Genomic DNA, 72,089 nt, shown 5'->3' on the forward strand with positions numbered 1-72,089 from the left:
TACGAAGACTTTTTTCGTCCAACACAAGTGTAATATTTTACTGCAGTACATGTTATTTGTAATATGCATATCATATTTTAGTATGACTTTCAACATTGAAGCGAATGAGAATGCCGACTGATTTTCTATTTTTCTGGTTGTTTGTCAAAACAAAGGAGATAACTAGATAATGGACAGAGGTTAAAATAAATGTCCAGGTGGTGAGGTCAATGCAAGCATCCCACAGATTTCCGTGAATTAGATCTTCCCGTAATACAATCTAAAACAAGTGGAGCAATTTTATCCGGAACGCAACGGTATTTTGCAGTTCGTAACTTTGTTCTCGAGAGATGTTTTGGAAATAGTTGCACTTGTAGCCACTGGCAACTCACCGTTTGTCGACCTATAATAGCATCATCTGTGTGGGGGGAAACACTAGGGGGACAAGAAATTGAGCAAGGGAGCCTGGCCCCCCTTGGCCTTCCCTTGGCTCCGCCACTGATGGTGTTCATGGTTCGATCCCAGCTTGTGCTAGGTGGGCTTTGTGGTGGAGAAACGCCGTGTTGTGGGTTTTCTCGGGGTTCTCCTGTTTCCTCCCACTTTCTTCATTCCACTATTTCATTCATTTCTCATGGTCACCATATCCCTTAGCCTCGGTGCAGAATCGAGGTACCTTAAATTGAATATTTCATTTTATTTCACCAAGCCCAAGGACACCGATACAAGAACAAGATAAAGATTGGATATTGAAGACAAAGTGCATAGTAATCTTGCTCTTGGCCTTGTTTTGGTGATCACCAGGTAGCAATGATCGTATTTTCTTGCTTTCCGTATAATATGAAAGACCATAATCAAAATCACACTTGGTCTTCATTTGTACCGATGAGGCGAGCATTCTTGGCTCTTGCATAGTATGAAAGATAACCAAGACTACGAAAATGCAGGACCAAGACTTGACTGCAAGACAAAGGATAAGACGCAGTATTGATGACCAAGTCCCAGGGAGCGAATTGTTTGAATTTCATTTGTTGGGCTGAAAGTGATGAAATAAAATTACTACTTTATAATTAATTATCATTTTAAATTTTAAATTACAAAATTCATATTATGCATCTTCTTACGTGCAACTATATATACTGTAAAATACGTTTTAATTACCAAGAAAGAAAAATCAAAGTGGCACGGGTCTCGGAATCATAGGAAACTATTTTGGAATGAAAGTTGAAGGGTTGGAAAAAATCACAGCTGTTCTCCCGTTTCCTCAACTCTTTCCTTTTGCCTCCGCCAAGATACTCTTGCTACTGCCTTCCGAGAAGACCCGCTGCCGTCCGAGCAGGTGAGAACACTGACCTTGAAGAAAAATTTCGTCACACAGAACTAAAGCAAGAAAAAAAATTCTCCCACGTCGGACATTGGTATCAGTTATAGAAAGAAATAACTAAACCTCAAAAGTGCCAAATATTCATGAAGATGCATATACAAATCCCCCGCTTGATCTAGCTAGTGGTTAACGTGTAAGACTTCGGTAGACGTGGTCCGGGTTTAATTCCCAATGTGAGTGCATTTTGGCGTTCACCCAGTGTCGTGACCATAGTGCCCTCAAACGGGTCGGATTGACCCGACCCCACCCGTGACCCGACCCGAACCGACCCGAATGGATCGGGTCAGTTAGGGTCGGGTTACGGGTCGGGTCGGTTCGGGTCTTGTCGGGTCGGATCAGTCCGGGTCGGGTTGTCGGGTCAGACCACTCGGGTCGGGTTGGTTCAGTCGGGTCAGCTCGGGTCGGGTTGTCAAGTTTTCGGGTCGGGTCAATCGGGACGGGTCTGGTCGGGTCAGTCAATTCGGGTCACGGATCGGGTCCCTCAACCCGACCCGACCCGACCCGTTGAGAGCACTAATTTTAAATGTATTAAAATTTATGAAAACGTTTAACCAAAGTAGTTGTAAATACCGAGATTAAGGTATTTTTATATTCATTTAACCTAATGCTGTAAGTTTGGATATAGAGTCAATCCATTCTAAGTGATCAAGCATGTGCCAGTCGACCATCTCCAAAAAATCTATTTTTTTCATGAATGTTTATCCTATATCAGAGTACTTCAAAAACCACAATTAATTTTTTACAACATCCCATGGCGACACAGGGGCTGGCGCCATTTTGCGTTTTTTCGATTTTAGCCGCTTACATTGTTTTGAATATCTTAGCATGCATTTGTCCTAACAAATCGAAACTTGCTGGACGTCTCCAACTCGTGCAGAGATAAAACTTTGATCTCCTAACATTTTTGCCTAAAACCACTTGAATCTGCAGTAGCAACATTTTGGACATTGAAAACATGTTTGGGAAGAGGAAACAACTGACGTAGAGGTCTGAATTTGTGTGTGCATGTAGTCCGGGGACATAATACACAAAAATTTACAGACCTGTAGCTGCTCCCAAAGGCCTGAAAAAAACATTAAGTTGGGGAATTATGCCAATTTAGCATACTTCACTGTCCAATATCTCCAATGGGCCTAAATAGAAAAATCTGAAATTTTGAGAATAGTTAGTCCTTTAGTATACGATAACACACAACAAAGCGCGTTCTGTGTTTTTGAGCAGAAGGAGTCAAAGTACTGTCACGGACGTTCATCGATATCATCGTTAAACTTTGTCCGTGGTTGTACTTTTAGTTCAATATTATTCAAAGGACATTCAGCGAACAGCAAAAGGAAATGATGGACATTTCAAAACTAAATTCTGATTAATTAACGAATTCTTTATCTGTAATACTGCTATGTAATTCAGTCTTTAAAGTCGTTGTCAAGGACTGAAGTCATCTAGCTTTCACAATTCAACATGTAAGATCCATGCATGGACAAATATGATGACATAAGTGAATTTCAGAAGTTCACGTCTTTACGTATTTCACCACGAGTGCAGGAAGTTCCATATCTTCGTCTCGAGTCGAGTAACAAAACTACTGGGCTTTCCGAAAGTCAGTAGTAGTAGCTTCGAAGACCTATCAGGAGGAACACTTAGTTACTAGTGTGGATCATATTGCTTATCTAGACTACATCAATAAGAAAATGTATGCACCTGTCAATGCCTAGTCATGAGTCAGTACTTGGGAAGTTTCAAATAGACGCTACTGATCAAAACTACACACATTAGAAACATTCCCCACAGATTCTTTTATTTCAACCAAAATGATTAATGACGAATACATTGGTGAACAACTTATCGATCTCTAGATTAATAAGAAAGTTTTGGTTACTGCTATGACACCTCTTGCGTACGTCCCGTTCTATGTAGATCATAGATAACTCATAGCATAACCGCAGTACTAAGTAATGACGTCATACTATAGGAGGTGTTTTGTTCATAAAATCTACTGGAAATTTGTCAGTGTTTATAGCGAGTAAGTGTTCACTTATTGAGAATGTAGATCAAAAGAAAGCACAACAGTCTCCTGCATGAGTTGACAGTTAAAACAAGAATAAACATGATTGAGTATCATTGATATAGCAAGCAGCAAGAGCAAAGAATACTTACGGACTTTTTTTTGTCAAGGGTGCATTTTGACTTTCCTCGCCTTCTGCTGATAGCGGCATTCTTCACCAGTGCTGCTGTGGGTCTGATAAGACAGTGAGTCACAACTAGAGGAAAGAAACGAGCTTAAGAGCCTTTACTGGACTAACCATTCATACTACTTTATTTTACTTCACAACAACAAATATCCAGTAGATTTTATGAACAAAACACCTCCTAGAGTATGACGTCATTACTTAATACTTTGACTCCCTTCTGCTCAAAAACACAAAACGCGCTTCGTTGTGTGTTATGGTATACTAAAGGACTAACTAGTCCCAAAATACCATTTTTTTATCCAGACCATTGGATAGTGAAATATGCTAAATTGGCATAATTCCCCAACTTTACGATTTTTTTCCAGACCTTTGGAAACAGCTACAGTTCTGTAAAATTTTATGACCCCGGACTACATGCACACACAAATTCAGACCTCTACATCAGTTCTTTCCTCTTCCCAAACATGTTTTCAATATCCAAAAATGTTGCTACTGTAGGCCCTGATTTCACCCCCTTCAAATGGTTTTAGGCAAAAATGTTAAGAGATCAAAGTTTTAGCTTTGCACGAGTGGGAGACGTCCAGCAAGTTTCAATTTGTTAGGACAACTACATGCTGAGATATTCAAAACAACGTAAACACCTGAAAATCGAAAAAAAAAAACGCAAAATGGCGGCAGTCGTTGCGTCGTCATGGCTAATAAATAGCGTGTCTAAAAATAATTAATTGTGGTTTTCAAGTACCGTGATACAGGATAAACATCCATGAAAAAATTAGATTTTTTTGAAAAGGTCGAGCGGAAATTTTGCTTTTTTCTCGATCATTTTGCATGGATTGGCCCTATAATTAAGACATACACTAGCCCATAACTTTTATAACCTTTTACGTCCATACTTTAAAATGCGCAAATCAATGTTATATAACGAGCTTCAAATTGTGGTAGAACAAATTTGTACAAATATGTTTTGCTACATCAACTAAACTCCGCACGAAGTAGTCCTAATTTCTTTATAGTTGAATAAGAATTCACAATTAGGATAGACAAAATCTAACATTTCCAAAAGAAGCAAAGTAAAGTACAATGTAAATTTTCAAACCAACACATATACCACAATATAGGAAAAAGTTTCGTGAGATCCCTTGTACAAAATTAATTCCTGTCGAATTCATTTTGAGCGTCTTCGCTTGGTCTGCCTTTTATACAGTACATCTAGAGCGTTCCTTGCAATAGACCAACAGTAGTTTACTAACATGTTAGAACTCCACTTGCCCTCATATCTCTTCTCCATGGTTGCAATATCTTGATAAAAACACTCACCATGTTCGTCACTTACTGCTCCACAACCCTCAGGAAAAAGTCGAGATAGCAATGAAGAAAGTAGAGTTTCAGAGACATATTGCAACCAAGTTTCTCGTAGCATAACAACAACTCAGCCACAATTTCTCTGTAATTTGTTGCTCGATGTCTTCCCAAGAACTGTGAAGAAACACTTTTCAAGCTTTCCACGCAGCTTTTTCCTTACCTTGTAAAATTTCAGTGAACTGATTATCTCTGAATAGCTGTCGAATCTGTGGTTCTGTAAATACGCCTTCTTTAACTTTGGCGTCACTTAAGCGAGAGAATTTTCCTCTTAAGTACTTATAGGCCTCACCCTCTTGGTTCATGCTCTTAACAAAACTTTTCATGAGATCTAATTTAATATGAAGCGGGAGAAGCAAAATTCGCTTGCAATCTACAAGAGTTCATGTGGCACATTTTTCACCCCTGGCTGAAGAGTATCTCTTGTACTCCAGTCACTTTTGCCGTAGTGAGATGCACGATCCCTGCTGCCCCACTCACAAATAAAGGAACAATATTTTCTATACGCTAACTGCATACCTAACCACAGCGCTATCACTTTGAGGTTACCACAAATGAGCCACTGAAAATCACAATATTTAATGGTTTGAAGTGAACGTTTCAAATTTTCATAAGATTCTTTCAAATGAACTGCATAACCTACAGGAATTGAAGGAAGTTCATTTTCAATATGTAAAAGCACTGTCTTTAAACTCACCTTTGACGAATCTATGAAGAGCGTCCACTCCGTAGGATCGTTACTAATTTTGAAAGCCTTCATGAGACCACTTATATATAGACATGCCACAAGTGTGTCTTGCATAGTAAAAAATGAGGTGAACTTTCTTTCCCTATTTCTATACACTGAAACATTTACTTTTTCCTTCAATAAATTCCATTGTTGTAACAGTGACGTTAAAATTTCTGCTTTGCTTTTTGGTAGGTCTAAATCCCTGATTAGATCACTTAGCTCTTCTTGAGTGAGTCTATATGGTTCACTTGGGGAGTCGTTTACCACAAAGTCAGGGTCTTTCTAAGTACTTGGTTCAGGAGCTACAACTTCTTTATCATCATCGGAAGAAAAGTCGTATTCTTTGCGTAGGTCAGGAACAGGTAGTAATTCTCCATGTGGAACAGGGCGCATCGCAGAACGAATATTAGGATATACCAAGGTCTGCTTCTTCTTCCTGGAAATTCAATTCTGGACAGAAGGAACCATATATAAGTAACAATCTTTGATGTAGTCGCTTGGCTCCCTCCAAATCATAGGCACTGCAAAAGGCATTGAACGTCTCTTCCCATTAATATGTTTCTCAGATTGCTTGCAAAAATGTTACAAACAATGTGGGGTGCCCAAGCCTTATCCTGGTCTCCAATTTTACAATCATAATAAAGTTCATAAGCTTTTCTTATTAATGGTGTTATATGCTGCTTTTATGAAGAAATTGTTACTTTTCCACATACGTAGCAGAAATTGTCCTCCCTATTCACACAATGTCGTAGCATATTCATCTATTCAAACAGTCAAAATGTCATTTCAAGCAACCCAGAGGAACTGTCCAAAAATATGCTTGTAAAACTATGTCATTTTATACAGTATGTAGCACATCAACAACTCTGATAACTGCACTAGCGTTGTTGTTTCGAACAATAGCAGAACACACAACTGTGATAAGGAACAGAAAGAAACAAAGCGTTTGTATAGTTCCTCCAGTTACCAGATCAGGGACATTTTTACCTCAAATAAGGCGAATATATAACTATTATAACGTTATTTTTAGACATGGATGTAAAATAAAAACCAGAGCTAATATTCGATTTTCGCTTTCACATTCGTGATCAGCACCACAAAATCAATAAGAATTAGGTGATTTTGTTCAATTTACATTTTCATTGTTGAACAGTGTTACCGAGATTTGATTTAACAAATGATAGAGACATAGTGTCATTCTTTCATGAATTTGACGATGCTTGTGATATAGCAGGTTATGACGATAATAAAAGTAAATCGTTATTACCGTCAGTATTCAAAGAAATCGGCCGTCAGTGGGTCAAATTGTTTTTGAAAAGGAAGAATATTGATGCCACATCTTACGCGACACTGAGGAAACAGTTAATAGACGAATTTACAGGATCGGTATTTAATATAGACATTGAAGATCGGATTACTGATAGACTTCAAAGAGAAGATGAATCAGTAATTAACTTTGCATACGATATTTTAACGTTAGGCAAAAGACTAGATGAGAAAATGTCGGATAAGAAAAAAATAGGCCCTATAGCATCAGGTTTGTTACCGTATTCCATCGATGAAGTCGGAACGAAATCCTATGCTAACTTAGATGAATCTCTGAATGACTTAAAGAAATTAGAGAAAAATAAGGTAAAAATAGTTAGAAGACAGAATCGTACAAATAGCGAACCAAAGAAAACTCTTAGGGAGATGTTAAGTAAATTAAGAAAGCAAGACAGTGAGGACGAATCAGATTTAGCCCTTTGGGGATCCTATCGTACAATTTTGTACCATACGCGTTTTTCATGGTACATTGCGTTATTTCTCTTCTATTTGAGCTTTTTCGTCCGTTTTTTTGTTTTCCAAGTCCAGAGGCCTTGTAGAAGACATTACGTATTGTTTCAGACCGTCCTGCGTCCAGACATAGGAGGTGATGACGTCATAAATCAAAAATTTCTTTACTCATTTTCTAAGCCTATGTTCAATATTTTTGGCGGGCTTATTTTTCTACGTAGAAGATTGAAATTTTGCACAAACATTTAGTCCACCGAGTAGTATTTACCAGATCTTTTCTTCCGATGTCAGTACTAAAAGAGGGGGGAACCAGAGGGGCAAAAGGTTAAAAAAAGGGATATTTTTTACCCCCAAAATCCAGTTTTTCGTCATTTTCACGCCTTACATACACGATGGGGACACGTGAGTCATACCGTCTGAAAGGCAGTTCCATTCTGAAGAGAATGACGGTCGAATTATTATTCTAGGGTAATTAAGGATGTCTCAGGGAATTTTTAAAAAATATACTTCTATATAGGGAAAAATGGGACATGGTGGGTATATTTCTTTTGGCGGGCTTATTTTTGAACGTACAAGATTGAAATTTTGCACAAACATTTAGTCCACCGAGTAGTATTTACCAGATTTATTCCTCCGATGTCAGTACTAAAAGAGGGGGGAACCAGAGGGGCAAAGGGGAAAAAAGGGATTTTTTACCCCCAAAATCCCGTTTTTCGTCATTTTCCCGCCTTACATACAGGATGGGGACACGTGAGTCATACCGTCTGAAAGGCAGTTCCGTTCTGAAGAAAATGACGGTCGAATTATTATTCTAGGGTAATTAGGGATGTCTCAGGGAATTTTTAAAAAATATACTTCTATATAGGGAAAAATGGGACATGGTGGGTATATTTCTTTCGGCGGGCTTATTTTTGAACGTATAAGACTGAAATTTTGCACAAACATTTAGTCCACCGAGTAGTATATACCAGATTTTTTGTTCCGATGTCAGTGTTAAAACAGGGGGTGAACCAGAGGGGCAAAAGGTTAAAAAAGGGATATTTTTACCCCCAAAATCCCGTTTTTCGTCATTTTCCCGTCTTACATACACGATGGGGACACGTGAGTCATACCGTCTGTAGGCACTTCCATTCTGAAAAGAATGAGGGTCGAATTATTATTCTAGGGTAATTAAGGCCGTCTCAGTGAATTTTTATCGAAATATACTTCTGTATAGGGTAAAAGTGGGGCATGGTAGTGAAATTTTTTCAGGCGGGCCTATTTTTTCACGTATAAGATTGAAATTTTGCACAAACATTCAGTCCACCGAGTAGTATTTACCAGAAGTTTTTTCGATTTCTGCGTAAAAACAGGGGCGGTCCGGAGGGGCAAAATTTGAAAAAACGGATTTTTAGACCCAAAAATTCCTTTTTTTGGGATTTTTCCCCTTTACACACATGATAGAGACACGTGAGTCATACCGTCTGAAAGGCAGTTCTGTTCCGAAGAGAATGATGGGCGAAATATGACTCTAGGGTAATTAGGGATGTCTCAGGAAATTTTTTCCCTGAGATCATTTTGTTTTGGGGTCGTTTTGGGCATGGTGTGAATTCCTGATAAAATTTCTCCCGCCCTTACTATTCAAGATAGAAACTTGAAATTTGATGCACACATTTAGTTTACCAAGTACTATTCATCAGATTTTTTTGGAGGTCTCTACGTTCACACAGGGGGGGGGGGACCAGGGGGCTCAAATTTGGACAAAAAAAATTCCCCATCAAAAGTTTCCCTTTGACATCAATTTTCCCTCTCCTGGTATATGGTATGGGCATAGAAGTGATACCATTTGCAAGCGTGCTTTATTCTGAAGAGAATGAGGCATTAACCATGATCCTAGGATAAATAGTGACGATACAGTACTTGCTTGACTGAAAGTCTAAAAAATAGTCCAAAAAGCCAGGATGCGGAAAGGGTTAGAAGCAGTGTTGCCAGATCTACTGATTTTGCAGGAGATCTCCTGCTTTTTCTACATTCTACTGATCTACTTCGAAAGAAAATGAAAAGTGAACAATCTCCTGCTTTTACCTTACTTCGAGAAGTTGAAGAAATATATTAATATTAATATCGGATTTTCAATGTTTCCTCACATAAAAAGATGAAATTTCTCTGTTATAATACACCGCTGTAGAGCATATAGTTATAGAGCTTTACTGTATACAATATGAATCCAAAGAGTACAACTGTACGTCATCTTCTATATGCATTATGGTTAGCGTTTTTATGACTTTCTGGAAGATTTACAAGTAAGTGTTGCTTAGATTGGGACTTAGGTTGGAAGAGTGGCTTAGATCATTTTTCCACGATCGTCAGCAAGAAATCGTCTTACGCCACGATCACGTGTGACTGTACCATATAGCTACGTTATCGCTACGTGCATGAAAACACATTTTCCCACTCCGCTTTGCTCTTTCACTACGTTTTACTGCACACATGTGTGTATCAAATAATATTACTATAAATCGGGACTTTTCCCCTTCATTTGCTCAACGTACGATAGTTCATCGGAAATGAATTCTGGACTGCTTGTTTTGACTACTGCCCCCTTAATAATGGCAACTTTATTGCCCCCGGATTTACATTCAAATTCCACCACTGTATGTGCCTACTGCTTTCTAATGTTTTTTATCTTCGAATCTCCTGCTTTTCCAACGGACTGGTCTGGTAACACTGGTTAGAAGAATTAGTAGCAAAAATAGCAAAGAAAAGGGAAGAAAAGCAAATCAAACAGGAACCGGTGAGTTTATCTCAAATAGCTAATTTAGAAAAGAAATTAGAAGAATTGCAAGTAGCATTAGCTGATTCAAAGAACGATGGTAATTATAGTCAGAAAAATAATCGAGGGAGTAATCAAAATCAATACAATAATAATAGAGGAAACAATAACAATAGGAGACAGTGTAGAAGTAGATAATTAAGAAAACAAAGGAATAGAAATTATAATCCAAAAACACCGGAAATAACTTTGGTAATAGAAATTCTAGGCAAAGGAAATAACAGAGGTTTCCAAACAGGTAGATACTTTAGAGGCAATAGGCCGGCATACAACAACTACCAAAATCAGCAATGTAATAATCAGAATTTTCATACATCAAGTTGTAATCACCAACAATGTAGTGCATGTCAAGGAAGTTCAAACAGCCAAGTAAATGCAAATCCATTTGTTCCAAATAATACATATCAACAACATCAATGTTCTTGTAGTATTTTTTAAAGTTGATTCTACTGTAAATGGCAGAGACACATTTACTGGAAACAGAAATAGTAGGAGTAGAGAATTTTAGCCTCTATTTGTTGTGAAATTAATTTGGTACATTTACCTGTTAAGATACATGGAACGTTAGTAAAATCTGTTATTGAGTTTGAGTCGCAAATATGAATTATTTCTAATGAACTTGTTCCACCAACGGCCAAAATAACTAATAAGGAAACGAGGATAAAAGAAATAACACAAAATTTACTTACAATAGTTAAAGTTTTATTTGGCCTAAATCAACTGTAACTATCCCAATAAAACTTAGAAATTCTTGGCCTGGAAGTGAGATGATGTTGGAACCTGATTTAGAACTTCAAGCAAAGAAAGGAATTATTTTCCCTCGCACTTTATTTGAGGAGAAGGATGACGTCGTACAAGTGACAAATTTTACGTGCGAAAAAGTTGTATTAAAACAAGGCACCGTTCTAGGGAGAGCAGAAACCTGTATCCCAAGAAAAGATTTACAAGAACAGGACTTGGCAGAAGAAGAAATTGAAGAAAAAGTAAAACGCAAGGAAAGACTTTGATAAATCTCGATTAGTAATAAGAGACAATGCCGAACCCGCAATTAGAAACAGCTAGAAGATCTGTTTCGAATTCGCGAATGTGTTCGCTTGGAACAAGAACACAAGTGGGAAAGTTAAAAATTATGAACATCACATTGAATTGAAAACGAGAGTACCATTTCACGGGCCACAATATCAAGTTGCTGCTGCTCTTCGCCCTTTAGTACGGAAGCAGATAAGTATTTTACTGGACTAACATTATTGAGAGATCGGAGAGTCCTTTTAACAATCCGATGTTCTTTATTCAAAAGCCTGATGGTTCTCTGAGATGTTGCTTGGTCTCGAGAGTTTTAAACAAGTTTGCTGAGTTCCATACAATTTCTTTACCACCAATACTCCAAATATTAACAACAATGAGTGGGCATAAATGGTTTTCAGTTCTCGATATAAAATCGGCATATTTTACCATTCCAAATACACCAGAATCAAGACCATGTACAGTTTCTATTTTCCGAATTTGGGAAGTTTTCAATTCCAGCAACTCCCACAGGGTTTTGTATCTGCAGGGGCAATATATTCCAGAATTATGGCCATCACCTTAGCAAATGTAAACCCAGAAATTGTTAATTGTTACATGGATGATATTTTTATGATCAGACTCGCAACAGCATATGAAAGGCACATTAAAAGCAATTTTCGTTTGTTTGCGTACCGCTGGACTTAGTCTCAAAAAATACACATTTATACAGGAAAAAGGTTTAGCATTAGGACACATTGTTTCAAATAGTGGATACCAATTAGTGAAAAACCGTTAAAGCAAAAAAAAAATTCCAACCACCAAAATCTCAGAAAGAGTTACGATCTTTCTTAGGTTTCACAAATTATTTGCAGACTATTTTGTAAAAATTATGCAGAATTAGTGGCTCCATTACAGCGCATGACAAGAAAAAACTAAATATATTTGGGATGAAAAAAAAAACAAAAAGTGTTTGAGAAATTAAAACAAGTACTTTTAGACGCCCCACTTTTAGCGCCATATGTTCCAGGAAAGCCTCTATGTTTATGAACAGATGCTTGTACAAATCCATTGGAGCGGTTCTCAAACAACAATCAGATGGTTCATGGTCTCCTTTGGGCTACTACAGGAGATTATTAAGACCGGAGGAGACACGACGCCATATTGTGGAGATAGAACTTTTGGCAATTTTGTCTGATGCAGAACATTTAATTTCTTTTTGGCATGTAATGAAGTTGAACTTTTGGCGGAGTGTAAGAGTTTAACATACTTGAAATCATCGCCAAAATTATCACCAAAATTACTTCGTTGGGCTCTTGAATTAGAAAATTACCGTTACATTCCTTTACACATAGCTGGGAAAAATAATCTTGCCGATATTTTGAGTAGAAACACAAACATCGAGAAGACAAAAGAAGATTTTGATCCCGAACAACTAGACGTTTTTTCAACATTTCAACAGGGATTAGATGTCGCTGGATTACAAAAAGAAGATAAATTTTTGGACCACATTCATAAACGATCCAAGACCCCGAAAAATGTTCCCCCGCTTTAGAAAGATCGAAGAGAATGTACAAAATTCAAGATGACCGTTTATATAGGATCCATAGTTTCGAAAATGGGAAGAAACTTCTTCTATGCATACCATTTAGTGTGAGGGATGCAGTTTTTAATCAAGCTCATAATGACCCCATGGGCGGAGGTAATTTTGGATGTAGTAAAATGTACAACGCTTTATATAACAAGATTTACATCCCGAATTTAAAAGGTTTCGTACATTTGAAATGTGATACATGCGTAACATGTCAGATAAATAAACGGAAACAGGGAAAAATAACGTTACACCCTTAAACATATCCTCAATATGGACCAATGGAATCGATCGTTCTCGACGAAATTGGCCCTCTCCCATTGTCGAGAACCCATAGACATAAGTACATATTAGTAATGACTGACATGGCTACCCGCTATATTTTTGCCAAGTCAATTTCTAACGTTTGTGCAGAAGAAATTTCGCAAATCATATACGAAGAATTAATCTTAAAGTTTGGGATTCCAAAGCGAATTTGTTAGACCGTTTGTCTGCCCATAAGAGTAAAATAATGGAAGAAATGGCAGAAAGATTCCGAATAACTTTAAACTTCGCCGATACTGTAGCTCATTTTTCAATAGGACAGATTAAAAGAGTAAACGCAATATTGAATGATACACTCAAACACTATGTAGGTAAAAAGATAGATTCATGGGTCATTTTTCTTCCGAGCATAGTATTTACGTTAAATACTCATGTTGTACTCATGTACTCATGTAAATGGACAAAATTCTCTCCATTTCTCCTTCTCCATGGTTATGATGCGAGAATGAAAATAGATCACATGTTTGATTTACCTTGCAATCATCAAGAAAACGAGATACGGTTTACAGCAATAAGGGAAGCTCGCGATATTGCATACAAAAACTTATAAAAAAGAATACAAGCAACAGATACGATACATAGAAAAGAAATATAAAGAGGAAAATTACGTTCCAGGTCAAAGAGTACTAATTAGGGAATTAGGACAGAAGCCCGAATGCCAGCTTGTTTTTCGAACAAATATAAACTAACTGGTGAAATATTAGAAAGAGTAAATGATAATTCATACAAAATAAGGTATGTGAACGAGAAAAAACAAAACTAAAATAGATATCTTTGACATCCGAAGATTAAAATTATATAATGAAGCTTGTGAAAACTAAGTTTAAAAAATATTGATTATCATATGGTATTATTATTGTCTTCTTTTCCCGAGCGAGTTGATGCGCAGGGGTAAGATATTTTCTCAAAAATATAACACCTTTTAAGACATTCAGGAAATGGGATGTCTTTCGAAAAAAATATAGTGCTATTGGTAATCTAATATTAAAAAGTGGCTTAAAAATATTAACATAAAAATTAATTAACAAAACAATTAAATCTAGGTATCGGAAAACCGAAGGTGTGCACATACGGTTGATAAAACATTAGTACCGTAAAATAGAAATATGTGTAAATGATTAACTTCAACACAAATATTAACGACTAAAAAAAAGAAATCACCCTTCGATACAAATCAAGAAAACCTACTTAAACTTTTCAAAATATATGTTGCTGAATAAGAATTACACAATTTAAAAGAACATTAAAAGATTACAAGCGGTCAAGTAACTTTTGTTCGATATTCTTTGATTGTTTCATTCTTCCCTTTCATTTCTGTTTGCTTTCTTTCAATAAGAAAGTGGCTAGGTGGCTCGAATAACTAATGTTTCACTTACTGACGATAAATCTTCGACCGGTCACTTGTTCCACTGCTGATACAACTCGGGTCCTGGCGTCAAATCCGCTGGACGTAAACAAGATCCACAAAAGTTAATGTACTAGAGCCGAAAAAAGCTCGGCGCTGCGTCAACTAGTCTTGAAGGTTCAATATAATTCCCTACTGCCAGGAATAAAACGACCATCTGAGCTGAGGCCACAATCGAATGTTAAACTGTTAACACGTATTACGAATCACTTTACATGAGATTTCTACACACTGTTAGAATGACCTTTTTTGCACAAATGCGTCACATATCACTGTTGATAAACTCTGAAAATTAACTCTCACATATGCCAACGGCGATTGAATGTGCGAAGCTCAACCCATACAAGAGGAACGCGTATTATCTTTACAATACGGCACCCCACTCACATTGGTGGGTGCTCTTCGAAGTAACAAACAAGCAAGCGTACTAAACACACAGTGACAGTTCTATTTAGCATACTAAATCTTGTATATAGTCAACGGGAAAATGCAGATTTTCGCTCCTAGCGTCGGGATCAGAATTATTGTCCAATGTGATTTTGGCTATAAAAATGCGTAGGTGGAAAGTGATTGTCCTGAAAATCAACCCAAAGGGACGTTTGCCAAGCATGTAACTATCACGTGAACAGTCCTTGTTACTCGGCCATATATGGCCGTAAGAATCAAAGTGAAACCTACCAACACATATGCAAGAAATACCAAAATGATGAAGAACGCTTCGTGATTGTTCCTTTTATATACTAGGGTTGGTTCATGAAGTTTGAAAGTATGTCTTTTTCTTCAAATGTCTTTTTTAAATTTGAAAAAAATGAGCTTCGGGTCGGTGATATCCTATTGGCATCCCAACAGCGACTGAACAATCCAATTTGTAAAAAGGACTATGGCCCTCAAAGGGTTGATGGTCTGTATTGAAGTGCCACTGCAAAAATCACTATATTGTGGAACACCCTCTATACAAATCGAATGTCACTGGGGACTCACTATGGAAATCGGTATATTGGGACTTAACTGTACATATCACACTTCATTTGTTAACTATAAATTTGTTCAACCTGTATGACAATAAGCCACCTTTGGTTAAAGCCACCTGTTATATCTATAATGCCACCTCTGAGTTCTGAGTAAGCCATCTTTTGTTAAAGCCAGTTATAAATAAAAAGGTTTATTATTATTTCATTCATTTGTATATGCAAATCATAGTTATTTTTCTTTCTTTTATTTATTTTTTTATTCAATTATTGGTTTCCCACCGTAATTATGTGTGTTTCAATTTACTTTTCAACCTTTTTCACTAAACATATAACATATTTAAATATATTAGACCAAACGAATATGCAAATAAACATTAACACAAAATTACTTAACTAATAAAATAATTGCAAAAAATGTGTACCGATTTCGGAAGTGTGTCCTGACGACGGCGCAAACGACAAAGTTGAAATTCCTAATATCTGTATCTGATGTTGTGTACTGTGTGTATATGAACCTTTTTAGAACAAACTTAATCAATACTTAAACTTTCTATTCAACATATTTTGTAATATTCGATTACCAAATATAAACATCAGTAGATAGGGGACACTTAGCGCAGTTTATTTTCCTACTGCGCATGCGAAAACCCTTGATGCTGAGTGGCTGGTGCAGGTCACGTGACCCCGCCCCATTGGCCACGCCCCTTGACGCTGATTGGCTGGCCTCTCCCCTTGCAACGCCCCTTCACGCTGACTGGCTGGCCTCGCACGGTCACTCTGATTGGCTGGCGCAGGAACCCGCCCCCTTGACGCTGATTGATTGGCGCTGGACCCGTGACTCCGCTCACCTTGAACCGTCCAACCACGCTGTTTTACGACCTCCATTTTAGGAGTATCTACTGCGCTGACTGGCTGGCACCGGACCCGTCCACTTCACGCCCATAGGCTGGCCCAGGACCCCGCTGATTGGCCGGCCATGCCCCCCGGCCCCGCCCACGGTTCAACCACGGTCTTTTAAGAGTGCCGCGCTGATTGGCTGGCGCCGGACCAGGCCCACTGGACTCACGTACTGCGCACATGCCACATTGCACTGGAGACTACGAACACATACAATAGCAGAAAATACATAAGATTCGTTCCCTTTTATGAGCACTTTACGAACACATAGCAGAGCAGATAACACATTCTCCAACCGCCTATTTAACATAGCACATATAACATAAGACTGTATAACATAGCAGGGGTGTACTCATTCCCTTTTATGAGCACTTTTAACATAGCAGAAATTACACAGAGACTATGAACATAGCAGATCGATAATACATTCTACATCCACGTATTTAACATAGCATATATTACATAAGAATGTATAACATAGCAGGGGTGTACTCATTCCCTTTTATGAGCACATTTCTCAACCCATATTTTAACATATAGCAGATCGATAACACATGGCTTATTATCAAGTGGAGACTACGAACACAGAGTAGAGCAGATAATGTTTAAGGGATTATTCGTTTCCTTTTATTAGCACTTTTAACATAGCAGAACGATAACACATTCTTCATCCACCTATTTAACATAGCACATATAATATAGCAGAGCTAATAAAAGAGCGTGGAGACTACGAACACATAGTAGAGCAGATAATATTTAAGGGGATGTACTCGTTCCCTTTTATGAGCACTTTTAACATAGCAGAAATTACACTGAGACTACGAACACATAGCAGAGCGGAGAATATATAAGATTCGTTCCACCCCTATTTGAACATAGCACGGCTAATGAAAGTGTATGGTTCATTTTTCAACTCCTGTTTGTGCATAGCAAAAATATAAGGCCGCGTACTCATAACATAGCATTCGTCAATTACTGCATGTCCCAAAAGTACTGTCCATCGTGCTAAACGAAGCCGCATATTGAGGTATTGTTTCCACCCTCGGAGCAGACAACGTGCAGTGAGTAGGTCAAAAAGACTATGACCTATTTTTCGTCCTCTAAATTCTGATTAAACACACACCCAAACACACACACACACACTTGGTTGCGTATGCCAAATCCGATTTAGTAGAAATAACACGCATGCGCAGAAATATTTACATTTCCGATTCGATACGCCCTTTGAACCGATTTGGATAAAACTAGGAATATGGGAGTTTTCGGATATGCTGATCACGAATACCATCTCTATTTCTACCTGGGTCTTATAGCTTATGTGGGATACGCCCTTTGTATGACACTTAAAACTCAACCACTCGTAAACGGTGCCACATATTGAGATGGTGTTTCCACATTTAGTAATTGGACATCAACTACTACAAGTTTCAAAATAATGATCATCGAGGTCAAAGGTCAACATACTTAGAACCTAATAACTCGTAAACGAAGCAACATATTGAGAATGTGTTTCCACATTTAGTAATTGGTCGTCAACTACTACAAGTTCCAAAATAATAACAATCGAGGTCAAAGGTTGAAATACTTAAAACCTAATAACTGGGAAACTGCCACATATTGAGATGGTGTTTCCACATTTAGTAATAGTTCATCAACTACTACAAGTTGCAAAGAAGTGACCATCGAAGTCAAAGGTTGAAATACTTAAAACCTATTAACTGGAAAACGGAGCTAAATATTGAGGTGCTGTTTCCACATTTAGTAATTCGTCATCAACCACTGCAAGTTCCAAAATAATTACCATCGAGGTCAAAGGTCAAAATACATAAAAAATAATAACTCGAAAACGGAGCAAGATATCAAGATGATGTTTCCACATTTAGTAATTGGTCATCAACCACTGCAAGTTTCCTAAATAATGATCATCGAGGTCAAAGGTCAAAATACTTAAAACCTAATAACTCGGAAACGGAGCCACATATTGAGATGGTGTTTCCACATTTAGTAATTGGTCATCAACCACTGCAAGTTCCAAAATAATGACCATCGAGGTGAAAGGTCAAAATACTTAAAACCTAATAACTCGAAAACGGAGCCGAATATTAAGGTGCTGTTGCCACATTTAGTAATAGTTAATCAACTACTACAAGTTCCAAAAATAATGACCATCAACGTCCAAATTTTAAAACGCGAATAACTCTTAAACAGAGCAACGTATTGATGAGCTGTTTTCAAATCTACTAATACGTCATCAACTACTACATGTTCCAAAATACTGACTATCGAAGTCAATGGTCAAATATTCAAGCTTTAATAACTTTAAACAAAGCCTGTGTGACCTATTCCGTTTTGTACCAAGCAGAGAGAAGTGATGAATGAATAAATATGACCGGCTTACTTCGAGAAAGAAAGCAAATTTATACCATTTTAATTAGCTGAGAATTTTAAATCATCCTTTACTATTTAAACAAACGAAAGGATAAATTTGAATGACCTATTCAATTTTGTACCAACGAGAAATGCCATTTTATCTAGCTCAGAATTTTATATAATTTTGTACTACTCCAATAAACGAAGGAAAAGAGTATTTAGTTTTGCACCAACCAGAAAAAAAGAAGTGAAGAATGAATAAAATTTAGGTGGATTGTTTTCATCTGTACCAATCGGAAAAGGAAGAGCTACTTTAACTTGCTTAGAATTTTATATCATTATGTACTGTTTAAACAAACGAAAATTGACCATTTTAACTAGCTTAGAATTTATGTAACTTTTGAACTACTGAAATGTTCTATTTTTGTGTCAATCAGAAAAACCGAAGAAGGATCATTTTAACAAGTTCATAATTTCTGTAACGGAAGAATAATTTTGATGTTCTACCTTTTATACCAACGAGAAAAAAATGAACTAGCTGAATATTTTATATCATCTTGTACTAGTTAAATATACGAAACAATAAATTTAAGTGACCTATTGAATTTTGCACCAATGAGAAATGCTATTTTAACTGGCTCAGAATTTGAGTGGTCTATTTAGTTTTATACCAACCTTAAAAAAGGCGAAGAAATGTTATTTTATATAATCTTACTACTCAAATAAGCAATGGAGTATATAGTTTTGTACCACCGAGAAAAACAAAGAAATTGCATCATTTTGGAGTATTCAAATAAACAAAGGAATAAATTTGAGTGGCTTATAATTTGTGTCAACTCAAAATCAATTAAACGAAGTAATGCATTTGAGTGAGCTATTTCATTTAAAACACCGAAGCAGGATCATCTTAACTAGCTGAGTATTTTATACCGTTTTATATTAACCAGAAACAGGACCATTTTAACTAGCTGCGAATTTTATATCACTTTAAACTAGACTAATAAACGAAGGCATAAATATGAGTGAGCTATTTAATTTTGTAGTAACCAGAGAAAAACCGAAGAAGGCCCATTTTAACTAGTTCAATATTTCTGTACGATTTTGTACTACCCAAATAAACGAAAGAATAAATTTGGATAATCTATTTTATTTTTGTACCAATCAGAAGAATATCAGAGAAGGGCAATTTTATACTTTTTGTACCATTAAAAAATTGAGGATAACTTGAGTAGTCTAAGTTTTCGTACTCATTCGAAGAACCATTTTATGTAGCTCAGCTTCTTCATACCTAATGTTGCCATGCCTATAAGGAAAGGAGTTAATAAATATGGGTGTCCTAACCGTTTATAACAGGCTTAGATTTAACAGGCCTTTTTTGTAATATTTGTACCAAACAGAAAAAGCTACACAAATAAACAAAGGAATAAATTTCTAATAACCGCAAAAAGCGAAGCTCAGCTTGATATACCATTTGAGTGGCCTATTGAATTTTGTACCAACGAGAAATCTCATTTCCAGGCCATGTTTTCCTATTTAAACAAACCAAGGGCTAAATTTGAGAAAGCGAACGTGGACTCAGAATTTTATATCAGTTTGTAATACTCAAATTTCGATCGATTTTTTAGTTTGTACCAAGCAGAAAAAAGGAATAAATTACTACTGATCAGAAAAGCGAAGAAGGATCAGCATTCTATACTTTTTGTGCAATTTAAAAAAATAAATAAATTTATTGGGTGTCCTATTTCCTTTTGTAGCAACGAGACCATTTTTAACTGGCTTAGAGTGTTATACCTTTTTGTAAAATTTGTTAATGGTAAATAGGCGGTTGGAGAATGTGTTATCGATTTGCTATGTTAAAAGTGCTCATAAAAGGGAACGAGTACACCCCCTTAAAGATTATATGCTCTACTATGTGTTCGTAGTCTCCATGCTCTTTTATTAACTCTGCTATGTTATATGTGCTCTGTTAAATAGGTGGATGAAAAATGTGTTATCGTTCTGCTATGTTAAAAGTGCTAATAAAAGGAAACGAATACATCCCTTAAACATTATCTGCTCTACTATGTGTTCGTAGTCTCCACTTGATAATAAGCCATGTGTTATAGGTCTGCTTTTTGTTAAAATATGGGTTGAGAAAAGTGCTCATAAAAGGGAACGAGTACACCCCCTTAAAGATTATCTGCTCTACTATGTGTTCGTAGTCTCCATGCTCTTTTATTAACTCTGCTATATTATATGTGCTATGTTAAATAGGTGGATGGAGAATGTGTTATCGATCTGCTATATTCATAGTCTCTGTGTAATTTCTGCTATGTTAAAAGTGCTCATATAAGGGAATGAGTACACCCTGCTATATTATACAGTCTTATGTTATATGTGCTATGTTAAATAGGCGGTTGGAGAATGTGTTATCTGCTCTGCTATGTGTTCGTAAAGTGCTCATAAAAGGGAACGAATCTTATGTATTATCTGCTATGGTATGTGTTCGTAGTCTCCAGTGCAATGTGGCATGTGCGCAGTACGTGAGTCCAGTGGGCCGGCGGTCCGGCGCCAGCCAATCAGCGTGGCACTCCTAAAACACCGTGGTTGGACGGTGGGCGGTGCCGGTGGGCATGGCCGGCCAATCAGCGGCTTCCTGCGCCAGCTAATCGGCGTGAAGGAGACAGGTCCGGCGCCAGCCAGTCAGCGCAGTAGATACTCCTAAAATGGAGGTCGTAAAAGAGCGTGGTTGGACGGTTCAAGGTGGGCGGAGTCATGGGTCCGGCACCAACCAATCAGCGTCAAGGGGGCGGGGTCCTGCGCCAGCCAATCAGCATGAAGGGGCGTGGCCAGCCAATCAGCGTCAAAGGGGCGGGGTCCTCCTCCAGCCTATCAGAGTGACGGGGCGTGGCCAGCCAATCAGCGTCAAGGGGCGTGGCCAAGAGGGCGGGGTCACGTGACCTGCGCCAGCCAATCCGCATCAAGGATTTGCGCATGCGCGGTACGAAAAAAACTGCGCCAAGTGTCCCCTATCTACTAACATCTAATATAGCATCAAAATTATTATATCAACTAATATATATATATTCATGCTCATAAAAACATTAATAAAGCAAAGTAATTTTCAGCAAGCTATTAGTGAAGGAGGAACAGAATTTCTTTGGCAGTGATTCGCAAATTTTCCTGCAAAATGACTCTTTTCGTTACCATATGCTTTCGAAGCATCTTAACAAAACGACTTAGTGCCATAGCATCTTCAGCAATGTTTTTCTCCAGCTCACTTATTATGCCAGATCCTTCTGAAAGTAAAACGTATTTTCTGCCCGACAGATGAATGTTAGCTCTGGCCTATAACGTAGAATCCTTTCAAAAATCTTGTACTATTTCTTCTGATTCAGGTTTCTTCATAATCGCCATTAACCGTGTTTTGTACAGTTTAAAATGATCGCTCATTTTGAAAATAGAAATCCTTTCGAATCGCTTGGATTTTGGATGCTTTGGAATCGCTTTCTCGAATAGATTCAGTAATATATGTAAGTACATCGGCAAAAGCAAAACTTTCACACAATGTCCGATCGTTCTCTAGTTCATGTTCTGTGTGTCTTCTTTCTGCGTAATTATAAATCTAGACAAACAGTTTGCGTGTAACTTGCCTCTTGAACAATCAAATCCCAGGCACTACAAATTCCTATAATTCTTTCATCTTCTAACTTTTCAGCACACTCTGCTACACCAATAGAAATTTGAGAAGGTCAGTTGACTCAACGTGAATCTTTAAATTGTCATAACTTCGTTGTTTATTTACCAATCAGAATAAATTATACAACAAAACGAAACTAATTTAACACTCTTTAAACAGTTATATACCTTTTTCGATAATTCTAGTCCCTTACTTGTTATTTTTAAAAATATGAGTAAAATCCATCAAAAGAAATGCGAACTTCCAAATTAGTAAAACCTTTTGCTAATTTATTAGACATTGGTATTTTCTACGTCGTTTAGTTTTTAAATCGTGAAGATTTGACTATTAGTGAAGGCGATATAGGGCCCTGAAATGAACACTGTGAATTCACAGAGGCGGCCATCTTTGATAGCAGCCATATTGGATAATGTTCACCTCTAGGCGACGTGGCACTTCAATTCCTGCTTAGTTGGATCAGAGGAGCAACATTTCCGAGTGGCACCTTTTTAACACAAAGTGCAGGGTTTGACCGTTCTTCTTGCCTTATGCTCCCCTACTAGTAAATCAACGAACACTTTAAAATTTCGAGATTGGTGGGTTAATTTGGCAGAACCAAAGTCAAGGTCTCCAGAACTAACTTTATTATTTGATCACCTAAAATTGCTAAAGATTTAATTCGGGAAGGTTCCTTACCTCTTGTATTTTCTTTATTACGTTATAGGCATGCACTGTCTACATTTAGTCTCGGAAGGTCAAGACTGATTCTCGATGAGAGCTTACATAACTTTGATATTAACTTAAATTCTTGTGCAGTTTAGGATTTATGCTCTGCATATACGTTGTGTGAGCCCTTCAAATTAGAGTTTGCAGTTACTTTATTTACATATAATGAGGATATGCGTACCTTAATGCACACCTCTTAAGCTTTTAGATAAGAGAGAACCACCGAAGCAATATGTCACTACTTGGTCCTGCTGTTAGCTCGTGTGATTAATGTCTTAAATAACCTTGACGGTTTAGTTTAAATCATCATCTAAAAATATTTTAGCACATGTCAAAAATTTACAGAGTGTGCAAAAAGAGAATTGTTTCAAGTTTAGCTGTCAAATCTTATCAGGTTTTTAACCATTCGATTAACACTTTTACGGGTTTTAACTACTCGATTAACCAATAAACGGTTTTTAACTATTCGATAAAAGTTTTGAGTCTTAACTAATTTCGAGTTATTACAAAAGTCCAAGTAAAAATTTGAAATTAAAGTTATTTCGAACTCAGAAATTTCAAGCCAAAAAATATTCAAACTGAAATTTTCAAATTAAAATATCAAACTTAAATTTTGTTATTCAAACTTAAAAAAAACGAAATCAAATTTATCGAAATCAATTTTTCAAACCAAAAAGTAATTCAAACTGAAATTTTTGATATAAAAATTTACGGAACAAATTTTTAAAAACTAAGTTTTCGAACAAGAAATTTGAATAATTAATTTCGAGTTCAATTTTTTTTAAAACCAAACAATTTCTTACTAAAATTCCCGAACTAAAAATTTTAAACTAAAATTCGAAAAATGAAATCAACATTTTCGGATAAAACTCACACCAAACGAAGATCAAACAAAATTTTAGAACGACAACGTTGAAACTAAATTTCAAACTGAAATTTCAAACAAAAAATTTCAATGTTCTCGAACAAAAAATGCTATAAAGTTAAATTTTCAAATGAGATTTTTGAACCTAAAATTTCAAATAAAAATTTTGGAAATGAAAGTTTGAAGTTTCGACGAAAATAATTTGAAATTTTCTAACAAACTTTTTGGAAAAATTAAACAGAAGATTCAGAGTGATCATTTAATCAAATTACATCTTAGAATTAAACGGTTTTCGGCAAATGAGCTTTATCGACTACATTTATAATTTTAAAATTCAAATGTAAAATGAATTAATGGATTTCAAGCTCGAACTAGAAGTTAGAGGTAGGGATTAACAAATTTTGGGCATTTTAAAAGAAGGTTACCTACCACAGCGATTCCTACAAGACGAGTTCAAGAAACCTTACAATCGACCCAACCAATCTCTTGAAACGACATTGTACTGTAAACTGAACGATTTTCAATTCAAAGAAACCTTGATTCTTCACAAAGTTAGGGGTAAGTTACGTAATGAATTTCGTCATAACTAAAGAATGCCGCATTTGGATTTTCGTTTGTGACATCATTTAAAGCTCAATCATCTTGAAAGTGTGCTTCGTGCAGTGCAATATTGATTCCTTGAAATCGTGCTTTTTAGAGTGTGTGATGAAGCTTCTAGAGAGTAGAAGTTCTCAGTTGGATTTCTTCCCCCATATACGATACCATGGTTCTAAATTACTGTGCGCGATAAGTACCAGCTTGAAAAATACTTTTAGGGTCACTGCTTCATAACAGTGCGTAAACTTAAATTATACGTTTTACGAAATCCAAACGTGGACCTGTACATTGCGTTTCACAGGTGAGGGGCTCAAATCGATGATGTAACATACATTTTAACGCCGTAACTTATTCACTGGAATTTTTCACCAGGTTAAGGAATCGTAATGCATTGAACCTATCTTAAACTGTACTTTGTTTTTATGAGAGGAGAGAGAAATAAAGCAGTAGATGTTTGATGTCACCTGGAGGAATATTTGCATCTTAGCATTTTGTTTAGTTCTGTTAACAATAGACGACGACATTGGATCAAGTGGGATTGATTTTAAGATTTCTTGAAATTATCAGACGGGAATCGCTGTGGTAAGTACTGATCCCTTAAAATGGCCTAGGGTTTCATTCAAGGTTTTGAAAACATGCATTTATGTTTGTTCTGTGGTAGGGATACGAGATTCTCGTTGCGTAGAGTATAACCGCCACCATGTGATTGGAGTATTTTTGTGGACGCTCTGTATATTCCGTAAAGACAGTGATTATTTTTCGATTTATACTTTATTCTGCGACGCAAATAAGTTCTTTCTTCAGTGGGAATTGTTTCCTTCCCACGCAACTGGACAAAGATGTCTCTCATTGTTTTCTCATATATATATTTAATACATTGCTTTTTGGTGAGAACATTTCAGTAAGCTACGAACCTTTTCAGTGTCTCTCCCTGACTTATTATTATGCACAGTATATATTCTGCGGTTATTTGGAACTGAATTAAGTGCTTTCTTTAATCATATATGGAAATATTAACTGACCAAGTGTTCAAGTGACCAAAGTGATGCCAGTCACATTGCTTTTGCAGTTTCTTATCTGCACTTTCTCATGCCCGAGTTATCGCAATGTGTCATACATCGTGGCCAGTGGACTAAACTTAACATAAATTGTTTTCTGTATTCTGTTTGTATGTGCATACAGGTGAGTTAACTGAGTGGTTTTTAGAATGAACTGACAACACTCTTCAGTCGACCATTGCAGCTCGTATCTTAAACTTTTGAGCTCGGGAGTTTCACCCCGGTATTGTGTGCAGCCACCACGCACGTTGCGTCGGGAATTAAATATGACTTTGTGTTAAGAGGCACAAGCTATTAGCCGGCGATGGACGTTTTCTCACGGCTAGCCCCAATTAATGAAGTCCCAGGTTCACACACCTTGTGCGTACCTGTCAGTTATAAACGCGCCCTGCAACGTTAGCATTCTACTTTGGAGACTTATTTGCTGAAGACTCATCTTAACGCTTCAGGATTGTTTGGCGCAGCAAGTGGATTTCTACGTGGAGTTATCCCGGCAACTTCTCTCCCAGTGCAAATCCCCAAAAGTGCGTCAGTGGTGTGAGAAAATATTTAAAATGTAATCTCAGTCATTATCTCCTATGTATATATATCAATCGAAGTGATAAAAAGGGCTATAGTGCAATAAAAAGGCAAAGTGTGATTTTAGTAATGAAGATTATTATACTTATTCTGTGTTAAGTGTGTTGTTCATTTCTCTTTGTTATTTTTTATATTAGTATCCTAATAATTAAGTATAGTGATATATAATCAACTGTGTTTTCGTTGTTTGTGTGAATGATGTTTGTGTGCGTTATGGTCTGGATGACCGTCTGATCGTCCACGAGGTTTTCGGGACGAGACATCCGAATATTTCGGCGCCTAATGCTCATTTCATCATTGAGACCGACGAGCGATTTGGAAACAATTTGTAACCCCTTCTTGCAGAGGTCCTTCATGGACCTATCCAGGTAAGTTCAGGTCCTAGGAGAATACTTATAGGCAAGAACACGGAGAGCAGAACCACGAACACTGAACTCAAGTTGATTACAAATAAGTGACAAACTAATTTCCCGAATCGAGATCTTTGGTGCTCGAATACTTATAAGATCATCATTTTAAAATTTCATTTCTCTTTCAGCTCAGTACAAGAAATTTTAAAAACTTCTCTTAGAGGTGATTTTAATCATATCGTTTTGTCATAGTATATTTTATTCTAATTATATGTTTTAAGTTTTATCTTGTTCAAGATGACACACCAGGTAGTAGACTTGGCTACTAAGCTAGATTTACTTTTACAAACAGCAGATAGAAACGGAGAGAATTTTGCTATTTTGGAACAGGGAAATAAATGGTCAGAAGTTAAACGCTGTACGCAAGGAATGTCGTGAAAATAACCAAACATTAGAACAAAGTATTAGGATTGTATAGGCTAAAAGTAAACGTAGGAATCAAATCCCCGAACAAAAATACGATGGCATAACAGTTAAGATTCATGACCAGCTTCATGAAGTCAGTGATAATACTAAACAGGCAATCGAACTCGCCACACAGACCAGCGTCGAAGTTAGGCAACAAGCTGAAGAAAAATGTCATCTTGTAGAACAAATAGAAACAAAAGTCTCTAAAATTAAGAAATACTTAGGAAATTTGCATGAATACACACAATTCCTCCAAGGCCAGTTGGGATCAGCCCTAGATGTGTGCCAGGCTAATAACGAACGCTGCGTAAGTTTACATATACATACAGACGATAAATTAGATTAGATGCATGACCGCAGTGAGGAAATATCTGAAAGCGTAGAAAAGCAAGGAAAAAACATTAAGATGGTGTAGGAAGAAGCGAAACTCATAGATTATAATTTGCAAGTAAAAACTGAATCTAACGCAGAATGTCGCGCCGAAATACGGGCAATAGATAAGAATATAAAAGAAATTAGGCGTGATATCGTAGAGTTCGCTCAGAGAATAGAAAGTACTGAAAATAGAGCGCCAGAATTCGAACCCCGAGTAGAAACATACATTCCTAGACAAGTTAGAAATAGGCACTATAGTGATTCGGCTTATTCGGAATGTAAGGACAATAGTAGTAATGATAGTACAAGTGATGATTCAAAAATCAAGGTTGTATACGACCGAAGGCGCAAGCGCGACAAAAATGTTACTTTCAAAAATTGCCAGAGAAAAAATACGAAATTAAAAGACGAAGTCATGCTTAAGGAAATTCATTGTTTTCCTGAATTTTAGGGGGATCCTTCCAGTGAGTAAATTCCCAATTATTTGCAAAAGCTACAGCTTACAGCTCAATTAGCTAACCTTTCTGATAAAGCTCTGTTTAAGCTAATTCCACATTTATTGCAAGGAGTTTCATTAAGTTGGTATAATATCAGGACAGACGACTTTACCAACATTGATCAAATCAAACAAGCACTTATTGAAGCTTCCACTGGAAAACCTACAATACAACACAGGTTATCAACCTCTAATAGTACCAGGTTCGATCCCAAGGTACATAGTTCCGTACATGATTTCGCGCTAGATCAATTTAATAAACTTCGTGAATTGACACCGCAGTTGCCTGAATTTCTCATAAGGGCCGCGGTGGCTCAGTGGTAGAGCGTTCACCTCTGGTGCTTGGGGTCCCGGGTTCCATCCCAGCCCCCCCCAAGTGAATTTTGTGGTGGACAAACACCGTGTGCGTGGGTTTTCTCGAGGTTATCCCGTTTCCTCCCACTTTCTTCGTGCTATGGCTATTTTATCCGCTTCGGATGAACTCATATTATGAAATAGAAAAACAATAATATTTACGATTACGGCAGTTGATTGTCCTGTGCGTAACACGTTTTTCGTCTATTTAATACAGCGACCACGAGAGGCTCTGCTGGTAAAACCTACCTAATTTTAAGGATCGTGTGAGACCCCTGCATCTACTAAGGATAAAAGAAATTGCATGGAAGGTTGAGTTAAGCAACACGGTTAAGTTGTACCTGGGTTGAGGCCTTAGTTCAGATCCGTGTGAGACCGACCTAAAAGAATACCTTGCAAGCTTCTGGTATGTAAACAAAAAATGCAGCTGATTAAAGGGAGGTAGTAGTTGCAATTATAAAAGAAACAGAATTTTCATTTAAAACCTGAAACTTATTGGATGGTGATATCTATAATGTCTTACAAATTTGAAAAATGGCCCTTTGCCTTAAAACAGGGTGCGAAATAACATGAGGGTTAGGGAAATGTCTCCCCCACCAAAGTCTCCGAAAGGGTGAAATTTTGCTTATTTGGTACTACCGGCAATTTAAAGTCAACTTCCCTCACTTCTCCTATCTAGGTTAAGATGATTTTGCACCCTGACTTACAAAGAAAGAAGTGCCAACTCTGGAATCTGGATTGTGATATACGCACTTCGTCATCACTAAGAGTGGTGGTGATAGTCGTTCTATTTTCTTTTGCTTCTTTGTGGACTTGGGGTGTCGAAAGTTAAATTTTTACAGGAATTAAACTTACAATATTTTACTATACAGTAAAACAATCTAGATATGAAATTTAAAATCATTTTTTCCTATATAGTAAATTCCTGTGAAAAGTGAAATTCCGAGAACACTAAGTTCACAACAAAGGAAACGCAAATCGAAAGATCAACATCACAGTTCTCAGTGACGTCTAAATATCGGAAAGTTTGCTCTAAATCTAGTTCTCAGGGATGGGATTCTTTCCTTGTTGTGTAAGTGGAACTTGCCGAACAATGTCTCACAACTTACTCAAAATCACATTTGTGTCCTGCTTTTTCTCTGCAAGAATGTATGGAACGGCGCATTTACGAACAATATACAGTTCTTTAAACCCTTTAAGCGGATGGAACTAATAAACCATAGCTTAAAATATTTAAACAAGTCAGCAGCGTCTAAACTTCACATTACAGTAATTCAAAAGTAACCATTGTTTGTTATGGAGTTTGGCGTCCCTCTTCAGGAGGGAGGGAAAGGACCTATAGGATAAAGTAACATCCAAATCACTGTCGGTTTGAATCCGAGGCATTGGACTTCCAGCACGGTTTGAACCCGAAACTGGACGCGCCAAAAGCGAGCGCTGTAGCCATGAGGCTATGGAGTAGCCCACAAAAGTAACAATTTGTTGTTGTAGTTTCATTTTAAAGAAGAGATATATTTAATAGAAATTAGTAAATAACTATTTAAATCATTAGTTCTTAACTTAGTCTTAGTACCTCAGAAAGAAAATTATCTCGAATCTCTTATTTGTACAGAGTAAAGAAGAGTTCCATGTATAATTTTATATGGATTGTAAGTTCAGGATCTTCTTAAGGGTGGTCATAAAGCAATAGTTTAATATGGCAGCTGTTGCTGCTCAAATACGAATCTTCCCAACATACTGAGAGGAAACTCTGGTATATTCGAAAAATGTTTGTAAAGCTTTAATTTAGAAGTAGTTATGCAGTGGAATTTTGCGTAGCCCTAGTCTCGAATGAATTTCTTATGCTTTGATAGATATACTTTTGTTTCACATAAATACAACGAAAAATATTAAACAAATAAAGAGCCGTTTAAAAATAATATATAAGAAGGTAAGAAAATGGTGGGAAACTATATTCATAGAGATTCAAAAACATTTTAATACAAAGAACAACAATATCAAATAAACTTCAAAATAAAGACAATTGTGAACCCTCATCTTGATATTTTTTCACTAGCTTGGTAATGTTGAAATTAAGCAGAACGTTCAACGAGGGTTGGAAAGTAGGACCACGTTTTAAAAATCTTCACGCCAGGACAGAAATTAAGTGTTGTGTTTTGTTTTGATCGCTTTGTTTCAAAGATATGGAAATTTTACTCAAATACTTCCCTTGGACTCATTTTGTATTGAAATGAATTGCAGCATCCAAAACAAGGAAACTTATGCTGCGATTGTGTTGATAGTGATTATTTAACTTGTTTCTGTTAGTGTGACAACATGAGGAGTGTATATATGCTTATTTTGTTTGTGTTTCTTAATCTTATAGAATTTATAAATTTGTAGAGGGACAAAAAAAAACACACAATTACTTCTTTCCAATATCACCATGAAAAACTAATCAAAAATATTTAGAAGAAGAAGCGTAAAATAAAATGCGTGATATTTGAAGAAATACCCAGTTTAGTATCTATAGAGATTAAATAATAATACAGATAAGATGTTAATTTCTTTTTTCCAATATGCTTATATTTGTTTGGGTCATATGTATTAAAAAAAATATTGATTTAAGATTTTCAGTCCCTTTTCTGTACAATCTCTTTGAAGTTAATGTTAAATATTATTACTCTCTAGGTGTTATTTCTTCAGAAACATTTTTTTCAATCGATCAAAATTTGAAAAACGTATTTCATGTATTAATTCTTTGGAAATTTTAATGATTGGTTCGTTCTGCAAATCATTTTTTAAATGTTTTTATTGTTTACATTTCCTTCCTTGAAGATGAGAAAATGGAAGGAATATTTTGTTGCTGTAACAAATAAATAATAAGAAAACACATTGCATTTTAGCTTTCAGGTACAGTTGTACTAACGATATAGGCCTACCTCTGTCTGTCCTTCTCTAAATTACAGAGTAATGAGTTCAAATTTTAATTATAATTCATTCACACTCTAGTTTTAATTTTAAGAGTATAAAAAATTAGTCATCACACACAGAGACAGATATTATCTATCTATCTATCTATCTATCTATCTATCTATCTATCTATCTATCTATGTATATATATATATATATATATATATATATATATATATATATATATATATATATATATATATATATATATATATATCGTCTGTGTGAGAGAGATAAATAAAACACCCTAAAATTTATCCACCATAATTTTCATTTAGCCCCTCCTAAATGTGGAGGGTTGCTACGGGCCTATGTAGAAGTATGGAAAACAGCCATTGTAAGGGGGGGGGGGCAAAAATTTAAAGATATCAGCTACAAGAATTTCCGTCAATGTTAAGTCAGTTTCATAGACTACTAGTGTGTATAATGGAACTTTGAATCAATAGTTGAAATTGAAGTGTGAAACGTTTTAGAGTCATAAAAATGTTAGAACTAGCAGAAGGGGTTTCAAGCTGTAATCGGGGTTACTTTTTGCAGATACTAAGTAGCTCCTGCCTTTTAATCTTAGGTAAATTTCCTGTTTAGGTAGATGCCGGAATGGATTTCTTATTGAAACATAAATTACTAGCAGTGGCGGATCCAGAGAACAGTTTAGAAGTGCTTCACTCAAAAATGCTTCCTTTCTTTAGAATTTTCTACTCTTGAAGAGCCTTGAATTTTATCCGCATAGGCATGACTAACATTAATTTCTTTCGTATTTCTTTGTCTCTCTTATTTTTGAAAGAAATTGGTTGGGCTTCAGCCTGAAGGCCCCAAACCCCTTAAATCTTCCACTAATTACGATTAGGATGATATTCTAGGATATAAAGACTAACCAATGCAAATCAGTTCACGGCGATTTCTTTTTTGGTTCCTGACTTGGCATTTTGTGGGACATACGTCAAACTAACAGAATTTGGTTCCTGTGCTGGTACCAGGAAATATGTAATTTTCTTTACAGATATCGATAATTCATACTAAGTACTGATACCGGTATCATCATTACGGTTTTAATATTAGTAGACAGCATGCAGTTTTGTGTAGGAAGTGATTTGTATAAATGCTGAAGGGAAAACATTGCACAGAAACTTTATGTTCGTATGTTGAACACACGTTTTAGTATCTTGTGCAAAGTATCCTCACCTATGGGTTTATTTTGTACCAAAGTTTTTATTTCAATAACTAAGTTCATATTCAATGTTTACTAATGCACTTACAGCTATTATCTGCACAGACGAGCAACTCCCTATATGCGCTATTGAAATATAGTTTGTATCTTCTGCACGGCGAGAAAGTAATTCAACGTTTGGTGTGGAACGATGTTTCGTTGTAAGAGGATTGGCGCTGCTATCGGTTTTGAGCATGACGTCGTGGGTTATTTATCAACACATACGATTATTTTGTGCTCTGGTTAATAGAAAATAATAATTATAAAACGTATGATAATTTGAAGATTGGATAGAATACAGGCCTACATTGTCCACTGATATTTTCTTTGTACATAATAAAGAACAGCTGTTTCTAGAGAGTTAGGTATTGACTGTAAAACGAAAGAGGAAATAAACTGACACTTTTCTTTTCAGATCCGTAACTGCTTCAGCGGAGAATCTTAGATCAGGAAGATTACCATAACATTACAATGAAACAGGGTTTTCCTTTTGGTGAGCGAGGGGAACAAGTGGAAGCATTGTTCTTTCCAGTCTGTATCTCTACAGAAGAAACAGAGAGTATGCTTTCTGGTGAATCCAATAGAATAGCGGTACATCGAATAATGCGAATTGACGATTCTAACAGCTTTTTCACTTTCCCCTACCATTATACAGCTTAAAAATCTTATATAGAGAGTAGAGAGGGAATAAAAAATAATGTTAATACCAATGTGGGTGTAGTCATGGTGGGAATACTTAATTCTCAAACCGAGTAACTTTTACTTCGGCCTTATTACCCCAACTTTAAAAGATGAATATAAAGGAAAGGGGAGTTCGCAAAAATCGCAATAAGGTATTTCAAGTTGTATATATACCTTGTGTCTGTATAAAAAATATAACAATACTTACGATATTTGTTAGTTTTTTTTGTTATTGTGACGATTAAATTTATTTCTATAGTCTGGCAACGCTGGTCACCAACGCATATTTTCAGCAAAGACCTGCAAACCCAGGCCCGAAGACGGCCCGGCCCGACCCGAATGGATCTGAATTCTGTGCCCGGCTCGACCCGGCCCGGCCCGAATCTTGAGCCGGGCTCTAACCGGGCCGGGCACATTTCGGGCCGAAAAGGGGCCGAGCCGGGCCGAAACGGGCCGGGCACAAATCGGGCCGAAACGGGCCGAGCCGGGCCGGCCCGACTCGGCCCGAACACTGTGAAAGACGGATCGGAAACTAATGTTGGCAACCTGTGTTAATCGTAATGTGTTTGGCATCGGCGGCGATTAGGGGGGGGGCAAAGGGGGACAGTTGCCCCCGCACTTTTTTGAAGTAACTAATTAATGTATATAGTTTCATTTGGAAATGTAACGATTTTGTATGTGTTACTGATTAATAGGAAAAAATGCTGCCATATAATATTTGCTGTTGCGTGAATACGTATTGGTTGTCTTCCCGTGGAGTAAAGAAAGCTACAGTAATTGCGTTTTAATCGCCACAGAAAATAACCCCAAAAATAACCTATTGGAGCACAATTTCAGCATACTTTCATTTCTTCTTACAAGGGCTCGATATGTTAGTGAGCCGCTTTGAAGCTAATCAAAAGAACGTTATTCAAAAAAGTAGGGCCTATTTCACAAGTTATTCTTTAATTGCACAAAAATTGACAGTTCCTAAAATGTCTTTTCTTCTTTCTAAAGTAAGGAATATCGATTAAAAAGAGCGTGATAAGAAACAACTTCTACCTTTTCCATTGTTTTGTAGTGTAATATACGAGTGAAGTGTTGTGTTTAAGGATGTACGAGTGTATATACAATAAAATTTAGTAAATTGAACATAATTCTAGGTTTTAAGTTTATTTTGTATAACTGAAGTGTGGATTGATTCTAAGTATTGTTGTGTTTTGATGTGTTCCAAGAAAGCGAAAACTGCACCTAATGGCAACGAACATATTTCAAGAAGTTGCAAAAGCAAATATTTCTTTAAATGTCATAGCATATGCTTGTAGTATTTACTGCCTTTCATTTTCTAAGAGTAATAACATACACTTAATAGCATGTGTGGAATTAAATAGTTCATGTGAAGTTTTTCATTAATCCTCAGTTTCAATATAACTTTTGCAAAACAAGCATCATTATTCATTACTATGATTAATATTATCCTTTCTATTTATTTGTTTTGCAAATTTATTAAATAATCTGATCACACAATTTTCCAGACAGAATTTTAAGATGTTCATGAGCAAGGAATCAAATCTCTTCTTACACTTTCGTTGTTTAAGAGTACAAAGGGCTAGTATCTACTTGCGTTGTTCTTCTCAATTTACTTAATAAACTATTATATACCTTATACGGTATTTTAACTGAAAATATAGTATCCTATTAGTTATACAACCTTTCGTCAAACAAAATGTTAGAAACAACCAGGAAAACTAACATGTATATACAAATATTCAGATCATGTCTTGCCCCCTCACTTTTAACGTCCAACCGCCGCCACTGGTGTTTGGGAAATTAACTCTTTATTCAAGACTGTAAAGTACTGTACTTCTACTACTCTTATTACTACTACTACTGCTACTACTGCTACTGCTATTATTATTATTATTATTATTATTATTATTATTATTATTATTATTATTATTATTATTATTATTATTATTATTATTACTTATACTACTACAACTGCTACGAGCGTCAGAGTTGACATGTCTGGTGGTACATACTTTACAATCTAAGTACAGAAAAAATCGAAGAAATACTAGCTATTATGGCCAGTCTGCGTAGTCTGGCCAGTAGAATGCATTCACATCTGGTGCTAGAGGTCGTCGGATCGATCCCTCCTCGTGTTATGTGAGCTTTGTGGTGGACAAAAATCGTGAGCGTGGGAGTTTTTGGATTAGCCCGTTTTCGTCCACTGTCTTCATTACACCAATTCATCCATCATCATCCATACGTCTTGAGCCGTAATTGCCTAAAGAACATATGAGAAAGTCAAGTCCTTGACCTACTAATTAGAATTTTTTCCGCTACCATTAGACCACGGAGACCGAAACCATGAACTGACGTGTTCATAAGATTAGCGCAATTTGTAGTAATGTTCAATTAGCACGGCAGATTCCAAATCATATTACATGTTCCTGTATTCTTTATAATTCGATGCTACAATAATAATAACAAAAAACAATGATCAAATATATCACCCAGACCCGAGGATCGATGAAGTGTTCCTGGAACGGTGCGTAACAAGTAAATAACAGAGCTATATGACGGAATGCGAGGCAGTAAATCAAAACAAAATCCACACATATCATTGTTGATCAAAAATACCTCAAAAGTCCCCTGAATGAAAAATGTATAGATATCAGCTATCAAAAATGCCTCTTAACATCACATATATTAGAAGGGATAGTTGATATTAAGAAAATGAAAATATAAGGTTTCCTAAGAAACCAATAGTGCAAAATGAACATCGCTTTACTGTATGTCCTTGTACGCATCGAATAGCACGGAAACAGATTCAACAGTTTCAGGCTTTAGAGCATTTCTCCGTTCCTGAGTACTAAAATCTCTTTCAGTAGACGCACTAGAAGCAGGGATGACGAGATACTGACGCGTTAATTTACACAATTTTGGTAATGTTTGTTCTTGTTGCTTCCACCACTGCAGTATATCTAGTTCTCTTACACATGATGACATGTTGAGGTAGATGTCTACTTCATCATCAAATTCACCAGAGACTGAATGTCTATCTTCCCAATCCATTAGTTTATTCTTCTTGGTAGGTGGTTCCAAGTTATGCCAACTAGCCTAAAGGAGACGATGGTGAGAAATAAATTAAATAGTGGAGTAAATAAAGTGGAAGGAAACAGGAGAACGCCGCGAACCCCCCACACGGTGTTTGTCCACCACAAAGTTCACTTGGCGAGAGCTCGGATCAAACCAGGGACCCCATACACCAGAGGTGAACGCTCAACCGCTGAGCCACCGTTCCAGGAACACCTAATCGACCCTGGCGATTTGGTGATTTATTTGATCATTATATTTTGTTATATTTGTAGCATCATACTATAAACAATACATGAACATGTAACACCATTCGATATTTGCCTTGCTAATTGAACATTACTACAAATTGCACTGATCTTATGAGCACGCTTTATGGTTTTGCCCTCCGTGGTCCAATGGTAGCGTACCAAATTCTACTTACTAGGTCAAGCACTTGACTTTACCATACGTTCTTTAGGTAACTACGGCTCAGGCTGAACGGATGATGATGGGATGAATTGGTGGAAAGAAAACAGCGGGAGGAAGCGGGACCACCCCAGAAACTCCCATGCACACGATGTTTGTCCACAACAAAGCTCACATAGCATGAGCAGGGATTGATCCGACGACCTCTAGCACCAGATGTGAGTGTTTTTTTCTATTGAGCCACTATTCTCCCTCGTAGATCAAGCATCGGTTCACATTCTACGCAGACCGGCCATAATAACTAGCATTTCTCAATTTTATTCTGTACTTAGAAGGTAAATTTGGTACCACCAGACATGTCAACTCTGACGCGAAGTCGTAGCACTTGTAGTAGTATTAGCAGTGGTCGTAGTAGTAATAGTAGAAGTAGTAATAGTAATAGTATTACCAGTACATCACAGTCTTGAATAAAGAGTCAGTTTCCCAAACACATTAACATAGGCTGACAGTAAGACCGTACAAACACGGCAAAAATAGAGGTAGTAAAGGACATTAAGAAAAAAAATAGGCTGACAACATTAGTTTCCGAACCGTCTTTCAGAGTATCGGGCCGAGCCGGGCCGGCCCGGCTCGGCCCGGTTCGGCCCGATTCGGCCCGAAATGTGCCCGGCCCGGTTAGGGCCCGGTCCAGTTTGATATTACTTAAAACGGGCCGGGCCGGGCACCGGGCCGAATCGTGCACGCCCGGCCCGTGCAGGGCTCTGATTTTCAGTCAGCTTCGCATGTCAACATGAGATGCAGTGCAAGATCAGATTACTAATTAAACGTACTAAATAATTATCATAATTTTTGGGTACCTTTTAGAAAAGCAACTTCATGTATTCTGCCTGCATTCTTTCGCTCAATATTTTGTACATCGTTAATGAACATTATATTAGAAGCACATGGTGGTAATGCACACCTGGACACGCCAGGCTGTCGCTCACCGTGTGAAATGGTCGTTCCTTGTGGAGTCGTTACAAAGTAACGAATCTTCTTGAGTACTCAAAAGAACGAATACTGAAAACAATTCAAAGTACTCGGATTCATTTCGGAATCTTGAGACCATGGACTCAAAAAGTATTCGTTTGGATTCAGATAGACAGTTAGACATATGATTCCTGGAATCAATTCAGAACTGCATTGAAGTAGTAACGAAAACTCACACGAAACAGTAGATGAAAAAAAAAAAAAGAAATCATATGGATGGGCTATTATAGTGCGCATGCGTTAAGGAAACGAAACACTTACCGCATTTGCTTTGATTCTTCTGCTTTTTTCTGCCCGTTGAGTGCCCTCTCCTCTCCTCCGTTATGCAGGCTTCGTAAACAGGAAGACTGTTTCCCTCCCCTTTCTCTTACGGCACGGCAACTTGTAACAACCAGCGGTCTTAAAATCCATGGTTTTACTCCTACACGGGAACACACAACAAAGTAATAAAAAAGTGTGGTGTCATCTGTTCTTTAGTTATGTACAAATTGTTTTTAAATGTATTTACACTGGCAGTATTTATACTATTTACACTGGCAGTCTTTCTTACATATTTGCATGTAGAAAGAGAATTTGGGAGACTTTGGAAGATTGTAACCTGCTTCTTCTCTCTGTTATAATTTGCCCTCCTTTAGAGAATAGTCTCTCACAAGGGACGGATGTTCGCATGATACAGAGCCTTCTTTTCATAATCTCAAATAATCGAAGATACAGGAATCTCGTCTCTTTCCAACATGCTAGCGGATTTTCTTTTCTGTGAAGAAGACTTTCCTGTAGGAAGTTCTGCACTTCTACGATACCAGCAACAGTGGGATTTTCCGGTGCGATAAGGCTAGAAACTTTAGTGTCGAACTCCTCCCAAAGTTCACTGCTGTGTATATTACTCGACTGATGGCAATTACGTGTAGTTACTTCTTCTTCGTTTGTAGCAACGACAATTCCCCTTGCTTTCTTTTCAATTATTGACCTCGTCTTCTGGAAGCAGTTGTTATCATCGAACCCTTGCTTCTTAAAACGCGGATCAAGAAAAGTTGCCTCCGCTAGCAATGGCGTATCTTCTGCCTTTCCAAATCTCCTCTTCAGTTCGTTCAATATCATTTCTGACATTCTTTGAAGATTGCTGACTGTCTCCGAAGAAGTTCCTTCATTTTGTTTTGGCAGTTGTTCGTGTTGGAGTTTTGTGATATGCCACCACAAAGCAACTTCGAAATTGTAACATCTTTCTCACTACTGAGTTCCAGAATAACTTCATCAAACCTCAACAAAATATCGCACGCTTTCTCTATAGTGACCCATTCATTGCTACTGAGGACTTCTATGTCAGAATTGGTCACAGCTAATTTTGACACGACGGGATCTTTCAGTTTTAGAATTCTTTCAAGCATATGAAAGGTCGAGTTCCACCGCGTTGGCATATCCTGCTTTAGCTTCAACTCCGGATATCCCATCTGTTGCTGATACTGCTTTAATTTCAAAGCTGCATGGGGAATTCTTCGAAAATATTCAACTATAGCTTTGACCTTTGCCTGAACAGTCTTTCTTTTGCTGATGCCAGCTTGTACAATCAAATTCAGGCTTTGGGCAAAGCACTGAACATGACGCCATTCACCCAGTCGAATAGCTGCTGTTATATTTGCAGCATTGTCACTTACGACGGCAGAGACTTTATCCTGTAGACCCCAATCATTGAACACTCGTTTCAATTCCAAGGCGAGATTTTCAGCTGTGTGTTGAGATCGGATCTCAAAACACTCAAGTAGGAACGAGCGAAGCTGGCAATCGTTATCTATAAAATGGACCGTCATCGCCATGTAGCTCTGATTGCTCATGGATGTCCAAGCATCCGTTGTTACGGACACCGCGGAGGCACCAGTCAGCTCTGCTTTAACCTTCTCTTCCATCTCGTTGTACAATATGGGAATAATGTTGGAGACGGTTTTTCGGGAAGGAAGAGGGGTTCAACATTTTAACAAAATTCTGAAACTCCCTGTCCTCCACGATACTTAAAGGGTGGAACTCTTTAACAATCATCTTTACTAATTGCTTATTTATTTGTTTGTTCTTATTTGCTGGTAACGGCCTATGTAAATATTGTGATATTTGCTGCTGATTGTTAGGCTTAGAGCTACAAGGCTGCGGTTGATTGTTGTCAATTGTTGTTGCTGGAGTTGAAGTTCCGACATCCTGTTGCACCAGGCTGTTGTCCACTTCTTGATTGTTCTTAATGGTCACTCCAGTGCGTTGGCACTTGATGTCAACGGTAGGATGTTTTCTAGATAAGTATTTTGAGAGATTTGTCGTTGATACCCCATTAAAACATATCACAACAGTACAGAAGCCACATTTAGCTTTATTTTGTGCCACTTCAGTGAAATATTTTCACAAAAGGCTCCGTTTCCTTATTTCTCTCCGGCTTTCCATTCTTCGAACAAACCCCACTCACTTCCCAACAATCACAGATACAAATAATAAAAAGTTGCAATGTACAAAAAATCAATAACTTGAAAATCTTTCGATAACGAAAGAGTTGTTTATTGTGGAATTAATCCAAAGAAACAAATAACACAAAAATTGTTTTCGAAATCGCAACGCACAATGGAAAAACCGAAAAACACGGAAACACAACCACTCACGCTTTCATAAACTCAACTAATGCGGACTCTGGATTTAAGCTTCCCTCATCTGTCGGATGAACGAAACGAGAGATATGTTTGGCCAATTTCTTACTGAACTTTTATGATGCTAAAAATAGTAGTTAACCACAGTACCTCAATAAAACTCAATGTTTTCCCATGAACTTGAGGTTTGACCGCGAGGACAGAGCGGTTGCTTCTCTAGGCATGTCTTGCAGCTTATCTGCGAGATGTAACAAATGATTTCATTCGGCCCGTTCGAAAATCTACTATATTTTCAAGTTCTCCATATATTGTTTTGCATGTATTTTATTAACATCTTAATCGAGCTAAGAGTTGGCAGGACTAAAAAAATCCGAACCACTTTGAGTTTATTTATTTATTTACCAATCACCAGATACAGCTCAGAGGCTATTTTATACTGGATATCTAACAACAACAATAACAATTGAAATGATTTGGGAAGATATCGGCCAGAGCGTGTTTTAGTAGGCACCATCCCGGCATTTGCCTGGTAGGACTGAGGAAAACCCTGGAAAACTCCAGTCAGGATGGTCGATAGCGGGAATCGAACACAACCTGCCGAATGCGAATCCAACGCTCTACCACTTTAGCTACTTCAATGAAATAACTTCCAGAATTCGAACTTGATCGCTTGCCAAAATACAAAGCACTAGATACCGACCAGTGAAAAATTCCTGAGTTTAACGTCCAACATTTTATGCCTCGGACGAGTAAAGGATATGCATGAAATTACAAGAATTTTTAGAAATGAATTGAGACGGGATCAGTGTTCCTTCAGACAGATACGGATGCGCACGAGACGAGTCGAGACAGAATTTTCTGGACAAAACTCGAGTCGAGACACAGCTCTTCCAATACAAAAATATACCTTTTTCGAGTCGAGACATAACTTTTACAGCACATTTTCGAGACGAGACAGTCTCAAATCTTGTCTCGTGCGCATCCCTACAGACAGTTTTATGTGGGGGAGCACTGTCCCCCCAGAGCTCTGAGAGTGCCCCCGGAGGAAACCAAAATAATACGTTTATATCATAATAAGTATAATAGTACGAGCAGTGCCCCTCCGAATACTAAATGTGCCCCCGAACATTTTTTTTCTGAAAGAAACACAGGAAGGGATGCCCGAGAAAAGACACGAATACAATATCATCACCACGAACCCACAGTGACTGGGATCGAACTAGGGAACCTGAAACCCAGAGGTGACCTTTTCTTTACCACTGGTCCACTGTTACTCTAGAGCTAGATAGAAGTTTATTTTATGTACACTCATGTCCAAAATTATTGTCGTATGTCTATAAATATGTTGTTCTAAGAATATAATTTGACAACGAATTCGCCTGGTATGTCTTATAATGTTAGCATGTGTATTATAGAATCGGCAAAGACATGCATGTGGCAAATTTCATGTCAAAAGAGCAGTAAATAAGAACAGTAAAGCGAAAATAAAACTTTCTTGTCCATTTAGCAACATTTTGTCTATTCGTTCTAATTTTCGTATTTATAATTCTTTTCCTATGAATTATACCACAAATATACATTTCCCGATTATACATATAGTATCAGTATTAAAAGTACCCTTCAAAATCATTATCAAATTATATTCTTACAAGAAGATAATTATAGATATGCGACAATCATTTTGGACGTGAGTGTAAATGTAATTATGAACTTTTTTTTTATTTGAGATAATTGGCAAGTTTAAGTTTCTCGAACTATGTCGGCATTATCCTTGATTGTGTCACCTTACTCACTCATTCTGTGGCTTAAGGAACCAGATAGTTCATAGCCGCAGAAACAAAATGTCTTCATCTGATCCTATTCTGAACAGGAGCTCCTTCGTGATTAAGCGGTTAGCGTACGCGCCTTTGGCGTGGGAAATCCGAGTTCGATTTCCGGAGGGAGCTCATGTAGTTCGGTTTCCACTTTAATCAGTAGGTCCATGTGTCATATAGCCTGGCTGCTGAAAGGGACGTTAAACTCAAAATCAACTCAACTGAACGTATTCTGAGCAGCTCCAATCCCATCTGAATCCTTATTCGGCTGTGCTCATTCTCAAATACTTTTATTATATTCATCATATGCAAAATTGTTTTCAAATACAATTATTAAAATTAAGTAAATGTAATATTTTAAAAAATACCACAAAGACAGTACAATTTATCATTAGTGTCGTTGAATTCATTGTTCAAGTCGCTTTGTTCACATAAATTTTTTGAAGATTAATTTTGTGACAAAAACTTAAATTTCTACCGATATCAATGGTATTGGTTGTTTTTTTTTTTTATAAGTATTCCTGATGCAGAACACCATTATCTATGATTATGGTTATTTACGTTGCAGTATTTGCTCTCATTCTTGACAAACTAACAAGCAAAAAAAAAAAAAAAAAAAAAAAAATCATCAGATTCGAGGTATTGCCGGCTCTTAAAGAATCTATTTCATCCTTAGGATTACATGGTTAGGAATTAGATTTCTGGGCTTTCGGCATGGATGGCCATGTTAGCCCGTCACGTATAAAAGATAACGTTTCTCGGCGATCATACTATCTGGGGAAAGGAAAGGAAGGGATAGGTCTGGGACGTATATGTAAGGTACCATCTCGGCATTTGCCTGGTGTGAATGAGGACGCTCTCAATTAGGATAGCTATCCTGAGAACGTTTTTACACTTTTTCGACCGTGTCCGCACAGGGAACAGGACCCTGAACTGCTTGCCATGGGCGTCCGAAGGGCGGGAAGGAAGGCCTGGGTCTCTCCTTGGTTCACGACAATGTATACATAATATAGCAAACCACGTATACTAAATACCAGACGTAATATAGTAACAATGGAATGCACCTTCCCGTAGAAAATTTCTTCGACCCCCCTGCCTCTCGCACAAAAGGCGAGAGTGTTAGCGATTACACATACAATTCTTGCGTAAAAAGTACTCTACCTTTTTCAACTTTGTCGAATGGTTGCCAATTGTAGTCTGTATGTGAATTAATTTATTTGAGCAGACGAAACAGAACCCAATTTCTATTTAGGCTAGTACAGAAAAATGAGAAATTTATGCAATTTCAATTTCTCAAGGGAAGGAATTCCCCGGCATCCTCTACAAAGTTCGCACACTGCTTCTAGCTGCTGTCTCTAAAGAAGCCTTAATTTGTAGTGTGGAGGCCGGAAATTTTTGCACGCTACATTATTTCTTATCTCTAATTTCATTCTATTTTCCCGATATATATCCTGTTCTTTCCGAAAATATTATGTTAATTCACTTTAAATGCATTTAAATGACCAATACGATATATATACAGATGGTGATCAGAAAAATGGAAACACCTGTAGTTGGCAACACATCAGATGTATGGGTTGGCAGTGGTGTTGTGGCGCCCACAGCGCCGGACCGCTGGTGGAGGTGTGTTAGGTCGGTCTCCATACTACGTCAGGCGCAGTGGAACAGCAGTGTCCAGTGGCTGCAGCAGACGGAGGTAGTGTAAAATGGGAGACCTCTCAGATTTTCAAAGAGGGCAAATTGTTGGTGCGCGGTTATGTGTAGTGAGTGTGACGGCAGTGGCTACTGTGTTAGGTGTGTCGCGTGGGACAGTGTCGAAGGTGATGACGGCCTACACAACACACGGGAAAACCACATCGGGGAAGCGGAACAGTGGGCGGAAGAAAATCATGAGTGACAGATCACGCCGAGTATTAAAGCGCATTTTCACGCAGAAGTGCCGTGCCACTGCGGAGCAAGTGACGGAGGAACTCAATCACCACCTCCCCCACTCTGTTTCGATAATCACAGTCCGCCGCGAATTACATGATATGAACTTACGGGGTCGTGTTGCACGGGCCAAACCGCTCATCAGGGACCATAACGCTTTCGCACGCCGCAAATGGTGCCGGGACCATGTAACTTGGACCGTTGAGGACTGGAAACGTGTGATATGGTCGGATGAGTCATCCTTCACCCTATTCCCAACCACGGGCCGTGTTTATGTGTAAAGAACGCCCAAAGAAGCTTATGATCTGCAGTGTCTCCGCCCAACTGTGAAACATGGCGGCGGCTCGGTGATGCTGTGGGCCACCATATCATGGTTTTCATTGGGTCTTGTGGTCACACTTACCGGACGAATCACTGCCAACGATTATGTCGCTATTTTTGGAGACCACTTGCATCCAATGGTCCTGATGTTGTTCCCGGACAATGACGCCATCTTCCAGGATGATAATGCACCCATTCACAGAGCTGGCGTTGTTGCAGCGTGGTTTGAGGAACATCGGGATGAATTTCAACACCTCCTCTGGCCCGCCCAATCCCCAGATCTAAACATAGTTGAACATTTGTGGTTGGTCCTGGAAACACGACTCCGGCGACGATTTCCACCTCTATCCTCTCTCACAAAATTGGCCGATGCCCTGCACGAGAAATGGTGTAAAATTCCACTTGCTACCATTCACGACCTCTATGCTTCCATCCCACGTCGCATGTAGGCTGTTGGAAGTCGAAAGGTGGCCCCGCACCATATTAATCTGATAAGTTGAAATTTCGTTCTATTGTTTCCATTTTTCTGATCACCATCTGTATATATATAAAGATAGTTAGATAGATATAGATATAGACATATAGATATACAATGAAACATAGCCCTTCATTTTTTTATTTAACCTACGTGCAGTTACGTATACACAATAGTACTATTCGTGGCTTTTGATTAATTGTTTTAACAAAAGAGACACTGACCAAAGCTTAAAACTTTATTTTAAATTATAATTTGTAACTGTTTCGGATATCTAGCATATCCTTCTTCAGACACTATCGAAATTAATGAAAATACAGACATATATATAAATGTTGTTATAACAAAGTTTAAATTCTTTAACCGTCATATATATAGTCATTGTTATAAAAAAAATTAAATTCTTTTAACAGACATATATATAGTCATTGTTGTACTTTTTTATTTTTATTTATTTATTTATTTATTTATTTATTTATTTATTTTTTCTTATTCACTGAGGCCTTCAGCCAATCCTATAAGTCTTCGTGTTCACTTTCCAATTAATCACGTTCCTTCATTTTTGGTTCTTATCAGGGCCTTTTTTTACTTTTATTTTTCTCTATGTTATTCAAACTTCCTTGCCATAATTTATTAATTGGTAAGCCCCCTATCCAGTTCATCAGTTTATCTCTTCCTACCTTCTTTATCCAATCCGCTTCTTTCCACTTCCTTATTATCATTGTTTTCTCCATCTCCAATACTTCCGTCTTATCCCAATTAATTCCGTGATTCGTCTCCTTAACATGTTTGTATATGGCATTGGTATCTTTTTTCCTCCTAACATCATCTTCATGTTGTTTTATCCTTTCTTTCATTCTCTTTCCTATCTCTCCTATTTATGACATATCGCAGTCCTCACACCATGCCCTGTAGATGACCCCTTCTTCCTCTTCATTAATCTTTTTAGTTCCTTTTCTATTCTTCTTCTTTATTGATCTTAATAAAGTTTCTCCACTCTTTCTATAAGTTCTGACCCCTCCTTTCTTCAATAAATTCTTCAGTTTCTCCGTTTCTTCTCCCATACTTTCTATGCCATGCCATTTTCCACTCTCATCCTCTTCATTGTTCTTTCTCCCTCTCGTCATCTTCCTGCGTTCTTCTTCCTTCTCTAACTCTTTATTGCTCTAACCGTTCTACTTCAACTGTCTGTAGAATTTCTGTACGCTCTCCTTCCTTCCTTCCTCTTCGTCCTCCATCATTTCTATTCTTCTTATCATATTTCTTATGAAATTTCTCTTTGTACTCCTATCAACGTCGCTCCTCTCATGGCAGTACACGTCTCTTTTGTTAAAACAATAGTACAGTCTATGAAAATATTCATGGCGGTTCTACGTCGGGTATTCATTAAGGAAGGAAGAATGAAAACAACTATTTTGCACCCCGCGCTGGAGTCATTCGCTCTAAAGAGGGTGGAGCGGGCGATACTATTTTCTTCTAGTCAGTTGTCTGAAAATATTCTTTCCTTTTCTCCCTTTCTCTCCCCCGAAGCTAAATTGTACTTGATTGCTTTGTGAATTGTATGCTGCCGAAGATATACGAACTGCTACGCACCAAGCTGTAACTGAATGCACTGACAAATGCGAGACGCAAGCTTTTGAAAACGTGTTTGAGTACGGGTAATCAGATTTGAGGGAAAGAAACGCAAAAGGCAACTGAGTACAGGGATTCAGAGGAACACATGAGTCCTTGTAATCAAAGTAACGAAAGCAGTCGTCACTTATTATGATTCCTTTGACTGAACGAATCCAAAGGAATCGAATACCAGAAAGGAATCAGAATTCCCAGCACTAGTGTGAAACTAGAGACGTTTAGTTTCGATGTTACCAGGCTACTGACGACGGATTGACTAGCTAGTTCCATCTTCGCATGTTAGAGGCGCTATATTTGCCTTGTTTCCAGTTTCTCGCGGAGTTTTTGGTCTGTATGTCCTAATCTGCCATTATATGTTTAGGATATACAATGTTCTAAATTGTTACATGCAATTTTCTTTAAAACTCCTTAAATTTATTGCAAAGTAAGATCCTATGGTATATATATATATATATATATATATATATATATATATATATATATATATATATATATATATATATATATATATAGGGTGTTTCGAAACAACAACGAAAAGGTTTGGGAGGTTATTCCTGCTACCAGGATAAGCCAAAAAGTATAGACCATCCTGGGTGCACAAATGTTTCCTTTCGAATCTATAGGCTCCCGGAAACATAAAATAAATTTTACAGGTCCATAACTCCAATACTATGTGACCTATCGTAGTCGGGTGAAGACTTCAATTAGGAACAAATATGTGCACTATCCAAAAATACATATTTCAAAATCATAATTTGCTTCCGAAGCATTTTATAGAGTTAGTTTGGCTACGGGCTTATAATTTGAAGTACTCTCCAAGTAACTCTATAAAAATTGTTGCGGAAGTACTACAGGATTCTGAAACATGGATATTTGATTAGGATACATACAAGTTCCTAAGTGAAGGCTTCACCCGACTACGGTAGGTCCCATAGTTTTGGAGCTATGGACCTTTAAAGATCATTTTTATGTTTACAGGACCCTAGAACTCCGAAAGGAAGCATGTGTCTACCCAGAATGGTATATACTTTTCGTCTTATTTTGGTGTCAGGAATCACCTCCCAACCGTAGTCGGTGTTGTTTCGAAACACCCTATATATATATATATATATATATATATATGCGATTCATTTAAGTGCTCTCGCATCGCAGTTAGCTACACAAGATAGTAGAAATGCAATGCAAACGAAAAATTGTATCGCAAAGTATAATACCTTTGATCATAGCTGATAACCGATTAATCTTATTTATTGCGATGAAAACGGTTCAACATAGTATTACCTTCAAAAGAGTTTGTTTTGATCTCACATATAGTTTTAATAAATCTCCACTCGAAAGCAATGCCTTTCCTTCTAGATATTATTTATCAATAACACATACCGATACACTATAGACTATACCCTATATTACCAGAGGCTTTCCGCATAGTTGACAAGAAATAGACCATGTACACTTGACATTTTATAGCAAAACGCCTGATGGTTTTCGGGAGACCCGTGTTCGATTCCCGGTGGAAGCTCATGTTGCTTGGATTCCACGTTAATCAGTAGGTCCACGTCCCATATAGCCTCTCTGCTGAACGGGACGTTAAACTCCCAATCAGCTAAGGTCAACCTGATGGTTTTCGCAGATTTCAAGGGGGCATTAGATAATATTGCTTCCAAGCACACTAATTGGCGAATGATACAGCGAAGATTCTGAACTATTTATCGTCAATGCGCTTATGTTTAAGGTATGGAATGTCACTTGTTTCACCTTCTTATTTCTTCGCTTTCCAGAATAACACAGCAATCCATGGTAACCAGTGGTAACATCCGGTTGAAACAAGGGCTGCCATTGAATTTTTGACTGCGGAACGTTGTGCTACCAGAAATATTCATCGCCGCATGACTGCAGTTTACGGGGATACAGTACTGTAGTCAGTGACATATATGACTTTTTTTCAGTGAATATTGTCCTCCCCGAAAATTTCAAAGTTTTCTCATCTGCAGGCAAAGTGTTTTTGACCTTTACTGAATTTCTGCGAAACGATGAGACCATAAACTCAGATCGCTGCGTTGACACCCTAAAGCACTGCAGACCAGATTGGAACACACTTGCAGCGATATGTGATCCAATCTGCACAATTGAATCCCACACACTTGCAGAGACTTGCAGAGAACAGACAATTTTGTCATATGGGAATGTTCTTCCGCACATAAACCACAAACCTCAGGAATCACTGCTGCGCCTGAGGTTCACGAATATTCTGCCTCATACTGTCTATAGTCCGGATCGTGCGCCCTGCGACTCCTGGTTCTTCATGAAACTTAAGGATTATCTTAAGGTCCAATGCCACAGTTATGACATGGAGGTAAAAGCAGCAGCTCTGCTATGGCGTCGCCAGCATCCACCACAATTCTTCGCCGACGGCATAAAAAAGCTTCTTTCGTGGTGGCGCAATGTGTTGCCCGTAATGGGGAGTATGTTGAAAATTGATTTCACCCTTTGTAGCTGACATTGCAAGCTTTCCACTGATACTATACGTCAAACACTAACAAAGGCATCGTTTTGGAGGAATTAATTCCTGAAGTTTCCTTGTAGATAAGTAGAGTTCAGCAGTCTGTCCTTTTGTTGTTTCCAGCTCTGCTAGGTTCTTAATATATGACACAGTTCATTCGTAGAATTGACATTGAAATACTAATTTACTACATTGTGCTTTTCACTGAAATGACGAAAGAAAACCAGTATTCGATACAATTTTTAGAAACACTAATAAAGGCATCGTTTTGGAGGAATTAATTCCTGAATCGTCCTTGTAGATAAGTAGAGTTCAGCAGTCTGTCCTTTTGTTGTTTCCAGCTCTGCTAGGTTCTTAATATATGACACAGTTCATTTGTGGAATTGACATTGAAATACTATTTTATTACATTGTGCTTTCCACTGAAATGACGAAAGAAAACTAGTATTCGATACAATTTTTAGAAACACTAATAAAGGCATCGTTTTGGAGGAATTAATTCCTAAATCGTCCTTGTAGATAAGTAGAGTTCAGCAGTCTGACCTTTTGTTGTTTCCAACTCTGCTAGGTTCTTAATATATGACACAGTTCATTCGTAGAATTGACATTGAAATACTATTTTATTACATTGTGCTTTTCACTGAAATGACGAAAGAAAACTAGTATTCGATACAATTTTTAGAAACACTAATAAAGGCATCGTTTTGGAGGAATTAATTCCTGAATCGTCCTTGTAGATAAGTAGAGTTCAGCAGTCTTTCCTTTTGTTGTTTCCAGCTCTGCTAGGTTCTTAATATATGACACAGTTCATTCGTAGAATTGACATTGAAATACTATTTTATTACATTGTGCTTTTCACTGAAATGACGAAAGAAAACTAGTATTCGATACAATTTTTAGAAACACTAATAAAGGCATCGTTTTGGAGGAATTAATTCCTGAATCGTCCTTATAGATATATAGAGTTCAGCAGTCTGTCCTTTTGTTGTTTCCAGCTCTGCTAGGTTCTTATTATATGACACAGTTCATTCGTAGAATTGACATTGAAATACTATTTTATTACATTGTGCTTTTCACTGAAATGACGAAAGAAAACTAGTATTCGATACAATTTTTAGAACAACCAATAAAGGCATCGTTTTGGAGGAATTAATTCCTGATTCGTCCTTGTAGATAAGTAGAGAGAGCACGGAGTTCAGCAGTCTGTCCTTTTGTTGTTTCCAGCTCTGCTAGGTTCTTAATATATGACACAGTTCATTCGTAGAATTGACATTGAAATACTATTTTATTACATTGTGAGTTTCACTAAAATGACGAAAGAAAACTAGTATTCGATACAATTTTTAGAAACACTAATAAAGGTATCGTTTTGGAGGAATTAATTCCTGAATCGTCCTTGTAGATAAGTAGAGAGAGCACGGAGTTCAGCAGTCTGTCCTTTTATTGTTTCCAGCTCTGCTAGGTTCTTAATATATGACACAGTTCATTCGTAGAATTGACCTTGAAATACTATTTTATTACATTGTGCTTTTCACTGAAATGACGAAAGAAAACTAGTATTCGATACAATTTTTAGAAACACTAATAAAGGCATCGTTTTGGAGGAATTAATTCCTGAATCGTCCTTGTAGATAAGTAGAGAGAGCACAGAGTTCAACAGTCTGTCCTTTTGTTGTTTCCAGCTCTGCTAAGTTCTTAATATATGACACAGTTCATTCGTAGAATTGACATTGAAATACAATTTTATTACATTGTGCTTTTCACTGAAATGACGAAAGTAAACTAGTATTCGATAAAAATTTTAGAAACACTAATAAAGGCATCGTTTTGGAGGAATTATTTCCTGAATCGTCCTTGTAGATAATAAGAGAGAGCACGGAGTTCAGCAGTCTGTCCTTTTGTTGTTTCCAGCTCTGCTAGGTTCTTAATATATGACACAGTTCATTCGTAGAATTGACATTGAAATACTATTTTATTACATTGTGCTTTTCACTGAAATGAAGAAAGAAAACTAGTATTCGATACAATTTTTAGAAACACTAATAAAGGCATCGTTTTGGAGGAATTAATTCCTGAATCGTCCTTGTAGATAAGCAGAGAGAGCACGGAGTTCAGCAGTCTGTCCTTTTGTTGTTTCCAGCTCTGCTAGGTTCTTATTATATGACACAGTTCATTCGTAGAATTGACATTGAAATACTATTTTATTACATTGTGCTTGTCACTGAAATGACAAAAGAAAACTAGTATTCGATACAATTTTTAGAAACACTAATAAAGCCATCGTTTTGGAGGAATTAAACCCTGAATCGTCCTTGTAGATAAGTAGAGAGAGCACGGAGTTCAGCACTCTGTCCTTTTGTTGTCTCCAGCTCTGCTAGGTTCTTAATATATGACACAGTTCATTCGTAGAATTGACATGGAAATACTATTTTATTACATTTTGCTTTTCACTGAAATGACAAAAGAAAACTAGTATTCGATACAATTTTTAGAAACACTAATAAAGTTATCGTTTTGGAGGAATTAATTCCTGAATCGTCCTTGTAGATAAGTAGAGAGAGCACGGAGTTCAGCAGTCTGTCCTCTTGTTGTTTCCAGCTCTGCTAGGTTCTTAATATATGACACAGTTCATTCGTAGAATTGACATTGAAATACTATTTTATTACATTGTGCTTTTCACTGAAATGACGAAAGAAAACTAGTATTCGATACAATTTTTAGAAACACTGATAAAGGCATCGTTTGGAGGAATTAATTCCTGAATCGTCCTTGTAGATAAGTAGAGAGAGCACGGAGTTCAGCACTCTGTCCTTTTGTTGTTTCCAGCTCTGCTAGGTTCTTAATATATGACACAGTTCATTCGTAGAATTGACCTTGAAATACTGTTTTATTACATTGCGCTTTTCACTGAAATGACGAAAGAAAACTAGTATTCGATACAATTTTTAGAAACACTAATAAAAGCATCGTTTTGGAGGAATTAATTCCTGATTCGTCCTTGTAGATAAGTAGAGAGAGCACGGAGTTCAGCAGTCTGTCCTTTTGTTGCTTCCAGCTCTGCTAGGTTCTTAATATATGACACAGTTCATTCGTAGAATTGACATTGAAATACTGTTTTATTACATTGTGCTTTTCACTGAAATGACGAAAGAAAACTAGTATTCGATACAGTTTTTAGAAACACTAATAAAGGCATCGTTTTGGAGGAATTAATTCCTGAATCGTCCTTGTAGATAAGTAGAGAGAGCACGGAGTTCAGCAGTCTGTCCTTTTGTTGTTTCCAGCTCTGCTAGGTTCTTAATATATGACACAGTTCATTCGTAGAATTGACATTGAAATACAATTTTATTACATTGTGCTTTTCACTGAAATGACGAAAGAAAACTAGTATTCGATACAGTTTTTAGAAACACTAATAAAGGCATCGTTTTGGAGGAATTAATTCCTGAATCGTCCTTGTAGATAAGTAGAGAGAGCACGGAGTTCAGCAGTCTGTCCTTTTGTTGTTTCCAGCTCTGCTAGGTTCTTAATATATGACACAGTTCATTCGTAGAATTGACATTGAAATACTATTTTATTACATTGTGCTTTTCACTGAAATGACGAAAGAAAACTAGTATTCGATACAATTTTTAGAAACACTAATAAAGGCATCGTTTTGGAGGAATTAATTCCTGAATCGTCCTTGTAGATAAGCAGAGAGAGCACGGAGTTCAGCAGTCTGTTCTTTTGTTGTTTCCAGCTCTGCTATGTTCTTATTATATGACACAGTTCATTCGTAGAAATGAGCTTGAAATACTATTTTATTACATTGTGCTTTTCACTGAAATGACAAAAGAAAACTAGTATTCGATACAATTTTTAGAAACACTAATAAAGCCATCGTTTTGGAGGAATTAAACCCTGAATCGTCCTTGTAGATAAGTACAGAGAGCACGGAGTTCAGCAGTCTGTCCTTTTGTTGTCTCCAGCTCTGCTAGGTTCTTAATATATGACACAGTTCATTCGTGGAATTGACATTGAAATACTATTTTATTACATTATGCTTTTCACTGAAATGACAAAAGAAAACTAGTATTCGATACAATTTTTAAAAACACTAATAAAGGCATCGTTTTGGAGTTATTAATTCCTGAATCGTCCTTGTAGATAAGTAGAGAGAGCACGGAGTTCAGCAGTCTGTCCTCTTCTTGTTTCCAGCTCTGCTAGGTTCTTAATATATGACACAGTTCATTCGTAGAATTGACATTGAAATACTATTTTATTACATTGTGCTTTTCACTGAAATGACGAAAGAAAACTAGTATTCGATACAATTTTTAGAAACACTGATAAAGGCATCGTTTTGGAGGAATTAATTCCTGAATCGTCCTTGTAGATAAGTAGAGAGAGCACGGAGTTCAGCAGTCTGTCCTTTTGTTGTTTCCAGCTCTGCTAGGTTCTTAATATATGACACAGTTCATTTGTAGAATTGACCTTGAAATACTGTTTTATTACATTGTGCTTTTCACTGAAATGACGAAAGAAAACTAGTATTCGATACAATTTTTAGAAACACTAATAAAGGCATCGTTTTGGAGGAATTAATTCCTGATTCGTCCTTGTAGATAAGTTGAGAGAGCACGGAGTTCAGCAGTCTGTCCTTTTGTTGTTTCCAGCTCTGCTAGGTTCTTAATATATGACACAGTTCATTCGTAGAATTGACATTGAAATACTATTTTATTACATTGTGCTTTTCACTGAAATGACGAAAGAAAACTAGTATTCGATACAGTTTTTAGAAACACTAATAAAGGCATCGTTTTGGAGGAATTAATTCCTGAATCGTCCTTGTAGATAAGTAGAGAGAGCACGGAGTTCAGCAGTCTGTCCTTTTGTTGTTTCCAGCTCTGCTAGGTTCTTAATATATGACACAGTTCATTCGTAGAATTGACCTTGAAATACTGTTTTATTACATTGCGCTTTTCACTGAAATGACGAAAGAAAACTAGTATTCGATACAATTTTTAGAAACACTAATAAAAGCATCGCTTTGGAGGAATTAATTCCTGATTCGTCCTTGTAGATAAGTAGAGAGAGCACGGAGTTCAGCAGTCTGTCCTTTTGTTGTTTCCAGCTCTGCTAGGTTCTTAATATATGACACAGTTCATTCGTAGAATTAACATTGAAATACTATTTTATTACATTGTGCTTTTCACTGAAATGACGAAAGAAAACTAGTATTCGATACAGTTTTTAGAAACACTAATAAAGGCATCGTTTTGGAGGAATTAATTCCTGAATCGTCCTTTAGATAAGTAGAGAGAGCACGGAGTTCAGCAGTCTGTCCTCTTGTTGTTTCCAGCTCTGCTAGGTTCTTAATATATGACACAGTTCATTCGTAGAATTGACATTGAAATACTATTTTATTACATTGTGCTTTTCACTGAAATGACGAAAGAAAACTAGTATTCGATACAATTTTTAGAAACACTGATAAAGGCATCGTTTTGGAGTAATTAATTCCTGAATCGTCCTTGTAGATAAGTAGAGAGAGCACGGAGTTCAGCAGTCTGTCCTTTAGCTGTTTCCAGCTCTGCTAGGTTCTTAATATATGACACAGTTCATTCGTAGAATTGACCTTGAAATACTGTTTTATTACATTGCGCTTTTCACTGAAATGACGAAAGAAAACTAGTATTCGATACAATTTTTAGAAACACTAATAAAAGCATCGTTTTGGAGGAATTAATTCCTGATTCGTCCTTGTATATAAGTAGAGAGAGCACGGAGTTCAGCAGTCTGTCCTCTTGTTGTTTCCAGCTCTGCTAGGTTCTTAATATATGACACAGTTCATTCGTAGAATTGACATTGAAATACTATTTTATTACATTGTGCTTTTCACTGAAATGACGAAAGAAAACTAGTATTCGATACAGTTTTTAGAAACACTAATAAAGGCATCGTTTTGGAGGAATTAATTCCTGAATCGTCCTTGTAGATAAGTAGAGAGAGCACGGAGTTCAGCAGTCTGTCCTTTTGTTGTTTCCAGCTCTGCTAGGTTCTTAATATATGACACAGTTCATTCGTAGAATTGACATTGAAATACTATTTTATTACATTGTGCTTTTCACTGAAATGACGAAAGAAAACTAGTATTCGATACAATTTTTAGAAACACTAATAAAGGCATCGTTTTGGAGGAATTAATTCCTGAATCGTCCTTGTAGATAAGCAGAGAGAGCACGGAGTTCAGCAGTCTGTTCTTTTGTTGTTTCCAGCTCTGCTACGTTCTTATTATATGACACAGTTCATTCGTAGAATTGACATTGAAATACTATTTTATTACATTGTGCTTTTCACTGAAATGACAAAAGAAAACTAGTATTCGATACAATTTTTAGAAACACTAATAAAGCCATCGTTTTGGAGGAATTAAACCCTGAATCGTCCTTGTAGATAAGTAGAGAGAGCACGGAGTTCAGCAGTCTGTCCTTTTGTTGTCTCCAGCTCTGCTAGGTTCTTAATATATGACACAGTTCATTCGTGGAATTGACATTGAAATACTATTTTATTACATTATGCTTTTCACTGAAATGACGAAAGAAAACTAGTATTCGATACAATTTTTAGAAACACTAATAAAGGCATCGTTTTGGAGGAATTAATTCCTGATTAGTCCTTGTAGATAAGTAGAGAGAGCACGGAGTTCAGCAGTCTGTCCTTTTGTTGTTTCCAGCTCTGCTAGGTTCTTAATATATGACACAGTTCATTCGTAGAATTGACATTGAAATACTATTTTATTACATTGTGCTTTTCACTGAAATGACGAAAGAAAACTAGTATTCGATACAATTTTTAGAAACACTAATAAGGGCATCGTTTGGGAGGAATTAATTCCTGAATCGTCCTTGTAGATAAGTAGAGTTCAGCAGTCTGTCCTTTTGTTGTTTCCAGCTCTGCTAGGTTCTTAATATATGACACAGTTCATTCGTAGAATTGACATTGAAATACTATTTTATTACATTGTGTTTTTCACTGAAATGACGAAAGAAATCTAGTATTCGATACAATTTTTAGAAACACTAATAAAGGCATCGTTTTGGAGGAATTAATTCCTGAATCGTCCTTGTAGATAAGTAGAGTTCAGCAGTCTTTCCTTTTGTTGTTTCCAGCTCTGCTAGGTTCTTAATATATGACACAGTTCATTCGTAGAATTGACATTGAAATACTATTTTATTACATTGTGCTTTTCACTGAAATGACGAAAGAAAACTAGTATTCGATAAAATTTTTAGAAACACTAATAAAGGCATCGTTTTGGAGGAATTAATTCCTGAATCGTCCTTGTAGATAAGTAGAGTTCAGCAGTCTGTCCTTTTGTTGTTTCCAGCTTTGCTAGGTTCTTATTATATGACACAGTTCATTCGTAGAATTGACATTGAAATACTATTTTATTACATTGTGCTTTTCACTGAAATGACGAAAGAAAACTAGTATTTGATACAATTTTTAGAAACACTAATAAAGGCATCGTTTTGGAGGAATTAATTCCTGATTCGTCCTTGTAGATAAGTAGAGAGAGCACGGAATTCAGCAGTCTGTCCTTTTGTTGTTTCCAGCTCTGCTAGGTTCTTAATATATGACACAGTTCATTCGTAGAATTGACATTGAAATACTATTTTATTACATTGTGTTTTTCACTGAAATGACGAAAGAAAACTAGTATTCGATACAATTTTTAGAAACACTAATAAAGTCATCGTTTTGGAGGAATTAATTCCTGAATCGTCCTTGTAGATAAGTAGAGTTCAGCAGTCTGTCCCTTTGTTGTTTCCAGCTCTGCTACGTTCTTAATATATGACACAGTTCATTTGTGGAATTGACATTGAAATACTATTTTATTACATTGTGCTTTCCACTGAAATGACGAAAGAAAACTAGTATTCGATACAATTTTTAGAAACACTAATAAGGGCATCGTTTTGGAGGAATTAATTCCTGAATCGTCCTTCTAGATAAGTAGAGTTCAGCAGTCTGTCCTTTTGTTGTTTCCAGCTCTGCTAGGTTCTTAATATATGACACAGTTCATTCGTAGATTTGACATTGAAATACTATTTTATTACATTGTGTTTTTCACTGAAATGACGAAAGAAATCTAGTATTCGATACAATTTTTAGAAACACTAATAAGGGCATCGTTTTGGAGGAATTAATTCCTGAATCGTCCTTGTAGATAAGTAGAGTTCAGCAGTCTGTCCTTTTGTTGTTTCCAGCTCTGCTGGGTTCTTAATATATGACACAGTTCATTCGTAGAATTGACATTGAAATACTATTTTATTACATTGTGCTTTTCACTGAAATGACGAAAGAAAACTAGTATTCGATACAGTTTTTAGAAACACTAATAAAGGCATCGTTTTGGAGGAATTAATTCCTGAATCGTCCTTGTAGATAAGTAGAGAGAGCACGGAGTTCAGCAGTCTGTCCTTTTGTTGTTTCCAGCTCTGCTAGGTTCTTAATATATGACACAGTTCATTCGTAGAATTGACATTGAAATACTATTTTATTACATTGTGCTTTTCACTGAAATGACGAAAGAAAACTAGTATTCGATACAATTTTTAGAAACACTAATAAAGGCATCGTTTTGGAGGAATTAATTCCTGAATCGTCCTTGTAGATAAGCAGAGAGAGCACGGAGTTCAGCAGTCTGTTCTTTTGTTGTTTCCAGCTCTGCTACGTTCTTATTATATGACACAGTTCATTCGTAGAATTGACATTGAAATACTATTTTATTACATTGTGCTTTTCACTGAAATGACAAAAGAAATCTAGTATTCGATACAATTTTTAGAAACACTAATAAAGCTATCGTTTTGGAGTAATTAAACCCTGAATCGTCCTTGTAGATAAGTACAGAGAGCACGGAGTTCAGCAGTCTGTCCTTTTGTTGTCTCCAGCTCTGCTAGGTTCTTAATATATGACACAGTTCATTCGTGGAATTGACATTGAAATACTATTTTATTACATTATGCTTTTCACTGAAATGACAAAAGAAAACTAGTATTCGATACAATTTTTAGAAACACTGATAAAGGCATCGTTTTGGAGGAATTAATTCCTGAATCGTCCTTGTAGATAAGTAGAGAGAGCACGGAGTTCAGCAGTCTGTCCTCTTCTTGTTTCCAGCTCTGCTAGGTTCTTAATATATGACACAGTTCATTCGTAGAATTGACATTGAAATACTATTTTATTACATTGTGCTTTTCACTGAAATGACGAAAGAAAACTAGTATTCGATACAGTTTTTAGAAACACTAATAAAGGCATCGTTTTGGAGGAATTAATTCCTGAATCGTCCTGGTAGATAAGTAGAGAGAGCACGGAGTTCAGCAGTCTGTTCTTTAGTTGTTTCCAGCTCTGCTAGGTTCTTAATATATGACACAGTTCATTCGTAGAATTGACATTGAAATACTGTTTTATTACATTGCGCTTTTCACTGAAATGACGAAAGAAAACTAGTATTCGATACAATTTTTAGAAACACTAATAAAAGCATCGTTTTGGAGGAATTAATTCCTGATTCGTCCTTGTAGATAAGTAGAGAGAGCACGGAGTTCAGCAGTCTGTCCTCTTGTTGTTTCCAGCTTTGCTAGGTTCTTAATATATGACACAGTTCATTCGTAGAATTGACATTGAAATACTATTTTATTACATTGTGCTTTTCACTGAAATGACGAAAGAAAACTAGTATTCGATACAGTTTTTAAAAACACTAATAAAGGCATCGTTTTGGAGAAATTAATTCCTGAATCGTCCTTGTAGATAAGTAGAGAGAGCACGGAGTTCAGCAGTCTGTCCTTTTGTTGTTTCCAGCTCTGCTAGGTTCTTAATATATGACACAGTTCATTCGTAGAATTGACATTGAAATACTATTTTATTACATTGTGCTTTTCACTGAAATGACGAAAGAAAACTAGTATTCGATACAATTTTTAGAAACACTAATAAAGGCATCGTTTTGGAGGAATTAATTCCTGAATCGTCCTTGTAGATAAGCAGAGAGAGCACGGAGTTCAGCAGTCTGTTCTTTTGTTGTTTCCAGCTCTGCTACGTTCTTATTATATGACACAGTTCATTCGTAGAATTGACATTGAAATACTATTTTATTACATTGTGCTTTTCACTGAAATGACAAAAGAAAACTAGTAATCGATACAATTTTTAGAAACACTAATAAAGCCATCGTTTTGGAGGAATTAAACCCTGAATCGTCCTTGTAGATAAGTACAGAGAGCACGGAGTTCAGCAGTCTGTTCTTTTGTTGTCTCCAGCTCTGCTAGGCTCTTAATATATGACACAGTTCATTCGTGGAATTGACATTGAAATACTATTTTATTACATTATGCTTTTCACTGAAATGACAAAAGAAAACTAGTATTCGATACAATTTTTAGAAACACTGATAAAGGCATCGTTTTGGAGGAATTAATTCCTGAATCGTCCTTGTAGATAAGTAGAGAGAGCACGGAGTTCAGCAGTCTGTCCTTTTGTTGTTTCCAGCTCTGCTAGGTTCTTAATATATGACACAGTTCATTCGTAGAATTGACATTGAAATACTATTTTATTACATTGTGCTTTTCACTGAAATGACGAAAGAAAACTAGTATTCGATACAATTTTTAGAAACACTGATAAAGGCATCGTTTTGGAGGAATTAATTCCTGAATCGTCCTTGTAGATAAGTAGAGAGAGCACGGAGTTCAGCAGTCTGTCCTTTTGTTGTTTCCAGCTCTGCTAGGTTCTTAATATATGACACAGTTCATTCGTAGAATTGACATTGAAATACTATTTTATTACATTGTGCTTTTCACTGAAATGACGAAAGAAAACTAGTATTCGATACAATTTTTAGAAACACTAATAAGGGCATCGTTTTGGAGGAATTAATTCCTGAATCGTCCTTGTAGATAAGTAGAGTTCAGCAGTCTGTCCTTTTGTTGTTTCCAGCTCTGCTAGGTTCTTAATATATGACACAGTTCATTCGTAGAATTGACATTGAAATACTATTTTATTACATTGTGTTTTTCACTGAAATGACGAAAGAAATCTAGTATTCGATACAATTTTTAGAAACACTAATAAAGGCATCGTTTTGGAGGAATTAATTCCTGAATCGTCCTTGTAGATAAGTAGAGTTCAGCAGTCTTTCCTTTTGTTGTTTCCAGCTCTGCTAGGTTCTTAATATATGACACAGTTCATTCGTAGAATTGACATTGAAATACTATTTTATTACATTGTGCTTTTCACTGAAATGACGAAAGAAAACTAGTATTCGATAAAATTTTTAGAAACACTAATAAAGGCATCGTTTTGGAGGAATTAATTCCTGATTCGTCCTTGTAGATAAGTAGAGAGAGCACTTAGTTCAGCAGTCTGTCCTTTTGTTGTTTCCAGCTCTGCTAGGTTCTTAATATATGACACAGTTCATTCGTAGAATTGACATTGAAATACTATTTTATTACATTGTGCTTTTCACTGAAATGACGAAAGAAAACTAGTATTCGATACAATTTTTAGAAACACTAATAAAGGCATCGTTTTGGAGGAATTAATTCCTGAATCGTCCTTGTAGATAAGTAGAGTTCAGCAGTCTGTCCTTTTGTTGTTTCCAGCTCTGCTAGGTTCTTAATATATGACACAGTTCATTCGTAGAATTGACATTGAAATACTATTTTATTACATTGTGTTTTTCACTGAAATGACGAAAGAAATCTAGTATTCGATACAATTTTTAGAAACACTAATAAAGGCATCGTTTTGGAGGAATTAATTCCTGAATCGTCCTTGTAGATAAGTAGAGTTCAGCAGTCTTTCCTTTTGTTGTTTCCAGCTCTACTAGGTTCTTAATATATGACACAGTTCATTCGTAGAATTGACATTGAAATACTATTTTATTACATTGTGCTTTTCACTGAAATGACGAAAGAAAACTAGTATTCGATAAAATTTTTAGAAACACTAATAAAGGCATGGTTTTGGAGGAATTAATTCCTGAATCGTCCTTGTAGATAAGTAGAGTTCAGCAGTCTGTCCCTTTGTTGTTTCCAGCTTTGCTAGGTTCTTATTATATGACACAGTTCATTCGTAGAATTGACATTGAAATACTATTTTATTACATTGTGCTTTTCACTGAAATGACGAAAGAAAACTAGTATTCGATACAATTTTTAGAAACACTAACAAAGGCATCGTTTTGGAGGAATTAATTCCTGATTCGTCCTTGTAGATAAGTAGAGAGAGCACGGAATTCAGCAGTCTGTCCTTTTGTTGTTTCCAGCTCTGCTAGGTTCTTAATATATGACACAGTTCATTCGTAGAATTGACATTGAAATACTATTTTATTACATTGTGTTTTTCACTGAAATGACGAAAGAAAACTAGTATTCGATACAATTTTTAGAAACACTAATAAAGGCATCGTTTTGGAGGAATTAATTCCTGAATCGTCCTTGTAGATAAGTAGAGTTCAGCACTCTGTCCCTTTGTTGTTTCCAGCTCTGCTACGTTCTTAATATATGACACAGTTCATTTGTGGAATTGACATTGAAATACTATTTTATTACATTGTGCTTTCCACTGAAATGACGAAAGAAAACTAGTATTCGATACAATTTTTAGAAACACTAATAAGGGCATCGTTTTGGAGGAATTAATTCCTGAATCGTCCTTGTAGATAAGAAGAGTTCAGCAGTCTGTCCTTTTGTTGTTTCCAGCTCTGCTAGGTTCTTAATATATGACACAGTTCATTCGTAGAATTGACATTGAAATTCTATTTTATTACATTGTGTTTTTCACTGAAATGACGAAAGAAATCTAGTATTCGATACAATTTTTAGAAACACTAATAAGGGCATCGTTTTGGAGGAATTAATTCCTGAATCGTCCTTGTAGATAAGTAGAGTTCAGCAGTCTGTCCTTTTGTTGTTTCCAGCTCTGCTAGGTTCTTAATATATGACACAGTTCATTCGTAGAATTGACATTGAAATACTATTTTATTACATTGTGCTTTTCACTGAAATGACGAAAGAAAACTAGTATTCGATAAAATTTTTAGAAACACTAATAAAGGCATCGTTTTGGAGGAATTAATTCCTGAATCGTCCCTGTAGATAAGTAGAGTTCAGCAGTCTGTCCTTTTGTTGTTTCCAGCTTTGCTAGGTTCTTATTATATGACACAGTTCATTCGTAGAATTGACATTGAAATACTATTTTATTACATTGTGCTTTTCACTGAAATGACGAAAGAAAACTAGTATTCGATACAATTTTTAGAAACACTAATAAAGGCATCGTTTTGGAGGAATTAATTACTGATTCGTCCTTGTAGATAAGTAGAGAGAGCACGGAGTTCAGCAGTCTGTCCGTTTGTTGTTTCCAGCTCTGCTAGGTTCTTAATATATGACACAGTTCATTCGTAGAATTGACATTGAAATACTATTTTATTACATTGTGTTTTTCACTGAAATGACGAAAGAAAACTAGTATTCGATACAATTTTTAGAAACACTAATAAAGGCATCGTTTTGGAGGAATTAATTCCTGAATCGTCCTTGTAGATAAGTAGAGTTCAGCAGTCTGTCCTTTTGTTGTTTCCAGCTCTGCTAGGTTCTTAATATATGACACAGTTCATTCGTAGAATTGACATTGAAATACTATTTTTTTACATTGTGCTTTTCACTGAAATGACGAAAGAAAACTAGTATTCGATACAATTTTTAGAAACACTAATAAAGGCATCGTTTTGGAGGAATTAATTCCTGAATCGTCCTTGTAGATAAGTAGAGTTCAGCAGTCTGTCCTTTTGTTGTTTCCAGCTTTGCTAGGTTCTTATTATATGACACAGTTCATTCGTAGAATTGACATTGAAATACTATTTTATTACATTGTGCTTTTCACTGAAATGACGAAAGAAAACTAGTATTCGATACAATTTTTAGAAACACTAATAAAGGCATCGTTTTGGAGGAATTAATTACTGATTCGTCCTTGTAGATAAGTAGAGAGAGCACGGAGTTCAGCAGTCTGTCCTTTTGTTGTTTCCAGCTCTGCTAGGTTCTTAATATATGACACAGTTCATTCGTAGAATTGACATTGAAATACTATTTTATTACATTGTGCTTTCCACTGAAATGACGAAAGAAAACTAGTATTCGATACAATTTTTAGAAACACTAATAAGGGCATCGTTTTGGAGGAATTAATTCCTGAATCGTCCTTGTAGATAAGTAGAGTTGAGCAGTCTGTCCTTTTGTTGTTTCCAGCTCTGCTAGGTTCTTAATATATGACACAGTTCATTCGTAGAATTGACATTGAAATACTATTTTATTACATTGTGTTTTTCACTGAAATGACGAAAGAAATCTAGTATTCGATACAATTTTTAGAAACACTAATAAAGGCATCGTTTTGGAGGAATTAATTCCTGAATCGTCCTTGTAGATAAGTAGAGTTCAGCAGTTTTTCCTTTTGTTGTTTCCAGCTCTGCTAGGTTCTTAATATATGACACAGTTCATTCGTAGAATTGACATTGAAATACTATTTTATTACATTGTGCTTTTCACTGAAATGACGAAAGAAAACTAGTATTCGATACAATTTTTAGAAACACTAATAAAGGCATCGTTTTGGAGGAATTAATTCCTGAATCGTCCTTGTAGATAAGTAGAGTTCAGCAGTCTTTCATTTTGTTGTTTCCAGCTCTGCTAGGTTCTTAATATATGACACAGTTCATTCGTAGAATTGACATTGAAATACTATTTTATTACATTGTGCTTTTCACTGAAATGACGAAAGAAAACTAGTATTCGATAAAATTTTTAGAAACACTAATAAAGGCATCGTTTTGGAGGAATTAATTCCTGAATCGTCCTTGTAGATAAGTAGAGTTCAGCAGTCTGTCCTTTTGTTGTTTCCAGCTTTGCTAGGTTCTTATTATATGACACAGTTCATTCGTAGAATTGACATTGAAATACTATTTTATTACATTGTGCTTTTCACTGAAATGACGAAAGAAAACTAGTATTCGATTCAATTTTTAGAAACACTAATAAGGGCATCGTTTTGGAGGAATTAATTCCTGAATCGTCCTTGTAGATAAGTAGAGTTCAGCAGTCTGTCCTTTTGTTGTTTCCAGCTCTGCTAGGTTCTTAATATATGACACAGTTCATTCGTAGAATTGACATTGAAATACTATTTTATTACATTGTGTTTTCCACTGAAATGACGAAAGAAATCTAGTATTCGATACAATTTTTAGAAACACTAATAAGGGCATCGTTTTGGAGGAATTAATTCCTGAATCGTCCTTGTAGATAAGTAGAGTTCAGCAGTCTGTCCTTTTGTTGTTTCCAGCTCTGCTAGGTTCTTAATATATGACACAGTTCATTCGTAGAATTGACATTGAAATACTATTTTATTACATTGTGCTTTTCACTGAAATGACGAAAGAAAACTAGTATTCGATAAAATTTTTAGAAACACTAATAAAGGCATCGTTTTGGAGGAATTAATTCCTGAATCGTCCTTGTAGATAAGTAGAGTTCAGCAGTCTGTCCTTTTGTTGTTTCCAGCTTTGCTAGGTTCTTATTATATGACACAGTTCATTCGTAGAATTGACATTGAAATACTATTTTATTACATTGTGCTTTTCACTGAAATGACGAAAGAAAACTAGTATTCGATACAATTTTTAGAAACACTAATAAAGGCATCGTTTTGGAGGAATTAATTACTGATTCGTCCTTGTAGATAAGTAGAGAGAGCACGGAGTTCAGCAGTCTGTCCTTTTGTTGTTTCCAGCTCTGCTAGGTTCTTAATATATGACACAGTTCATTCGTAGAATTGACATTGAAATACTATTTTATTACATTGTGCTTTCCACTGAAATGACGAAAGAAAACTAGTATTCGATACAATTTTTAGAAACACTAATAAGGGCATCGTTTTGGAGGAATTAATTCCTGAATCGTCCTTGTAGATAAGTAGAGTTGAGCAGTCTGTCCTTTTGTTGTTTCCAGCTCTGCTAGGTTCTTAATATATGACACAGTTCATTCGTAGAATTGACATTGAAATACTATTTTATTACATTGTGTTTTTCACTGAAATGACGAAAGAAAACTAGTATTCGATACAATTTTTAGAAACACTAATAAAGGCATCGTTTTGGAGGAATTAATTCCTGAATCGTCCTTGTAGATAAGTAGAGTTCAGCAGTCTGTCCTTTTGTTGTTTCCAGCTCTGCTAGGTTCTTAATATATGACACAGTTCATTCGTAGAATTGACATTGAAATACTATTTTTTTACATTGTGCTTTTCACTGAAATGACGAAAGAAAACTAGTATTCGATACAATTTTTAGAAACACTAATAAAGGCATCGTTTTGGAGGAATTAATTCCTGAATCGTCCTTGTAGATAAGTAGAGTTCAGCAGTCTGTCCTTTTGTTGTTTCCAGCTTTGCTAGGTTCTTATTATATGACACAGTTCATTCGTAGAATTGACATTGAAATACTATTTTATTACATTGTGCTTTTCACTGAAATGACGAAAGAAAACTAGTATTCGATACAATTTTTAGAAACACTAATAAAGGCATCGTTTTGGAGGAATTAATTACTGATTCGTCCTTGTAGATAAGTAGAGAGAGCACGGAGTTCAGCAGTCTGTCCTTTTGTTGTTTCCAGCTCTGCTAGGTTCTTAATATATGACACAGTTCATTCGTAGAATTGACATTGAAATACTATTTTATTACATTGTGCTTTCCACTGAAATGACGAAAGAAAACTAGTATTCGATACAATTTTTAGAAACACTAATAAGGGCATCGTTTTGGAGGAATTAATTCCTGAATCGTCCTTGTAGATAAGTAGAGTTGAGCAGTCTGTCCTTTTGTTGTTTCCAGCTCTGCTAGGTTCTTAATATATGACACAGTTCATTCGTAGAATTGACATTGAAATACTATTTTATTACATTGTGTTTTTCACTGAAATGACGAAAGAAATCTAGTATTCGATACAATTTTTAGAAACACTAATAAAGGCATCGTTTTGGAGGAATTAATTCCTGAATCGTCCTTGTAGATAAGTAGAGTTCAGCAGTCTTTCCTTTTGTTGTTTCCAGCTCTGCTAGGTTCTTAATATATGACACAGTTCATTCGTAGAATTGACATTGAAATACTATTTTATTACATTGTGCCTTTCACTGAAATGACGAAAGAAAACTAGTATTCGATACAATTTTTAGAAACACTAATAAAGGCATCGTTTTGGAAGAATTAATTCCTGAATCGTCCTTGTAGATAAGTAGAGTTCAGCAGTCTTTCATTTTGTTGTTTCCAGCTCTGCTAGGTTCTTAATATATGACACAGTTCATTCGTAGAATTGACATTGAAATACTATTTTATTACATTGTGCTTTTCACTGAAATGACGAAAGAAAACTAGTATTCGATAAAATTTTTAGAAACACTAATAAAGGCATCGTTTTGGAGGAATTAATTCCTGAATCGTCCTTGTAGATAAGTAGAGTTCAGCAGTCTGTCCTTTTGTTGTTTCCAGCTTTGCTAGGTTCTTATTATATGACACAGTTCATTCGTAGAATTGACATTGAAATACTATTTTATTACATTGTGCTTTTCACTGAAATGACGAAAGAAAACTAGTATTTGATACAATTTTTAGAAACACTAATAAAGGCATCGTTTTGGAGGAATTTATTCCTGATTCGTCCTTGTAGATAAGTAGAGAGAGCACGGAATTCAGCAGTCTGTCCTTTTGTTGTTTCCAGCTCTGCTAGGTTCTTAATATATGACACGGTTCATTCGTAGAATTTACATTGAAATACTATTTTATTACATTGTGCTTTTCACTGAAATGACGAAAGAAAACTAGTATTCGATACAGTTTTTAGAAACACTAATAAAGGCATCGTTTTAGAGGAATTAATTCCTGAATCGTCCTTGTAGATAAGTAGAGAGAGCACGGAGTTCAGCAGTCTGTCCTTTTGTTGTTTCCAGCTCTGCTAGGTTTTTAATATATGACACAGTTCATTCGTAGAATTGACATTGAAATACTATTTTATTACATTGTGAGTTTCACTAAAATGACGAAAGAAAACTAGTATTCGATACAATTTTTAGAAACACTAATAAAGGTATCGTTTTGGAGGAATTAATTCCTGAATCGTCCTTGTAGATAAGTAGAGAGAGCACGGAGTTCAGCAGTCTGTCCTTTTATTGTTTCCAGCTCTGCTAGGTTCTTAATATATGACACAGTTCATTCGTAGAATTGACCTTGAAATACTATTTTATTACATTGTGCTTTTCACTGAAATGACGAAAGAAAACTAGTATTCGATACAGTTTTTAGAAACACTAATAAAGGCATCGTTTTGGAGGAATTAATTCCTGAATCGTCCTTGTAGATAAGTAGAGAGAGCACAGAGTTCAGCAGTCTGTCCTTTTGTTGTTTCCAGCTCTGCTAAGTTCTTAATATATGACACAGTTCATTCGTAGAATTGACATTGAAATACTATTTTATTACATTGTGCTTTTCACTGAAATGACGAAAGAAAACTAGTATTCGATAAAAATTTTAGAAACACTAATAAAGGCATCGTTTTGGAGGAATTAATTCCTGAATCGTCCTTGTAGATAAGTAGAGAGAGCACGGAGTTCAACAGGCTGTCCTTTTGTTGTTTCCAGCTTTGCTAGGTTCTTAATATATGACACAGTTCATTCGTAGAATTGACATTGAAATACTATTTTATTACATTGTGCTTTTCACTGAAATGACGAAAGAAAACTAGTATTCGATACAATTTTTAGAAACACTAATAAAGGCATCGTTTTGGAGGAATTAATTCCTGAATCGTCCTTGTAGATAAGCAGAGAGAGCACGGAGTTCAGCAGTCTGTCCTTTTGTTGTTTCCAGCTCTGCTAGGTTCTTATTATATGACACAGTTCATTCGTAGAATTGACATTGAAATAATATTTTATTACATTGTGCTTTTCACTGAAATGACAAAAGAAAACTAGTATTCGATACAATTTTTAGAAACACTAATAAAGCCATCGTTTTGGAGGAATTAAACCCTGAATCGTCCTTGTAGATAAGTAGAGACAGCACGGAGTTCAGCACTCTGTCCTTTTGTTGTCTCCAGCTCTGCTAGGTTCTTAATATATGACACAGTTCATTCGTGGAATTGACATTGAAATACTATTTTATTACATTGTGCTTTTCACTGAAATGACAAAAAAAACTAGTATTTGATACAATTTTTAGAAACACTAATAAAGGCATCGTTTTGGAGGAATTAATTCCTGAATCATCCTTCTAGATACGTAGAGAGAGCACGGAGTTCAGCAGTCTGTCCTCTTGTTGTTTCCAGCTCTGCTAGGTTCTTAATATATGACACAGTTCATTCGTAGAATTGACATTGAAATACTATTTTATTACATTGTGCTTTTCACTGAAATGACGAAAGAAAACTAGTATTCGATACAATTTTTAGAAACACTGATAAAGGCATCGTTTTGGAGGAATTAATTCCTGAATCGTCCTTGTAGATAAGTAGAGAAAGCACGGAGTTCAGCAGTCTGTCCTTTTGTTGTTTCCAGCTCTGCTAGGTTCTTAATATATGACACAGTTCATTCGTAGAATTGACATTGAAATATTGTTATATTACATTGCGCTTTTCACTGAAATGACGAAAGAAAACTAGTATTCGATACAATTTTTAGAAACACTAATAAGAGCATCGTTTTGGAGGAATTAATTCCTGATTCGTCCTTGTAGATAAGTAGAGAGAGCACGGAGTTCAGCAGTCTGTCCTTTTGTTGTTTCCAGCTCTGCTAGGTTCTTAATATATGACACAGTTCATTCGTAGAATTGACATTGAAATACTATTTTATTACATTGTGCTTTTCACTGAAATGACGAAAGAAAACTAGTATTCGATACAGTTTTTAGAAACACTAATAAAGGCATCGTTTTGGAGGAATTAATTCCTGAGTCGTCCTTGTAGATAAGTAGAGAGAGCACGGAGTTCAGCAGTCTGTCCTTTTGTTGTTTCCAGCTCTGCTAGGTTCTTAATATATGACACAGTTCATTCGTAGAATTGACATTGAAATACTATTTTATTACATTGTGCTTTTCACTGAAATGACGAAAGAAAACTAGTATTCGATACAATTTTTAGAAACACTAATAAAGGCATCGTTTTGGAGGAATTAATTCCTGAATCGTCCTTGTAGATAAGCAGAGAGAGCACGGAGTTCAGCAGTCTGTCCTTTTGTTGTTTCCAGCTCTGCTAGGTTCTTATTATATGACACAGTTCATTCGTAGAATTGACATTGAAATACTATTTTATTACATTGTGCTTTTCACTGAAATGACTAAAGAAAACTAGAATTCGACACAATTTTTGGAAACACTAATAAAGCCATCGTTTTGGAGGAATTAAACCCTGAATCGTCCTTGTAGATAAGTACAGAGAGCACGGAGTTCAGCAGTCTGTCCTTTTGTTGTCTCCAGCTCTGCTAGGTTCTTAATATATGACACAGTTCATTCGTGGAATTGACATTGAAATACTATTTTATTACATTGTGCTTTTCACTGAAATGACAAAAGAAAACTAGTATTCGATACAATTTTTAGAAACACTAATAAAGGCATCGTTTTGGAGGAATTAATTCCTGAATCGTCCTTGTAGATAAGTAGAGAGAGCACGGAGTTCAGCAGTCTGTCCTCTTGTTGTTTCCAGCTCTGCTAGGTTCTTAATATATGACACAGTTCATTCGTAGAATTGACATTGAAATACTATTTTATTACATTGTGCTTTTCACTGAAATGACGAAAGAAAACTAGTATTCGATACAATTTTTAGAAACACTGATAAAGGCATCGTTTTGGAGGAATTAATTCCTGAATCGTCCTTGTAGATAAGTAGAGAGAGCACGGAGTTCAGCAGTCTGTCCTTTTGTTGTTTCCAGCTCTGCTAGGTTCCTAATATATGACACAGTTCATTCGTAGAATTGACCTTGAAATACTGTTTTATTACATTGCGCTTTTCACTGAAATGACAAAAGAAAACTAGTATTCGATACAATTTTTAGAAACACTAATAAAGGCATCGTTTTGGAGGAATTAATTCCTGATTCGTCCTTGTAGATAAGTAGAGAGAGCACGGAGTTCAGCAGTCTGTCCTTTTGTTGTTTCCAGCTCTGCTAGGTTCTTAATATATGACACAGTTCATTCGTAGAATTGACATTGAAATACTATTTTATTACATTGTGCTTTTCACTGAAATGACGAAAGAAAACTAGTATTCGATACAGTTTTTAGAAACACTAATAAAGGCATCGTTTTGGAGGAATTAATTCCTGAATCGTCCTTGTAGATAAGTAGAGAGAGCACGGAGTTCAGCAGTCTGTCCTTTTGTTGTTTCCAGCTCTGCTAAGTTCTTAATATATGACACAGTTCATTCGTAGAATTGACATTGAAATACTATTTTATTACATTGTGCTTTTCATTGAAATGACGAAAGAAAACTAGTATTCGATACAATTTTTAGAAACACTAATAAAGGCATCGTTTTGGAGGAATTAATTCCTGAATACTCCTTGTAGATAAGTAGAGTTCAGCAGTGTGTCCTCTTTTTGTTTCCAGCTCTGCTAGGTTCTTATTATATGACACAGTTCATTCGTAGAATTGACATTGAAATACTATTTTATTACATTGTGCTTTTCACTGAAATGACGAAAGAAAACTAGTCTTCGATACAATTTTTAGAAACACTAATAAAGCCATCGTTTTGGAGGAATTAATTCCTGAATCGTCCTTGTAGATAAGTAGAGTTCAGCAGTCTGTCCTTTTGTTGTTTCCAGCTCTGCTAGGTTCTTAATATATGACACAGTTCATTCGTAGAATTGACATTGAAATACTATTTTATTACATTGTGCTTTTCACTGAAATGACGAAAGAAAACTAGTATTCGATACAGTTTTTAGAAACACTAATAAAGGCATCGTTTTGGAGGAATTAATTCCTGAATCGTCCTTGTAGATAAGTAGAGAGAGCACGGAGTTCAGCAGTCTGTCCTTTTGTTGTTTCCAGCTCTGCTAGGTTCTTAATATGTGACACAGTTCATTCGTAGAATTGACATTGAAATACTATTTTATTACATTGTGAGTTTCACTAAAATGACGAAAGAAAACTAGTATTCGATACAATTTTTAGAAACACTAATAAAGGTATCGTTTTGGAGGAATTAATTCCTGAATCGTCCTTGTAGATAAGTAGAGAGAGCACGGAGTTCAGCAGTCTGTCCTTTTGTTGTTTCCAGCTCTGCTAGGTTCTTAATATATGAGACAGTTCATTCGTAGAATTGACCTTGAAATACTATTTTATTACATTGTGCTTTTCACTGAAATGACGAAAGAAAACTAGTATTCGATACAGTTTTTAGAAACACTAATAAAGGCATCGTTTTGGAGGAATTAATTCCTGAATCGTCCTTGTAGATAAGTAGAGAGAGCACGGAGTTCAGCAGTCTGTCCTTTTTTGTTTCCAGCTCTGCTAAGTTCTTAATATATGGCACAGTTCATTCGTAGAATTGACATTGAAATACTATTTTGTTACATTGCGCTTTTCACTGAAATGACGAAAGAAAACTAGTATTCGATAAAACATTTAGAAACACTAATAAAGGCATCGTTTTGGAGGAATTAATTCCTGAATCGTCCTTGTAGATAAGTAGAGAGAGCACGGAGTTCAGCAGTCTGTCCTTTTGTTGTTTCCAGCTCTGCTAGGTTCTTAATATATGACACAGTTCATTCGTAGAATTGACATTGAAATACTATTTTATTACATTGTGTTTTTCACTGAAATGACGAAAGAAAACTAGTATTCGATACAATTTTTAGAAACACTAATAACGGCATCGTTTTGGAGGAATTAATTCCTGAATCGTCCTTGTAGATAAGTAGAGTTCAGCAGTCTGTCCCTTTGTTGTTTCCAGCTCTGCTACGTTCTTAATATATGACACAGTTCATTTGTGGAATTGACATTGAAATACTATTTTATTACATT

General features: G+C 36.4%; 2 protein-coding genes across 2 annotated transcripts; both read right to left on the reverse strand.

Annotated features, from left to right (window-relative positions):
* Positions 1–38,216: 38,216 nt before the first annotated feature.
* LOC145689742 (E3 SUMO-protein ligase ZBED1-like) lies at positions 38,217–38,768 on the reverse strand. Its single transcript, XM_081763943.1, has one exon. It carries the CDS (start codon positions 38,766–38,768, stop codon positions 38,217–38,219), a length of 552 nt encoding a protein of 183 aa, XP_081620069.1.
* LOC145689743 (zinc finger BED domain-containing protein 4-like) lies at positions 38,765–39,571 on the reverse strand. Its single transcript, XM_081763944.1, has one exon. It carries the CDS (start codon positions 39,569–39,571, stop codon positions 38,765–38,767), a length of 807 nt encoding a protein of 268 aa, XP_081620070.1.
* Between the last annotated feature and the right edge of the window lie 32,518 nt (positions 39,572–72,089).

This window comes from Thermobia domestica, chromosome 7, assembly GCF_964235325.1.
Source record: "Thermobia domestica chromosome 7, izTheDome1.hap1.1, whole genome shotgun sequence".
Lineage (NCBI taxonomy): Eukaryota > Metazoa > Arthropoda > Insecta > Zygentoma > Lepismatidae > Thermobia > Thermobia domestica.

What these genes read in the sequence shown, in the direction of transcription:
- LOC145689742 (XM_081763943.1), bottom strand. Translation starts at nt 38,768, where the DNA reads ATGATATTGAACGAACTGAAGAGGAGATTTGGAAAGGCAGAAGATACG.
- LOC145689743 (XM_081763944.1), bottom strand. Translation starts at nt 39,571, where the DNA reads ATGGAAGAGAAGGTTAAAGCAGAGCTGACTGGTGCCTCCGCGGTGTCC.